Consider the following 71,107-nt stretch of genomic DNA (forward strand, 5'->3'; position numbering starts at 1 on the left):
TTCGATGGTCTAGACTATGAACAGAGCTAGTAGCCACTTGAACAAGTGACTAACTGAGTAACCGGGGGTGTATCACCCATGTACACAATCGCGTAAAAAGGTTAGTGACTTTTTCAGGCAAGGATAAGAATAAGTGCTGCTGAAAATAAAAATATAAATTAAATAAAAAGGAGAAAGAGAGAAGGTGGCAAGTCACTCCTAGGGGTTACATTAAACCTAACATAAAAGAATAAGCATGATTGAATCAAAAACCTTTCCCTTGACCATGGTAGGTGAAAGGAAACAAGGAAAGGAGAGGATGACCTTAGTGCATGTACTCTATACTGTGATAGTTCAGATTAGGAGTCTAGGGGGGCTGATTAAGTGGTACTTAGGCTCAAAAGAAAAAGGGGCTTGATTGGCTAAGTTATTTGTTGCTTGAGGACAAGCAAAAAGCTAGGTGTGGTGGTATTTGATCAAGCATAAATTAGCCACATTTTTATTATCTTTTTTATTACTTATTTACACATTTTTTGGTTTAATTTATGGTTTTTATCTTGTTTTTACAGAAAAGGAAGAAATTGGAAAATTGGAGAAAAAGTGCAGAAAATTGACAAAAAAGTGATTGGGTCAGTGATTTGCCCAGTGATCCGCCCAGATCAAGCTGAAGCAGAAACCTGGAGGCAACAGGCAGAAGTGATAAGGTCAGTGATTTGCCCAGGACACTCGAAGACACTGGCCAAATCACTCGCAGAAGACAGAGAGAACTGACTCACAGAAACGTGATCGGGTCTGTGATTTGCCCAATCACTTGAAGAAACTGGTCAAATCACCGGGCAAATCACTTTCACAACAAAAACTGACAGCAGAGCGGGAATTTGGGCAGAAAACAGAAATCCGAATTTTCAGAAGTCCAAATCCAACCCAATCACTACCAACATAAAACCAAGAGCCACGAAAGAGCTTCTCATCCAAGGAATTCCAATTGCAATTAAATTCAACATCAAAAGAGGAGTCAAACACCAAATCAAAAAGGGATTTCAAAACCCTAGATAGATAGAATTCTTCAGCTATAAAAGGAGAGCCTCGAAACCAGCAAAGCACCTTCTGATCAGGAACTCAGCACCCTCTCCCTCGCCAGAAACTCTGCAACTGCTCTTCTTTTCTTTCTTTTCATCTTTTTGTGTATTTAGTCCACCATGAGTGGCTAAATCCATTCTTTTCTAGTTGAAGTTGGTGAATTTCAGATTTGTGTGATGAATTGGGAGATTTAAATCTCCATTGTTAAACTTCTATTTCTTTTCAATATTTATGCAATTTGAGCTTTCCATAATTATTACTTTGCTTTTAGAATCAATAAGGGCCCATTGTTTTTAAATTGCTTAAGTAATATTATTTGAATAATTTAGGTCCGTAATTGCTTAGGTTGTTCAAATACACATTTAATCAAATTGCATGATCTAGACTTGACCACGCGGTTGGCAAGGTTAGAATTAGGTTTCTCTAAGTCTTAATGCAGTTAACAGTTGTTTGATACTATAATGCCCCAAGGACGTTCCTTGGCAACTTGTTAACTAGTGTTTGATTAGCGAACGTTTCCTAATCAAACTAGAACTAAGGAGGAATTTGGATTGTGAGAAGCGTCTTCCACATCCAAAACTAATTTATTGAGATAAATAGGAGTATTAAAGAATCAATGATCAATTCTAAACAATCTGAAATAGAACCATACTTCAACTAGAAGCTTTTCTCTTATTGATTTACTCATCTTTAAATTATTGCTTTCTTTTGTTATTTAATGTTAATCCATCAACTCAAAACCCCCCTCTTTTAATTACTTATTATTCACTTAACCTAGTCATTATTAGGAAAATCATTGATGTCAATTCCCTGTGGTTCGACCCTATTGCCACTATCTACAAGTTTATTGTTGATTGTTTAATAGGTTTATTTTTGACGGTTTCGACAACCGCCTATCAGCAGCCGAAAGGCCTGCCTCCCAAGCCATGTTCGGCGGCCGAAAGTCCTTCGGCTGCCGAACCTGGTTTCTGCCAAAGGGCAGAAACTTGGTTCTCTTTGCACAACAACCTCTCCTTCTCATTCCAACATGCATATAACTCATCCGAATCATGCAAATATACATACATTGGCTCCTAGGGGCTTCAAACTAACTTAAACCCCAACTACAACACACAACAACAACACATTGCTCAAAAACACATCATAAACTCAAAAACCTAACTATGAGCTAAACATGCATTCTACCCCATAGATCTTGCATAAAACTTACTTTAAACATGAAATGAGCTTAAGATCGGCTCTTACCTCTTGAAGATCGAGAGAGAGACGTCCTAAACTCGGAGGTGGGAGATTTTTGAGTTCTTGAACCTCAAAGCCCCAAAACTTGCTTTAAACTCGAAAATCTTCAAAACAAAGTAAAAACTTGTGAAAATCTTGAAAGATTTGAAGGAAAGAACTCAAGGATGGTGAGGAACGGCGGAGAGCTCACCTTGGCCGACAATGGGGAGAAAAACTCGCCCGTTTTCGGCTAAGGGACCCTTTTATAGTGGCTGGTCAGGCCACGTTCGGGGGCCGAACGTGCCTCCGCATACATGCCATGTTCGGCGGTCGAACTTGAGGTTCGGCGGCCGAACCTGGACTTTCCTCAACCTATGCCTTCGGGGGCCTAAGGCACACCCGAAATGCCTGCATGTTCGGCGGCCGAACTTGAGTTTCGGCGGCCGAACCTGAGTTTCCTCCAAGGGTGTTTTTATTCAAAAACTCATTTCCTCTTTACTTAATATCATCAAAAACATTAAAACATTTTAAGAAAGCATGGTTTTTACCCTTCTAGAGGTCTCCGACATCCGAGATTCTACCGGATGGTAGGAATTCTGATACCGGAGTCTAGCCGGGTATTACAGAAATCCTCCAAGACCAGGTGGAATTTGCTTACAACAGTATTGTAGCAAGCAACTTGGCAAAGCAGCATGTGGATGTTTTCAAACAGGTACAACAATGCCTTACAGAAGCTACAACTGATAAACATAGGCGTTTCAAGTCCTTCAATGTCGGTGATCAAGTTATGGTGTATTTACGCAAGGAGCGTGGTGGAGGACAGAAAAAGCTTGACGCCAAGAAGATTGGTCCATTCCGGATCATTCAGAAGATCAATAACAATGCCTATGTTCTTAACCTTCCACATGAAATGAAAATTTTCAAAACGTTTAATGTGGCAGATCTATTTCAGTACTACCCTACTGATGACAACTCGAGGACGAGTTCTTTACAAGTGGAAGGGAATGACACAGAACAACTAGCCTTGGATTTTACGACAGACTTGGACCGGGGCTAACTTTTGTATTTTAATTATTATTTTTGGATATTTTGGGTATTTTCATAATTTTGCATATTAGGATTTTATTTCTATTATAAATAGCCTCCCTTGGCTATTATGATTTTAGACTCCTATTAGGATTAGGATTATTTTTGCATATTAGGATTTTATTTCTATTGTAAATAGCCTCCCTTGGCTATTAGGATTTTAGACTCCTATTAGGATTAGGATTATTTTTGCATATTAGGATTTTATTTCTATTGTAAATAGCCTCCCTTGGCTATTAGGAACTCACTTTCCAATTTTTAAGAAATTTCAATAAGACTTTTCGTCTTTTAGCCTATCTTTTCTCTTATTTCGTCTTAACCAAACGATATTGGTTACAACTCCTGACGGAGTCTAAATAGTCCTGTATCAATATATTTACAAATACTGATAATGATATCATTAAAAATATATTTACCTTTGCGGTTTTTTTAATGACTTCTTCTATGGGCAAGTTGAATATTCATTAGAAAATAACTCCAAAGTGGAGGTGAAGAGTTTAAGTACCTACAAGCTTACTATATGTAGTAGGTGGACCCTGCTTCTAAATAATATCCAATTTGTTTTATAAATTCATTGGAATTAAGTTTCTGTGTTGATTATATTTTTCATAAAAAATGTATAAACTTATTTTAAGTACAAGTCCTAGTGGTTTTAGATTTTTTTTTTGAATGGTTGTATAGGTTTAGATGTTATAAGTTGTAATACCTGGTTAAACTCCAGTCTCGAAATTTCAACTTTCTGATGGAATATCCGTCGGAATCCGGAATTTCAAAACTGGAATCTTTAGAAGGGTAAAATAGGGTTTTTCATAAAATAAATTTGAAGTTTTTGAAATCGTGTTAAAAAAAAGATTTTAGAGGAGTCTTAAGGTTCGGGCGCCGAACCTTCAAGTTCAACTACCGAATGTGGTTTCTCTAGCCACCTATAAAAGGCCTTCAGCCCGAAAACGTGAGAGCTCTTTCTCCATTTTCGGGTAGAGGTAAGTCCATGCTCTTTCTAGACATTTTTGCTGAAATTACTTCAATATCTTGGAGAATTCATGAGTTTTTACTTCGTTTTTGAAGATTTGAGTTTGGATTTCAAGCTTTAACCTTTGGAGACCTCCGAAAATCGATTTTCCTTTTCTACAAGTTTTGGTTGCTGTGTTTTCCGTGTTCTTCAAGAGATAAGTTCAATCCTTGCCTTTTCTTATGTTTTCTGAAGGTTTTAAATCAGTATTATAAGTCGTTAGGGCATGCATGATTGATTATTCTAAAGTTTTAAAGTTTTAGTTAGTCTTGATGATGGATGATTTTCTCTTGGGATTTTGTTGATGCATGTTGAGTTTAGAACAAGTTTTGAGCTCCCTTATGAGTGTTAAATGTGTATGGTAGTCTTTAAGTCGTTGCATGTAAGTTTGGGTTTGTTTCTTGGCTGTGAGCATAGGGTAGAATCGGGTTTTGCCTTACTAGAGAATCCAGGTTCAATCGCCAAACCTGCCTGTGGAGGCAGCTTTTAGGCCGCCGAACCTGCCGCCGAAAGTCTCCTATTTAGCCTTTTTCTACTTGTTTTCTACGAGTGTTCTTGTGTGTTCTTAGGGGTTTCTTAGGGGGTTGTTTTAAGCGTTGTAAAGGTTATGTTTGGTCCTTCGTTTAAGTCCATCTGCGTAGGATCGGACTTGGGAGACCGTAGAGACTTGCAGTGAGATAACTGCTTCAATACTAGGCGAGCGTCAGCCAGAGGTGAGTAGAACTGAATTTATATATTATTTTAAAGAAATCAAACTTTTTAAGCATGCTCATGCATCACGAATGCCATGTATATATGATTATATTATTTTGCACTAGAGTTCACTATGATGCATTGCATAAATTATTGTTGTTATGGATGGACGTTGGATGACCTACTAGCCCTCGAGTATATTATGATATGTTATGACGGATATGAAAATACCAGAGCTGCCCATTCTACGCCCCTGACACTATGGACATATTATGTTATGATTAAAAAGAAGTCTTGAGGAACACCCGCTGTGGGCCGAAAACTATTGGAATCTGTAGATGGTTACTGGTGACAAGTCTATCTTGATGTGAATTGTTTGTGTTGTGACGCATTCATACGATCATATATTTTATTGAACTATTTTTTTATGTTATGCTCACTAAGCTCTTGTAGCTTATCCCTTTCCCTTAGCCCCAGGTTTACAGGATTAGAGTTAGCTTGGAAAGTCGGCTGAGTTGCTGGTATAGCCTGTTGTAATAGTATAGCTATGGATATGCATTAATTTATTGATTAGAATTGTGCTTTGCCCGTGTTCTTCCTTATAATCCCTATTTCATGATCCTTTTATGTAAAAAATTTTAAGTATAAGTTATATTTGAACCGAGCTTGAGGAATGTTATGTTGACCATACTAGGGCATTTGATTAGAGTTCTAGTATGGGTTTTATGTTTTCAATTATGATGCATGCACAGGTTGAGTCTTGGTTCATGTAATAGTTATATTTTTTTATTGTTCGTCTGATCATGTATGGGATTATATCAGGTGTAACTGAATGTATAGTAGACTTGTTATGGGCTCCGGCGACCTTAAGTCGATCTCAACCCTAGCGCCGGTAGCGGTCCGGTTGCCGGATCATTACATAAGTAACTCTCAGAGTATAGGTTTTCCTATTCTATATTGTCTAATATGTCTATGAATGATGTAAATACATGACATGCTATGTTTTACCACATTGGTTAATAGATATATAGTGATTAGCCAAAGAGGGCCTATTAGGTAGTACTAACAAAGTAGATATGCCTACTTGTAAATATTGCCTAATTTGAAAATATCTAAGTTTTTTTTTCAATATAACAAGGGCTGAATTTTTATTATGTTTAATCTTTTCTAATGAGTGTGATTCTATATATATAGGGCTAGGCATAAGGGGCGTTTAGTTCAAATTAATGATTACTCTCTTTAAGGTTATGTCAATTTGATATCTCATTAAATTGAGATTTTAAGTTGCTTTATTAAATTTTAGGATTTAGTTGAGAATCAATTAGGCAGAAAAGTAAAGACTTTAAGAACCAATAGAGGTAGAATATTTATGTTAGAGTAATTTAGGAATTGTGTAACAGAAAGAGAAATAGAACTCTATTAGGTTAGGTAAAAAATGAGATGAATTAATTTTGCCAATCATCTATTGGAGTGATACATTATTAGTAAATAGTAATGACTATTGAGCTTAACCTAATACTCATATAATCAGTAACTTCCACTCCACATGAATTATGGACTAAACACAAACTTGTTTGTGGATCTTAAAATCAAAGGGTTATAAAATTGCTTATGAACCTTCGTATAATATTGAAGGACCAAGAGAAAAAATATATTCTTTCTAAGATACCTTAAACAGTCAAAAGAATATGTTTTCCTTAGTAAGCGAGAGCGAGTGAATGAAAGTATAAATGAGTTTGAATAATAGGATATCATATTTTTTTAAGAAATTTTTTTAAAGCATATGGAGATGGGACAAGTCTTACCTCTAAATAAAACTCACGATCAGGTTGCTTCTACAATAGAAATTTTGACGGACACACTTCTGAGTGGGAGCAATTTGGATATAGATGAATATGGTCATTAGTTTCATAATTACCTGATGAAGTTAGTCTAGTAATATAATCTGGTTCGAGTAGGAGTAACACGCCTATTGATAAGTCAATAGATCAATCTTATTTACGATAAATGAATCATTCAAGGATTTTTAGTTGTCATTTTGAGATTGAAGGGGAAGTATTTATTATTACTCCTGATGAAGATGAGCTGAGAAATGTGTTTCTTAAACTCTTAGATCTTTAGTTAAGAAAAAATGGATTAAAATAATAGAATGGAAAATAGAGTCAATGAAGGGATAGTAATGTAGGGTTACTATTAGGACATAAAACGATTAAGAATTAGTGGATTTTCAAAGTGAAGTATTAAACTGACGACAGTATCAAAAGATATAAAACTTGTTTGATAGCTAAGAGGTACACACAATAGGAAGGAAAAAATTATAAGAATTTTTTAAACTTGTTGTGAGGTTTACTTGATAAGTACGTTATTTTTTTTATTTCATTACATTAGTTACTAACTTAGATCTTAAATTATATCAAATGGATGTGAAGATTTTTTTTTTTTTTTTGCTCAAATGGAGAATTAAAATTTATATGAAATAACCCATAGGTTTTAGTGTAAATGGCCAAGAACTTAAAGTGTGTAGGTTCTTGAAATCATTCTAGAGCCTTAAATAGTCTTGAGACTATAGTATATTAAATTTTATAATATACTTGGGTCTTATGATTTCACATCGATCATAGTAAATATACCAAAAAAAGATTCAAGAATAAATTAGTAATTTTATTATTGTATCTAGACGATATACTAATAGATAAAAATGATAGTGAGTATATCAGCAATCATTAAGGATTGGTTATCATTTTTTAAGATGAAAGAGATGCAGAAGTTGCATATGATTTTAGAATCAAAATTCTAAGAGATCAATAAGAAGATTATTCTCTTTTCTAAGAGCAAAATATCATATAAGTCTTAGAATGATTTAATATGCAAGACTTCAAACTCAGAAATACTCTTATTTTTTAAAGTGAAAACTTTAAGCCGTAGATTATATCCTAAAACTCTAAAAGAGAGAACTCAAATAAAAAAATATTCTATAGAAGAGTGAAATCAGGAGCCTAATATATGCTATGAAATGTACAAGACTATTTTCTATACTATGAAATGTATAAGACTTGATATTTTCTATACTATGAGTATAGTTAGTCGATATCAATCTAACCCATGGCGAGTATACTGGATATAGTGAAATGGATTTTGAGATATCTTAGACACATATTAGATTATTCATAATATTATCAAGGAAATAGCCTGTAAGTAAGAGGTTATAAGGATGCAGATTGGAGGGTAGATTTAGATGAGTCTAAATCTACCTCAAAATATATCTTCTTAAGGAGTAAGAAGTTATAATCAATAGCACTATTTACTATATTAGGGATATAAATGCACATAACATGAAAGCCTTTTCTATGCATCAAATGATTTTGGATCCTCTAATAAAGGTAAGTACGGAAACTATCTTATACAAGCGTGTAAAGTCATTGACTTAGCATAAAAGTTAAGCTATTGAGTTAATGTATTTAAAATATTATTATAATAGTACAATTCATACATACTATTTTATATTAAGGGATATAATTATGAGAAATATATTAGATAGATAACAAAACTTTCTCACACGATATTGGTTTTATTATCTAGTAAGATAATAAAACACAAGACAATTATAAGTTTTTTCTACATGTGAATAAAATTGAGAGCTCAAAAACTTATAATACTAATTTTCATCTCAAAGGAATTGAGAATAATAATGAGAAATTATTGTATTAAATATATTGATATTATGCAAATAAATCATATTATTTGTCTTAATAACTAGATAGAGTTTTGATAAGAAACAAGTAACTTAAAGAATTTAAATTTGAATATTAGGTACGAAATTATCATCTCTATGATATTTTAAAAGGAGATATATGCTCCATTACGAATAGAAAGGATATCATAACATGTGATTCATACCATATCTACTCATAATCAATTATGGAAGTACAAGTGATAAGCTCTACTTGTTAATGTATGAATCCCTAAAAATTATAAGTAATATTATTAATACCCTTAGGACTTTAATCTGTTGCTTAAGACTTAATTTAAAATTTGTTATCTTAGGATATTATCAGATGATTATGAATAGTTCGATCTGATGAGATATTTCTAGAAAATCAAATTAAATTAAGATTGAAAGTATCAAAATATAAGAAAGATCATAAGAAAGTATGATATTAATTGTGTTCATTAACTTGTCAATTATATTTATCTAAGGATAGAACATAATTCTAAATACAAAAGGAATTAATTGAGATCATGTGAATAATTCAATGTACCTATAGATAGAACATAATTAATGAATACATAAGGAATTAATTGAAATCATATGAATAATTTAATGTGACAAATGATTTCAGGTATTGCATATTATAACTATAATGAATTTTATCATTCTAACAGTTATATTGCCCTAACGAATATATAATATTTGAACTTTCAAAATATATACAGATCACACAATCTACTTATTAAATATAAAATTATAGTGTATATGATAATGTGCCTATTATGTGCGATGGAAATAAAAGAAAAAATCCACTCATAATTAAATTTGAAAATAAAAATATAATAAACTAAAGTTATATACTTTATTTAAATAAAAGTCTATTTATTTTTCGTTAAAATTTAATTTTTTTTAAAAAGTAATTGACTTGGCAGTTACATGGCAATTAAGTGCAACTGCCAAGGATAATTAACTGCCCACCAACACAAAAACTAAAAACCCATAATTTTTTTTTCTCACTCTCTCACGCTCTCTCTGCTCTCTATCCGTCTCTCTCTTTTTTCTTTGAATTTTTTTTTATCAGAATCAAAAGTGATTCTAATCAATTCAGGGATTAAAAAATATTGATTGTTTAAATAAATTGAAATTCTTTTTTTGTGTGTGAGAAAACGAATTTCTCTTGGACTTTTAAAATATGTTCCTGAAACACACTACGATCACGTGAAAAAGGTAATTTTTTATATATTATTTATTTTTTTAATATTTAATAAAATTTAAAATATTTAAAATGAAAATAATAAAAAATTATATTTTTTTAATATATATAAAAAGGTTAAGTGCAACGGATAGAATATTCAGCCGAAGGGCTTACCATGCAATGGCAACATTCTAATTTTTGGTCCTTGTCGTGTGGTGTGGTGTGTGATTTTAATATGTAAGAGAGCACGCAGCCCAAAAATGTCGGTTAGTTTTAAGCGGGAACTATATAACCCCAGCGAAACTGCACGGAAAGGAGAAAGAGCAGAAAATAGGTGCGACTTTGCTTGCTTTTTCTCTTTTTTTTTTTTTTAAATATTATTTCACAATTGATTTTAATCTTTAACTCTCAGTTCAATGCTTCGCAACAGACTTTCATCCCCAAGCTTTCTTCTCCACTTTTCTCATTCTCGAGAAACTGCCGGTATCTTGCTTTAGATATCTGTGAGGTTGATAAAAGGATTTTCTTTTTTAATCATGGATTTGGGGAAAGGAAAGGAGGTACCCTTTTTTGATCTCAATTTACCCGTCCAGGAGTCTTTAACTGGATTAGGGTTTCAGGATTCCATTTCTTTTGGTTTCCCTCAGAAAGTAACGGAATTCAACCGATTATTTGGTGATAATGGTAGTGGTAGCAGTTTTGGGGGTGATTTGAGTAGAGTGGAGACAGACCCAGATGTTCAAATGACTAGTTATCCGAGTGTGAGGAGGAGATACTCTATTGAAGAAAAGGCAAAGGCTAAAATGGATGATGGTAAAGGGAATTTTGATTTTGATTTTGATATTGATATTGATCTTGATCTTAATCTGTCTTTTGGGGCTTTTGGGACATGCCCAATTGAAACACAAATTGAAAATATAGATGTAATCGACGTATCGTCATGCAGTAGTGATGAGCCTGTAATGTTAAATACCGAACCTGTAGAACAAAACCCTCTGATGGAGGAGCGTTTATTGCCTGCAGAAGCAATGGAGTTAGAACAGGAATCACGTCATGCCTTTGTAAGTGTCATCGAAGAAGAAACAAGAATAAATGAAGAGGCAGAAAGACAGCGTTCTATTGCCAGAATTGTTGCTAAAAGATTTGCACATCCTAAACAGCAGCAGCAGCAGCAGCAAGGAACGAGTGACCCAGAAATGACTAGTCAATTGAGTGAAGTTGATTCTCAAAGTCCATTTTCACTGGCAATGGAAGCAATCAAGAAGAGAAATTCAAGACATAATGTCCATAAGAAGTCTTTATACGGTATATTTGAGCCTCCGTTCAAATGGGTTCCGGCAAATAACAGAGATCATAATGTTTTTAAACGCTATGTTCCTAAACTGCTTGATATTTGTCTCGATTTTATTGCCAAGAATGCTGATAAAATTGTGTCACTTGAAAATATTCCGGATAACTTGAAGCATAAACTTAGTCAGATGGTTAGCTGTTCTAGAAAAGTGGATGCACGCTTTGTCGAACTTCTTGCAGAGAATTCACCAACTGAGATTCGGGTGTGGGATACCTCACGGTTGACGGAAGAGGAGTTTAGCAAAATTTTTAGTGCTTGTGATACCAAGAACTTGACTGTGAGTAACTATAGATGATTATATCGATTTATGCATTTACAGCCCAAGCTAGCGATCATGGCTTAACTTATCCTGATTGAAGTACTGCTTGTCCAAGCTCAATCATAGCTGTCATTGAATTTTTCACTTGAAAAAAAAATATATATGTTATCATTAGAATTTTGGACAAAATTTCACTTATTTAATTAAGTTCTCTGATAATCTAGTATACTTAAATATAACCTTGGTCAGCATTTGAAATTGCAATTCACCATATATCTAATGAAGTTTACGATTCATAGAAATTATCCTAGTGTTCAACTTTTGGAGGTAACCCTTGGCTATAAAGTTGAAGGTTACCTCCAAAAGTTGAAGAGAAGATTCAAGAATTCAAATTATTAACCATTAAGGGTTGTTAATTAATTATGATGTTGTTTGGGATCTGGCTGCAGGTGTTACAACTTGATCTTTGTGGACTCTGCATGCCTGATTATGTATTGTACACCACTCTAGCCAGGCAATCATACACTCTTTCTAAATTAGCCACCTTATCTCTGAGAGGTGCACATCGTTTATCGGATAGCGGGCTAAGTGCACTGGCTGCATCTGCACCTGTACTGCAGTCTATAAATCTGAGCCAGTGCTCTCTTCTCACATCTAGTAGCATCAATGACCTAGCTAGTCATTTTGAATCTACTTTAAGGGAGCTATATTTAGATGATTGTCAGAACATAGATGCCATGCTTATTCTTCCAGCACTGAAGAAATTCAAGCATTTAGAAGTGTTGTCAGTGGCAGGCATTCGGACTGTTAGGGATGGTTTTGTCATTGCAATGGCTGAAACATGTGGAATGAATATGAAGGAGCTTGTATTTGCTAATTGTGTGTGAGTTCTCCCAACTTGTTATGATATTTACTTAGAAGATTGGAAATGTTCTGGACAAAAATCTTTTGGCATTTATATCTTAATAAGGGTGCTTTTGACTGGATGCAGGGAACTGAGTGACATATCTCTTAAATCTGTGGGCAAACGCTGCCCCAATTTATGTGCCCTTGACCTTTCACATTTGCATAACTTGACAGATAAAGCATTACAATGTCTAGCCAATGGTTGCCAATCAATTCGTAAATTGAAACTTTGCCGCAATGATTTCAGGTTTTACATATGCGCTACTGTATCATATCCATTTTAATTTGTGATTTATTAGATGGATTTCATTATTCATTTTCACATTCTTCACTAGTGTTTTTTTCTACTAGAGCAAGTTCCAACATTCTGCAGTGCCCCTACCATGTAGTTTACAAATAATAAATTAACCACAGTTTTTGCAATGTGGTTCAGATTACTCCTACTGCTTGATGTACCCTCCTTATAACTCAGTTGACCTGGGAATTAGCAGTTGAGGATCTGAGTTACTGCTGGCCAGTCACTTATTATGAGGGGAGGACTGAGGTTACATTGCCCATAGAAATAGACTGGGAGGCCAAAATGGAATTGTGTTTCTTGAGAGTTTGTCATGACTTCAGCATCCATAACTAAAAATAGGAGCAGTAGTATTGTCTATGCATTGAGGTTTATGTATCTAGGCATTCAGCTCTTTTGGATATGAGGTAACCTTGACCTAGATGAGGATTTTATAATGGATGGTTGGCAAGGTCTTTGTCTAGAGCTGAGTATGCCTGGGAAGTGTGAACCCAGTTCCAGATCTGAGATTGGATAATTTACAATGTGTTACTCTTAGTGGAAGATCCAAAATACAGTAAAGGAAAGCAGAAGAATTCTAAGCCAATGTTTTTGAGGTTCAATAAAGCGTCATGACTTTTGATAAGTTGAATAGGGCCCTGTAGCTGTTATCAAATTGTTGTTGTTAACATAGGTGTTTCTACTGCCTATGTCCTAAATTATTTAAATTCCAGTCTCTTATATATTAAATTTTGAAATCAATTGGACTCAGGAATCACTGACTTCATTCATTCAACTTTTGTTGGTTACTCCAATATTTACACTTATTGTTACTTTATGTCAAGAGATGTAACCATATGGTTTTCTAAACATTGCAGTGATGAAGCTATTGCTGCGTTCTTGGAAGCCTGTGGGGAGTCTATTAATGTGCTTTCACTGAATAACATCAGTAGGGTGAGTTATCATCAGTCTCACCTAACTTTTCTTCTGGCATTTCTGCCTTCTGCTTCCTTTCCCCTCTCAGAACCAGAGAGTTGTCTTGGAGTAGTAAATGATGTGATAATGCTTATCAATATTCACATGTTGTGATGCTTCCTGATCTTTTGCTTGATGCACAATATTCATGTATTTGTACTGATGTAAATGGTGACAACAATTAACAATAACAATGATGAGTTACTAATATAATGATAATATTCCAACTTCTAATATAACATTCAATCTTCACTTCTTGAGATAGGACCTTAAATTAACAAGTTATACTGTTATGGTCTTGACTGGAATTTCAGGAATGTGTTAAGAGAAATCACGGTCTTGACTGGAGGTCAAATTAGAGTCAGAAGAGGTTGATTTGGCTAGAGATAGTCTGTACAGGGCTAAGAATAATAAATATGATTAGTAGTTGTGGTGATCTTCTATTTGCAACTTTATTAGTAATAAACTTTTACAGGTTGAAAACCAAACAGCCTTATCAATCGCAAAATGTTCAAGAAACTTGTTGAGTTTAGACTTATCATGGTGTCGAAAATTAACAAATGAGGCATTGGGATTGATCGTTGACAGCTGCTCTTCACTGAAGGTGCTCAAACTCTTTGGTTGCTCCCAGGTACACATGCAAAATGCTGATCCAGTAATATTTTACCTTTGGGCCATGAAAACTGTTCACCAGTTTCCTGTAGATTGTAGCAAATAGTATACTTCCTTTCCTGAAGAAGTATTTTTGTCAGAATAACCATTTTTTTAAAGAAACGCAAGCATATGATTCAAAATACATTTGATTTTTTTTTTTAACGTTTCTTCTCATGTTTATTTTTCTTTTTCTGGTGCCCCAGAACAGGTAGGACCATAGGAAGTAGTTTTAGCTTTTTTATGTTTTTTTGGCGTGTGGAATAAGGGAACCAATATGAACCTGTGATTCGTATGCTTATTTTCATCAAGTGACAGATTTTGAAGTAGTTTTAGCTTTTTTATGTTTTTTTGGCGTGTGGAATAAGGGAACCAATATGAACCTGTGATTCGTATGCTTATTTTCATCAAGTGACAGATTTTTCTCATTATTTTATCTGCACAAATATTTCTTTTTTTCATAACGTCTATTTGTGAGAAAAAAGGATATGCATTCATCTATGATTTTGCGGAGAGTGGATTATATAACTGTTCCAAACTCGGGGCAAGTTGCCTTCTTGGTAATTATTTTACTAAATCGTTACTGGGTCTCTGGGTGATATTGTGGTGCAATACCAACATGGCACTGTGTTAATTAATTGCATCTGCAAATAAACAGAGTTACTGCCCAGTTGCCTACTTGATAATGATTTATGGGGTGGGGAATTGGGGGTTGCAGTACTATATTGTCAGTTGGATGCCAAAGTACAAGGTGTCGGAGAGTTGAATAATCTTTAAGCTACCTCATATTCCAAATTTCAGTTTCATATTTTAGTTTGTCAAGACTATTTTATGATTTTTCTTGGAAAATTTACTATTTAGTCTCTATGTTATAGAAACTCATTAGTTGATTCTTCGGTTTGAAAAATACGTTAAAACGTCCTTGAGGTTTTAAAATATCTACTAATTAATCCTTCTGGTAGTTTTAACCGTTAACTGTTTTACTATTTAGTTCTTATAGCTTGGGCATTAGTTGATCCTTCAGTTTTATAAAAAGTCTACTGATCAGTTCCTTCGCATTAAAATCATTTTAAATTAGTTAAAATTAACAAAGAAACTAATTAATAGACTTTTTAAATTTCAGAGACGTTTTAATATATTTTTCAAAATTGAGAGACTAACTAATGAGTTTTCCTATAACATAAAGATCAAATAGTAATTTTTTCATTTTTTCTTCAGACGTATATCAAGGTATCATTCAGGTGTTTGCATTTCTTTTTTATTAGGGAGCATTTATCTCAGTGCATAGCCTTATGCTCCAACATTGTTTGTCCATTATATTTCACTGGCCCTTAGATAGATATGATTACGTCATTGGCAACAGAAATTGGAAGGCAATGTATCATACTGTTTGAATCTATTCTGCATTTTGTGCAGGTTACGGACGTCTTTTTGAATGGCCACTCAAACTCTCTGGTGCATATCATTGGATGCAAGATGACACCTGTTCTGGAACATCTCGATTCGTTTGGTCCTCAAGAAACTCCATTAAGGTACTCTCCATTGATGGGTGTTGCCGATCAGCAGAGTGTTTGATTCCCAAATATTTGATTTTGCTAATGTACCGGAAATGCCCCTGTAGCCCTTTTCCTCCTTTTAGGTCAATGCGACACAGAAGCCAAATCACTCATTAACCTCGACTTTTACTAGAAAAATCCCCAAGTCCATTGATAACAAACCAAGCCTGAGTTTCCCTTTTCATATCTTCATCTTTTGCTAATGTAAGATGCATGATGCATCTGCATTTGTATAGGCAGGAGGAATTTTTGAATGCTAAATGATCAAATCAAAGAGAATAGCAAACAGTGTTACATGGTTCAAATATTTTGGTTTTTTTTTATCTCTCTCTTCCCATTTGGTGATGAAGCATACTGCAAACTGTCACAAGTCTCGATCACAAATATGTAAATATCTAATCCTCTGATTGTTAGTCCTTTGAACTGATCTCTCTCTCTCTCTCTCTAAATATACGTCTAACTCTCTGTTATCGGCGTATGGAAGTAGCCATTCAGTTTACCAGGTTGTTCAAGTATTTCAAGCTGACTGGAAATTTTCTCATATTGGGATTTAGGAGAGGTTTTGCATGTTCTTGGAATTAAAAGAACTTCATATTGCTAGCCTAAAGATCAATTAGCTGTTTAGGACATGCACAGAGACAAACTGGACGCAATAAGAGATCCTGTTTGATTTTTATGAACGGGAATTCTTTCCTGAAACCTATGAATCAGTGAAAATTTTCGTCATCTGGTACAGCTGAAAAGAGGTGCTTGAGGACGTCAAGTTATGACAGGAAGCTGCTTTGTTCTCCATTCTTTCATCAGCAAAAGGATAAAAGAGTTCTTTCTAAGTATCTATTCCTGTTAAAAAATACTGGGACCACGCTAGTCCATGAAGTTAGAGTGGAAGGATGTATAGAAGAAAATTGAAAGCCAAATTTAGAGAACTCAAATGTTTACAATCTTTTAATTCTTGTAAATTCGTGCAAAATGAAAAGTTTCATAGAACCTTTATCCAAAATTTGAATCAGAATTGGGAAAACGTATCAAACTCCAATTGAATATTCACGTGGCATTTTTTATCGAGCTAAAAGATTAATTTGGCACTTTAACTATACTAGAGTGACTAAAAATACCACTGTAATTGAAATAGATATTTATAATTTAGTCTCTAAATATTACTATTATTAACAAGATAATTTCTATATTTTTTAAAAACTTATTAAAACGTTTTTATCTTTTCTCTTCGTCAATGAAATAATCACCAAATTACTCTCCATCCTCTCCTCATTCTTCTTCGATTTTTCCTCTTTTTCTTCGGTTTTTCTTCTTCTTGTTCTTCTTTAAGGAGGAGGAGAAGAAAACGATTCTTCGTTAACAAAGAGAAACGATAAAAACATTTTAATATATTTGAGAAAATATAAGGACGCTTTAATAGATTTTAAAAAAATAAAGACATTTTAATAAATTTCTGAAAATATAGGGACTGACTTGTTAATAATGATAATATCCAGAAACCAAATAAGAGATTTTATTTGAGAGCAAAATTGAGTTTTAAAATTTTTCTCTTTCATAGAAAAGATGACGAAAGGATTATTTCATTGACGGGGAGAAAATATAAAAACGAATAATATCTAAAGAATAAATAATAAATATCCAATATTAAATAAGGCTCGTTAGATTTACCAAATTTCTATGAGCTGCACTTTCATTAGTTTATGTAGTCTTATTTATATTTATTTTGTTTTTTTTATAAATTTAAATTAAAAAATAAATTTAATTTGTTTAGTTTCATTATATGGTTTAAAAGTAAATTTGATATTTTATCTTTTTTATTCTAAAAAAATGGAATCATTAAACCAAATTAAGGGATAATTACAATATTTTTAAATCCGGTCCAGTCTATAAAGAGGTAAACAGAAAATTAAAAGTTTAAGGCTTAACCGGAATTTAATCAATATTAGATAAATACTATAACATTAATAATAAATATTTTACTATAATTTGCTTTACATATCTTAGAAATAACTATTTAAATAAGTTTATTTAAATTTTGAAGTTCAAAATATTAAAAAAATAAATTCAAATAACAATATTCAATTTTATATAATAGAAAAAACTTAAAATTTTATAATATATAATAAAATAAATATTAACATATTGAAATTATATAATAAAATAAATATAAAAACTGATGAACAAAATAAATGCAAAAATGTATGTATTTTTCACTTTAAAAAAATAATAAAATAAAAATCATAATAATTTAATTAATAAAATAAATTATTTAATAATTTAATACTATTAATTTTTTAAAAAGTTTTATATAAATAATTAGTCACATGTTAATAATTATTATATTTACATTAATATATTATATTGTGAAAAATATAGCAGTAAACATAGTAGTTAGGTAGGTGATAGAGAGTCGCCCTATATGGTTAAGAGGTTCTCGATTCATGCAACCAACAATGGCAAAAATTTTTGTTAAAAGGATCGGTTCAATTTGAAAAATCTAATTCAAACCGTATAGATTTACGATTTTGATTTTTAAATTTCAATATATTTTCGGTTAAATTAATTTAACTGAATAATCTAATTCGATTTTAAATTATCATAATTCATTAATCGAATCAATTTAATTAGATTTTTTAATTTTGTTCAAATCACCGTTTATAAATATTTTTATTCTGCTCTTAGGTTACTGAACTTAAATCATTGTTTTATTATGAACATTAAAATTTAATTTATTTTAAAAAATTATCGGAGTGAATTTTTAATAAATTTTTTGTTAAAACATTTATGTAGTAATTTTTTGCGGTTTAATTTAGAAAAAAAAAAAAATTCTTTCCCACATCCTGAAAGTAAAAGAGTGACTAAAGTTAGTGACTGTGAATGAACTTTAGATCTTCAGCTTTTTCCCTGTCACCCACCATTTTTCTTTTTAGATCTTCTACTTCTCCTCTTTCAATTTCAATCACCATCCCAATTTTTCTATCAATCATGAAATTCCCATTTCTTCACTAAACCTTTCATCCAAACTTCATTTACGTATGCAATTCTTATTCACTTTCTTGTAGCACCTTCTACTTCTCCATTTTCTTCTAGTTTTTTCTATTGCAAGAATTTTTAGATACCACCATTTCTCTTTTTAGATCTTCAGCTTCTCCCCTCTCAATCTCAATCACCATCCCAAATAAAATTCTCATTTCTTCATCAAACATTTCATCCAAACTTTATTCCCATCTGCAATTCCTATTTCACTTTCTTATAGCACCTCCTACTTTTCCATTTTCTTCTAGCTTTTTCCGGTGCAAGATTTTATCTAGAAGCACATGGGGATAGTGATGAATGAAAATGTGCTTGTTGCCTTGGAAATGTCTTCTCATTTCTTTTCTGTGGTTCTCTCTCTTTCTCGATTTCATTTTCATGTCTTCTCACTCTTCTCTCCCTTTTTTCTAATTGTCTTTTTGTTTTCCATCGTGACTCTCTCGGTGCTTTATATTTTACAACCAAGACTCCTTCGTTTCTCTCTCTTTCTCCCTTCCTTGCTGCCTTGGAAATGTCTTCATCTGTCATCTCCGACACCGCCAGGTCAGGTTCGGACCTGTTTTATCTACAGCTTAACTTCGTTTCTTATAATAGGTCTAATCTTCCTCCGTCAACAAAGAATTCATCAGTAGATAGTAGATCGGGTTTCGGAAAGGATGGATTATGGACCATTCAGAACTCGAATTCGGGGGAGGTTAAAGTACTACTTTTTATTCCACTGCTATATGAAGAGAGTGGTGCTTGGCTGAGTACACTTCTGGGGCTGTCCATGGTTGGTGTAGAGAGAGAGAGAGGAGGTAAGGTGGGGAAGTTTCTTAGTTAAAGAAGATGTGAGAGCTTTCGTGCAGGTGACCTTAGAGCTACATGTAGTAAAGGAACTATATTATTTGATGTGACAAAAGAACTCTTTTATAAAATTTTTTAAGTCATATAGAATATGTCGCAATTGCCTTTAGTTAGAAAATCCATCGAAAATTCACCCGATTATTTCCAGTAAAATTTTAAATATTAATAATTTTTTAAAAATAAATTTTAATGACTATAATGAAATATAATTTAAGTTTAGTGACCATAAGTGAAAATTATCATTTACTCGAATTTTGTCAAAATTGCCTAATATCCTAGCGTCCAATAAATTTAATATTTTTTTCAGTTTATAGAATGACTGATAAATTAACTTACAAATTTATAATAAAATAATTCACAACTTTATAAAATCTTCTAGAAAAATCCATTCTCACAACTTTAACACAATGAAATCATCACAGCCTATTTACCTAGCTACTGTTGGATTCCAAAAAAAAATTATAATTTTTCTTTGAGTAATTTTGAGAGTTCTTTCAATCTACTATCTTGGTTCTTTTTTTTGTTTTCCTTTGAATTAGTTATTTGTATACAGGTGGTGGGATTTCAATTTCTAGTTTTATTTGTTAGGAGCTACTGATGCATGCTATGATAGTTTTTTTGCAGTTTGGAGTCTTGGTACGTAACCGTGGGCAACCATGAATTAGAGGATCGGACGTTATCCATGGACTTATCGACCATCCAATCTCTAAAAACCAAAAGATGCCAAAGAGTCATCCATGATTCCACCTTAGCTTAGATCTACCTGCCTGGTCATCTGCATTGTGTTCCTTACTTCTTCTTAGTGGTCTTGGTTTTTTATGGCACTTCTTCTTGCTTTTTTCATCTTTGCTTCTTGGAATTGTTTCCATGGGAGAACAATTCCAAATGTATTGTTGTTTCCCTCTCTAGGCTTATTTGCCCGTGACGTCTCCATGCCAATGGGAAGCAGCAGTATGAATGTTTTGAGATGTCAGATTTTCAATTTTAGTGGTCGGATCATCTTTCGGATCCCTACCCTATTTTCTTGGGTTGCTGGACAAAGACTTTCTTCTAGTGGAATGGGCTGCTAGTTTGAGTTTGTATAAGTTTTTCTTTTTTTTAGCTAATTGGGCTAGATCAGCCTTTTGTAAGTTTGGGCTATTTTATATTAGGGAAAATTACTTTTTAATCCCTGAAGTTTTATATTAGGGAAAATTACTTCTTAGTTCCTGAGATTTAACGTAATTAACACTTCTGTCCCTCTATTTTGGCGATCCAACACTTAAGTCCCTCACTTTCTCTTCCGTCCAAATTTATAGTCCTTTCGTCCATTTAAACCGTTTGATCAAAGAGACAAAAGTGAGAGGTGATAATTTTTCCAAAAATACCATTCTCTTAATGTGAAATTCCTTTTTTTTTTTCTCTTTCATGTTTTCTCTAGTTGCAAGAAAATGGTAGGAAAAAGAAAAAGAAACTGCAGAAAAGGATAGAAAGAAGAAGAAGAAGTTGCAGAAAAGGGTAGGAAGAAGAAGGAGGAGAAGAAGAGACATTTGGGTTTGGATTTAGTGAGGGTTAATTTTATCAATTCACGTGTTCCAAATGGCTATTTTGGATGGAAGGACTACGAATTTGAACAGAAAATAAAGTGAGGGACTTAAGTGTTGGGTCGCCAAAATAAAGAGACAGAAATGTTAATTATGTTAAACTTCATGGACTAAAAAATAATTTTCCCTTTATATTATCTTAACTCTGAAAGATATTTTTATTTCTCATAAAAATAAAATTAATAAAATTTTTTAATATTATATATATATATATATATATATATATATATATATATATATATATATATATATTAATATTATATTAATATCAGAGCCCCGCCAGCGTTAAAACACTCTTATGTATAGTACGATCAGTGGATGGTGGGGAAAATTTGCCCCGTTGACAAGATTCACCTTTCTTTAACAAATTCTATTTTCTCTCATCCCTGATTGACAAAATTCTTTTTTAGTCCTCCCATTTTTATGAAAAGCCCAGTTTATAAACTATGTATGAATATCTATAGTTAGTCTATATCTCTAGTGGGTCCCTTTTTTTGAATAAAAATTGCTCCTTGTTTGTCCAATTAGGTTCGGACATAATTCCCCCAAATTTGAATATAATTTTTAATAAAACTTTTGTTAAAACTTTCAATTTTAAACGAATTTGTAAAATGTTTTTGCTTTTTTAGCTCAACCGGCCAAAGCTAAAAGGGTTAAACTGTTCCTATTATTAAAATTGAAGTTAGATGCCAACCGCACAATTGGCTGGAATCAGATGTTTTTACCTCTTTGTCATCATATATCCATTCCAGAAAATTCTGATTAATTACTGCAAGACCTGAGAAAATGGGCAATTACACTGATGTAGACCAGAGGAACAGCGGGATGTTGAACGTTTGTGAGTCTTCATGTAGTTCGGGTGCTGTTCGTCCTGATTAGCTATCAAGTGGCGAACCTCTTCAGTGAGCATAAATGGCTACTTCAGTTTATGCCAGTTCCATGCAGAGGAGAGAGGTGGAAGCCTTTCTTTTCTTTTAATAGAAAAAAAAAAAAGTCCCTGTGAGGGGACTGTGGTCAAATTTTATCATACAATAACTCACTGCTCCCTTATCCATGGAAAGAATAACCGATGTTAACAATAGCAAGATAAAAGAATTCCTATAATTCAGCATGCTGAAGTCGATTATTAATCGGAAAAAGAGTACCCATTATTCAAATAACCAAAAAAAAACTGTAAGGTGTATACCTAGAAGACTATCATGATAATGGCCTAATTGGCACCATTCGAGCTCTGTGTCTTGTTTCCATAACACCTTCTCAACCATTTCTTCTGTGATGTAGTGAGATTAGTGAATGTTCTATGTGGAGGACACCTTCCTTGAGAAGCTTCTGCTCCTGGAAGTTCAGCAGGAAGTGCAGCAGCAGTACTAGTAAAGGCATTTAGAACCAGGAATGCTAGAATTGGAGAAAGATCCAATGTCCCTCCCAGTGGTGGAATGATTCCGCGGAATATGTTCAAGTACGGATCACACAAAGTGCTGGAATTCAAAACATGAACCCATCAGAGATGCATAAAGATTTACTATTTTTTAGAAAAAGGTACTTGATAAGCAATTATTAGTCTTTGCAATTGCATGACCGCTATGGAAACAAAGGTTTAAGGGCATAGCAATTAAGCTGACAGCCAAGTGCATGCATCCTTGAATGTCCCATCGGCCTAACATGAAACCTTATCAAGCTTCGCATTTTGCATTGTTGGAACAACAGATGTGTCCTATGCATCCACGGAAGTCATCCCTTGGTACTTATTTTACAATAATTTTAAATCACTATAAATATAATATCTTGGATATTAAAATTTAGAATTATTAAGAAAAAAAAAAAGAGAAAAGAACAAGCCAAGGGTTTATGTAGATCAGCTATAGAGAGGAATAGCCTATATCTACGAATCCAAAGCCTTAAAAGACTGTTTTATTCACTTGTGTATCTTCCATAGTTCATTGAACTCCATATTTGCAATGGAAATTACATAACATATATTTCTTTTTTTTTTATAAGGATTACATAACATATATGGAATGTTATCAATTATAACTCACCAAGACTTCCATAATTAATCTTATGATTTTCTCTTAATCATCATAAAATTCTCATAAAACACTCCTGAGATTCTTCAGCAAGGAAAAATCTTATCAATTTTAACATTGGGCAAAGTTCTAGAAGTTAGGATGTGCACCTGAGGGGACTGACAATGGCAGGAGGAGAGTTGGGAAACCAGGTCAAAACCAGCCTTACAATCAACAGCGTGTTGTATATATTCAGAAAATTGAGAATGCCATTAGCTACCACAATCCCTGCCACTGAATCGCCCGGTAATACTGCAGCAAATTTGTGATTGGAAAGAGAGTTTCGACTCCTACTGTCCCTGCATTGAATCTGAAGTATCCACTTCCATCAATACGTCCCCAACATTAAACTATCCAAAACGAAAAGGAAAAAATGTTGTGAAACCAGATCAAAGCTCAATTTAGGAAGCATTTAACAAGATGCATGAACATTGGAAATTAGATAACGCAGGGAGACAGAGAGTTACCTGGGTAAGATGGTGGCTATAATCGGAAGAGAAAGATAATATTCTTCTGAGAATGGGATTTTCAGAGGCAAACAAGTGAAGAAATCTCGAGCATTTTTCAGCCGTCGAAGTGAAGGACAAGTGGAGCTCACGTATCATACGATTTGGAGATGCGAGATTCGGCTTTAAAGGTCTCAGAAACGGATTCTGAGCAATCCACGATGAGAGCAAGACGAAGCTAGGCACAACACTCGGAACCGTGCCCGTCGAGTTCTCTCTCGATGCCATTCCTGTTCAGCGAAGCAAAGAGAGTTCGAGAGAAGCACCCTCCGCAATGTCCTCCAGAGCTCAGCGACAGAAGATAACGATAACGAACCGGAAGCGAATTTATACTGTATCTCCTACGTGGTGCGCTCTCATTTGCCCCTCTATGCTACAGCTAAACGCACCGTTTAGTATTTACAGACTACTGGTATCTCTATTGCAATTATGGGCCGAAAGAAGCCCAGATTCAACTGAGGCCCGGATATCTTATGGATCGGACCGAATATAGCCGTAGAATTACGTGGCACTCTTAGGCCACAAAATAAAGCACAAGTGGTTGCTAGCTACTGGCTAGCAGAAGGAAAAGTTGAAGAGGATTTTATAATCTGACGTGTCACATTGTAGTTCCACGAGTTATTCAATATCCATTCACCACCTCTGCTTCGTCTCCTATCGTCTCAATCCCCTTCTTTATTTTCTCTCAAATGTCTCTTTACAGTGTTTCTGTGTAAAACCACCACAATGGCCACTGATTTATTGAGGCTTTCGGTATTCCCTCGCCAGAAATTTAGCTTCGCCTATACCACAAGGCACCGTTTAGACGACGCCTTTGACTACAATGCTGCTCACCTTCGGAAGCGTCGCCGTTTCATCCGCCGGCCACGAGCCATTCCTTACCTCACTCTTTCCAGCAGCAAACCTCAACTGCAAGACTCGCCGTTGAAAGTCCATGAACGGCCTAAAGACTCGCCGGTTCTCCTTGACGTCTCTGGAATGATGTGCGGTGGATGTGTGTCTCGTGTCAAGTCCTTGCTCGCCGCTGATGATCGAATTGAATCTGTCGTGGTCAACATGTTGACTGAGACAGCTGCGTTGAGGTTGAAAACGGAGGCTGTAGAGAGTGAAACCTCCGAGGATATCGCGGACAGTCTTGCTCGGAGATTGACTGATTGCGGATTCGAGGCCAAAAGGAGGGTTTCGGGGCCGGGAGTGAAGGAGAATGTGAATAAGTGGAGGGAGATGGTTCAGAAGAAACAAGAGTTGCTTGTCAAGAGCAGGAATCGAGTGGCGTTTGCGTGGACTTTGGTGGCTTTGTGTTGTGGATCTCACGCTTCACATATTTTGCATTCTCTTGGCATCCATGTTGCCCATGGTACCAGCAGAAGAGAAAAGCCATTTTAGCCTCACATTTTGTCATTTCTAATGGGATATTTTCCACTGAACCAGCATGATATATTTTTTTCTTTTGATTATTTATAACTTGGTTGTTTGTGGTTTCCTTGTAGGTTTATTTTGGGAGGTACTGCACAATTCTTATGTCAAGGGTGGTTTGGCCTTGTCTGCCCTGATTGGACCTGGAAGAGGTCTGTTGATAGCATTGCCTTTCCTAGTCAGTTCAATACGTCTTTAATTACCAAAAAGTTTATTTTACCTTATGTCAGTAGTCATTTAAAACCCTTAAACTTTTTTTAAGTCTAAATAAGCCCTTCAACTATTAAAATAAATGAAATAAAACTTTTGAATTTGAAATTTTAATGATAGATCAAATATGTTCAAATTCTAAAAAATAACCTTAAATAAAGCCTTCAATTTCTTAAAATATATTAAAGAAGCCCTTACTTCTAGTTCAGATTTTTTTTCAAATTTTAACTCATTACGCTGTGACTAACATTCTTTAGTGATGTCAGTCAGTTCATATTATCTACTCACCACTCGATAGAATAAATGATGCCATGTTTCATTAGATCATATTAAATTAACGATGGTGACCATGAAGAAGACAATAAATCCATAGAGAAGTTTTTTGAACCTTTCAGTTTACTCTATAATATACTAATTCTTATCATGATGTTACATACTACGTACATAAAATAACAATAGCAGATGAGAACCTAATGCACTAGCAAAATTTTCGTGCATAGCTTTTCCTGAATTTGAATTGAAGCAAGTTATAGTCTATCTCTCTTTTTAGCTATCTCAAAAAGTCGATGGATTTATTTATCCTATTTTAAAATTTGAATGGCATATATGCACCCTTAAGACATATTTGATCTATTCTAAAAAATTTAAAGGACTTAATTGGCTTATTTTAATAGCAGAAGAGCCTATTTGGACCCAAAAAAATTTAAGTGCATATTTAACTATTAGCTAATACCTTAAGGGACAAAATAGGCCTTTTGCCTCTTTACTGAATATATATTTTCAAGGATATTTGGCATACTAACGCATTGTAAACTTGTAATTGTAAAAGTACTCTTCTGAATTATGAACTTTTAATTTCATGGTTATCAAAATGTGGTAAGGCTAGGATAAGTGAATTTGAAATAATGAATTTATTTGTTTTTTTAATTGAAATTGTTCTTTTTATGATTTATACTTCTAGAAAGAGAAGGAAAAAAGAATGATGCTTAAACCATATTTGAATTTTATCTTTATTGTAGGTATTCTTCACACTAAAACTAAAAAATCTATATTTATGAATTTGGTTCACATTCAATGAATTTTATACGCTATGAATTTTTAAGACTTATGTGTCAAATTTAAATCCTTCAGTTTATATGACTCTCTAGTCTCTCCCAAATTGTAACCTAAAAGTATTTTTCCTTACGAGGATAGTTTATATTATCATTAATAGGTCTTAATAATTGCTTTTTCAACTTTCTGGCGGGATGGTTTAGTCATATGTTACATAGGTTAGTTGGCCTTTGTATTTAACATCAAATCCCAGAACATATATTCTTTGATTTAAGATCAAATCCCAAACCTCTTTTGCAGACTTACTTTTTGATGGTATAAGAGCCTTCAAGAAGGGATCGCCAAACATGAATTCTCTTGTGGGATTTGGATCAGCTGCTGCATTTATCATCAGTGCGGTGAGATGCTCACCTATCCAGCGATATCAGTTTTGCTCACTCTCAAGTGTAATATCATTTTTGCTCCATTCTTATTATCTTGAGTTCTTCTCTTTGGCAGATATCTCTTCTTAATCCTGAGCTCAAATGGGGTGCATCTTTCTTTGATGAACCGGTGAATTTCTTACTTTCAGTGTTCACACCTTGTATTGTTAACAAATTTCTATTGTGCTCTATGAATGCTAGTATGAGAAGTTTGTTCATCTTGTAAATGAGCTCTAGTGGTGTGCTTCTAATCATGGCTGAAGCTATTTCTGTCATTAGACTCTTTCCATGGATTTAACTTTTCTTACCATGACAACTGACAAGACCTCTTTGTTACTTGCATCAACTACTTTTTTTGTGCAGCAGTGTAGCTTTATTTATTGATTTTGGTTAACATAGTTCTCATGTATGGTTCTTTTTTTAGGTGTGCAGGTGATGCTTCTTGGTTTTGTGTTGCTAGGACGTTCACTTGAAGAAAAGGCAAGGATTAAGGCATCTAGCGATATGAATGAACTTCTGGTAACTAGAATCAATTTCACATCATTTATGGGATGCTTGCGTGATTCCATTTAATTTGATTTCTAGCCCAGTGGATTGTGGACAAAAATAATACAGCTCCTGAATGCTAAGAAAAATGGCCATTTTTTTTATTGTGTTGCATCAGCATGCTCACTGTCCTGAAGATTCTTGTGTGGTCCTAGTGACTCATATACCTATGAAAATACAGAATGATTTACTTCAATTACACTACGCATTATTCATTTGTTTTTGTTTTTGGGGGGTGGGGGGGTGGGGGGGAGGGATAAATAAATACCAACTATTTGATTTCACTGACTTAGGTGTTTTTGCAGTCACTGATGTCCACTCAATCCCGTCTTGTCATAACTTCATCAGATAGCAACTCCCCCGCTGATTCTGTTCTTTGCTCTGATGCAATTTGTGTTGAAGTCCCCACTGATGATGTTCGAGTTGGAGACACACTGTTGGTTCTGCCTGGAGAAACCATTCCAGTAGATGTAAATCTTCCAAATTGTTTGTCGGGTTCTTTATGATCTGAAATGAGATGATGAATTTTTTTTATTATATTTCAGCCCTAGATTTATTTGTGATAACACTTTTGTCATCAGGCTACGCCTCTAAATCTACGTGCAGTTTGTGAGCTCAAGATTCTTTAACAGAACTGATAGCTATATAAGTTTGGAATAGATGTGTATGACATAAGCAGGCATCTAGTACCAGCCATAATGGAGTGTCACAAAAGTTGCACCAATGCCATGCATATCTTTTTTACTATGTATATCAATTTGTATCTAGTGTTTACTGTGTGCCTCTGTTCTTCAAACATTACCAATGAAAACTTCTTTACTCTCATGTATATATTTTATTGGGACCTAATATTCAACTAACCTCCTTAATCTGTTACAAATTTTAACCAATATATTGAGGGAAATCATATTACAATTCACAAATGCTGATGTAAATGCTTACTTATAAGTATGTAGTTTTTGTTTAGAAACCATTATACCCTTCAGATGATTTTGTTTCTAACATTTCAAACCTGCTCATCAAAAGAGGGAGAAAAGGTGCAAACATACCTTTGACCCTGTTGTGAGCATCAATAACATGCAGTGCATACTGGATGTAGCTGAATTATAATTTTCCTGGACAGGGTAGAGTTCTTGCTGGAAGAAGTGTTGTGGATGAATCCATGCTCACAGGGGAATCACTACCAGTATTTAAGGAAGAAGGCCTTGAAGTCTCAGCTGGAACTATAAACTGGGTATAACTGTATTTTGAATTGCAAGAAGAAATTTTCAATTACAATATATATTTGTCTTTATTTCTTATCTCTGAGAAGTAGTAGCTCGGTTTTTGTTCTGGGACGCTTATTAGCTAGAGATTGTGAGAATTGCTAAGGTGGAAAACGAAACCAGAGCTTTTGGGTGGCATTCTTTCCATTTATGTTAAAACTTTTAGGCTAAATTCAAGCTATCAGCAACAGATAGATGTTTGAAATGTTTTGCACATTTCTCGTTTCTTGTGTTGGTTATTGCTTTTCTTTGACAGCAGAAAATTGTGAAAACTATTCCAGGACGGTCCTTTAAGGATTGAGGCCTCCTCTATTGGTTCCAACTCCACAATATCTAGGATTTTCCGCATGGTCGAGGAAGCTCAAGGTCATGAAGCTCCCATACAAAGACTTGCAGATTCAATAGCTGGGCCATTTGTATACAGTGTAATGACCATTTCAGCAGTGACTTTTGCTTTTTGGTAGGATTTGTTTCTTTTCTTGTATCATCATTTGATTGAATCTTATACAAAAGGTGCTTAAAATGGCATAAAAAGGAAATTGATCTCTTTTTGATGCTTTAAAGTACCAATGAACATAAAGTACATCAGAGGTATGAAGTGGGAACTGTTAATTGTGTTGTATCTGCAAGTTGTTTTGTTCTTGGGATCATATAACATGGTTTCATAACATCTAATGAACTGTAAAGGAGGCACTTCATTTTGATGGGTGTTTTTTTCACCTTGCGGTGCCATGTTCTCTTCTGATGGGGCTAGACTGCAATATAACTCTTTAGCTGTCAGCATTTGTTGGAGCATAGCTTGTCTCATAATTTTTGTCCATCAAGTTTTTCTTATAAATTTAAACTACTTTCTGTATTAGTTTCCAGTTCTTACCTCTAGCTCTCAACTTGTAAATAATTCATATTTAATTCTTCGTAGAGGTAGTTAAAGTAATTCCCATTGTACTTTCTAGCATTTAAATTTTCACTTTTTTTAGCATATTCGTGGTTAAATGCTATGTTTGCTTCCTCTTAAATTATTGGTTTTCAGTTATCATCTTATTACTTCTCATGTTTTGTTTGTTCATTCCCATACAGGTACTACATTGGGTCACATGTTTTTCCAGATGTGTTGCTCAATGATATTGCTGGACCAGATGGAGACGCTTTGCTTTTGAGCTTGAAACTTGCCATTGATGTCTTGGTGAGTGATAGCCAATTTACGTGCTTGTGTTGCATTCTTCACTTTATCATGATGAACAACGTAACAGATTTTTGTACTTTGTTTTCCTTGTTGGCATCCACTAATAAAAGAAAGGCTTAGACAAATTATTTGGTGGATAACTTCTCATTGAAATTAATGCTTAAAGGGTATCTTCTCAGCATTAATATATGCACATGTAAAGAGACGGTTGGTTCTGAGAATTTTTTGCAATTTATGATCCATTTCTAGTTCATTGATTCATTATCAATGTGTAAAGAACTCCATTCTCAATCTCTGGTGCAATATCTCACAAAAGCAATATAGTAGATGAAGAATTGTATACTTTGCATTTCTTGCCTCAAGAAAAAACTTATAGGGCCAGATTAAGAGCTTTAAATGTATTTGTCAACTGGAAAGTGCCATCAAAGTGCCAGAGATGGCAATAGGACTTGCTATTTGTCAACAATGGTAGGAAAACACCAAAGAATGGAAGCTGTCTCAAGGGTTACACAAGTTATTTTCTAGCAAGAATGGCTTATTCTGTAATTATTTTCCTAAATGATGTCATAATTGAGAAACAATATTCAATGGCTTTATCTTTCTCTTTAAGTCAGTATTCACAGCATGATTCATCCACAACTGGCAATTTTTTCTTTTTTTCTCTTTAATAGATTACACTGACCCTCATAAAGAGGGAGCCTTATTTACTACAGGCTGCAGAATAAACAAATAGAAGGCATATTCTTTTTGTGGATGAACCTGTATCTAATTTATGCCTCTAGCTTGTAACATAATTATTTTTTTAATCCAGGTTGTTTCCTGCCCCTGTGCATTGGGCCTTGCCACACCCACTGCAATTCTAGTTGGAACTTCACTTGGTATAGTTTCTTTGTTAATTGTTATTTCACTTATCTATGCACAAATATAACCTTAAGCTATACTATAATTAACTGCCAGGCATCTCCTTGAGTATCCAAGGAAGAATTGTCTTTGGCAGAGTGATTTATGACAATTCTTGCATATTTGGAAATAGTAATTTCTGTGTTCTTTAATGTATTCCTTACTTGACCTGAAGACTGTTTTTCCCCCTTTCTCTCTCTGATTAATCATTCTTTATGAGTAATTAACATCATGACTATTATGATATTTATCTTGCAAAAGTGTTGCAGCTGCAATTGAGGGCAATTGAAAATTGATTGTAATTTGCAATTTGGATGTTTTGGGTAAAAATCTTAAAGCACATCCAAAACTTTTTCTACCTGCTTTTCTCTAAGGTATTTAGAGTGTGTTTCCTGGAAAACAATTTAAAACACAACGCCAAACAAGTATATATAGCAAGTGCCCCAAATTAAGGCACAAGGCTTGCAGCCATCCACATGCATATCTATTTTGAATTTGAGTTTACAAACATGAAAATTCGTTTTGGACTTTCCATGACACAATGAGGCCTCAGATCATTATCTTGTATTTAGTGGTTACTGTTCTTGTTAGGAGTCCTAAATCTCCTTATATTTCATCTTTTCAGGAGCTAAACAAGGACTGCTTATAAGAGGAGGAGACATACTGGAACGCTTTTCAACCATTGATTACATTGCTTTAGACAAGGTATTGACATATTTATTCTCTTGCACTCTCTCAGACAGAACACACGCATATGTGCTCTCTCTTGGGGCTGAGACTGAAATTTATAACAACTACTAAGTTGCTTTATGCATTTATTCTTGACCATTGAAACTAAATGTCCCTTCCCATCCACCTCCAGACTGGTACCCTCACTGAAGGAAAACCTGCTGTTTCTGCAGTGGCTTCAATTGCTTACAAGGAATCAGAAATTCTTCAAATTGCTGCTGCAGTGGAGAAAACAGCATTGCATCCAATTGCAAAAGCTATTGTGAATGAAGCAGAATCATTGAAATTGACTATCCCAGAAACAAGAGGGCAATTGACAGAACCAGGTTTTGGAACCTTAGCAGAGATAGATGGATCTTTGGTTGCAGTTGGTAGTTTAGATTGGGTTCATGAACGATTTCAGACAAGGACAAACCTGTCAGATCTGAGGAATCTTGAAAATGCGGTAACCTGTGAGTCATCAAAAGGGATTCTATCATCAAATTATTCCAGAACGATTGTCTACGTTGGACGTGAAGGGGAAGGCATCATTGGTGCCATTGCAATATCTGATAGTTTGCGCCGTGACGCTGAATCTACTGTGCATAGGTAATCTTCTCATCTGTTCATGATGATATAGGATTCTGAGGAATTTTCAGTGCCAGTACCTATGACTAAATTGGCACTTTTGTTGGTTCTGTTATATTTAATGTTTCTTCTGGGTTTCAGGCTTTTAGTTGTTACTGATCATGGTTTTAAATAAGGTAGCGTTAATGGCTGTTATTTAAAGGATTTTAGCCTACTGTATCGCTGCCAACCTTATTTAAGGATTTCTAAAATTGCATCTTTTAAGGCCATTATGGCTGTTATATAACGTAACGGCTGTTACCCACTGTTATTTAAATGAGTAAAGGCCATTACTTTTACTGCTGAAAATCTTTAGCTTTTTTAATTTTTATTTTTTTACATTTTTCACATGAAAGGAAGTAGAGGGATCTTGTTTGAGAAGAAAACTATCTTGGCCTATCTATTTTAGCTCCTCTTCATTTTCTCTAAGTAACTCAACATTTTCTTCCAACTTCCTCAATTTTCTCCACAATCAATTCAAGTGAAATACTCATTTCTCTGCAATTTTCAAGCTAAGGAGTGTAAATCATCAAATAAACAAGGTGATTTTAGTGTGAAGGAGAGCAAATACATCAATGAATAGAAAATAATATCAGAGAAAGCTTTAAGCTTAAATAATATTTGCTAAGTGTAAATTTAAGCTTTGGCAAGATAAAATCTAAGAAAAATTTATTTTTTCATAAATTAAATATTAATTAGTTCATAATCTGATCTTTTAAATCAATTCCTAGTTTCTATTTATATAATTTTGATAAATTAAAAAAAATAGTTTTTTAATATTCACATGATTATTTTGGATTTAAATTGATAATTACTAATGATATATAAGAAAGACGAATTTTTAATGTTTTTGTTTGCTATGTTTATGTTTATTACTTTGTTGTATTTGTTGATTCTAATTATATCTTTGAATATTTATTCATTTCATGTAGTTTGCAAATTTTTTTAGAAAATTTGCATAGTGACAAATCGTTAACATCATGTTATAGCTGTTACAAGTCTTTCCGTTTTCCATGACCGATACCGCTAACGCGGCTGCGACTGCGATTTAAAACTATGTTACTAATTGAATGCTACCTGCCCAGCCCCATATTTGCACTTCTGACCATAAGGACATCTGTAACTTTGCTAATGGAACCACCTTCCCTACACTGGATTAAACACGCATGAGAGAGGGGAACTTACAACATGTCTTATATGCTCAATCACTATTCCCAAAACTACTGGTGCCTAAAGAACATGTCTTTTATTTTGTAGGCTGAAGTTATCTTCTCATTGGAAGTCCTACTATTTTTCTTAAAACCGTCCAAAATGCCAAACAAGGTGGAACTAAAGAACAATAAATGATAAGAACATGATGAATGGATTTTTTAAATTGGGGCTTATTGGCAGACTTTCTACTTTTTCTGTGAATTTATTCGACCCTACTACTGTCCTGCTTGCTGTGTCTCCCCCCCCCCCCCCCCCCCCCCGACTCAAAATCTCTTGCATCTTAAATGTTGTCTACGCAAATGATTTCTTGCTTCATATGTGCCTCATTTCTCTTGGACTGGTAGGCTCCAGCTTAAGGGTATCAATACCCTCATCATATCAGGAGACAGGGAAGAGGCAGTTGCAAACATTGGAAAGAGAGTTGGAATAGGAACTGAATTTATCAATGCATCTTTGACTCCACGGCAGAAATCTGGTGTTATATCAAGCCTTCAAGCCGCAGGACATCGCGTTGCAATGGTATCTGTTTTTTATTAGATCTCTATTTCCTTTTAAACTCTACGATAACTTAAGCAAAGTTGTGCGAGTACATACAACTCAACATGGTTAAAAATCATATTTATAATGGGGGAGTTACGTTGGTGGAAATTTCGGATCCTAAGCTCTTTATTTGCAAGTGCAATTATTTGGTTTCTTGTTTTCTACGTGATACTAGGGTGAACGTGTTAATTTTTGGTGGAAATGATATTGAGCTGACATGTTAATTTTCTGAAGGTAGGTGATGGGATAAATGATGCACCTTCTTTGGCGCTTGCCGATGTTGGGATTGCCCTGCAGAATGAAGCTCAAGAAAATGCCGCATCAAATGTAGCATCAATTATACTCCTTGGCAATAGACTTTCACAAGTATGGTCTTTTTTATTTCTTATAGTCCCCTCACTCTTTTCTTCTTTTCGTGGAATGAATCTTAAAGCTCTATTTACCTGTTTGGTGCAACTTGTGTTAATGGGTATAATTTGTAGCAATAGGGAGTGCAATGAGATTGTGATGCCCCTGAAATTGTGTTTATTATTTTCTGAACCCAGCCATTTTGGAGCTAGAAAATGAGCTTAAATCTCACCAATAAAGGCATACTCTTAGGCCAAGAAATGCCCACCAAGTACCAACTCTTGTCTCAAAATAGCCTAATACCTTTTTTTTTGGTTTACTTCTAATATTTCTAATTCATTTTGGTAAATCTTTTTTTTCCCCTCAACCACGGGGTAGGATTGAAATTTTTCTGCCTAATCCTCCACTCCTTAATGATAAGGAGAAACCACTTAGCCATAGTGTGATCTTATCAAAATTATGCAGTTGACTTCGTAATAAGCATTATGAGTGAGTCATTGATAAAATCAAAATGCCTTGAGGATGTAGCAGGTCACTTTATGTTTCTGTGATGTTCCAACTGATGCTTAGGATTGTTTAACCATGTCTAAGTAATAAAATTGAAGTAGAATCTCTACTGATGAGTGAATGATGATATTCCTAACTCTTGAGATTCATTCATGACAGGCTGTAGATGCCTTGGATCTCGCTCGGGCAACAATGGCCAAAGTATACCAAAATTTATCATGGGCTATTGCTTACAATATTGTTGCCATTCCCATTGCCGCTGGAGCATTGCTTCCCCAATATGATTTTGCCATGACTCCCTCACTTTCAGGTGAGTAAATTTAACAATCATTGAAAAGTTGCGGTCTTAACTTCATCATCACATGGGACAACTAGCTACAAGATATGGTTTGGGTTTTACAGGTGGGCTGATGGCTTTGAGCTCAATATTTGTTGTGACCAACTCATTGCTTCTACAGCTCCATCAACCTGAGAGAAGCAGCAGATAGAGCTACTACGTGCGTGTATATATATATATATATGTTCATTCAAGTTTAAACTTCTGGAGTGTGCTTGTATAATAGAGGGTTCGTTTGAACCACCAGGAAATGAACAAAATTAAAGAAGACAATTTCAGTTACGTGCATAGATCCACGTTTTCAACGCAAATGATGAATAAATTTTTAACAATAACTTTTATCACTTCGACTGAAGCTGTTGTTGCAATGTTTGTCCAGTGTATTATCTAGTCCTGTTAAACCAGAAGAGAATAATACTACAATATTGTGGCCAAGAGTAGACAACTGAGCAAGTTTCCCTTCCTCTTTTTGCATTGTCATCTAACATTCAGTTTTAGTTTTAGCAATTCACCATTGGAAATTCACTGTCTTCTTCATCACTTTAAATTATATTTTAGCTTGGAATATTGACCTTAGATACAGAAATTTAAATGGGCACGTGATTTGGAACCATTGTTGATGAGCAGCGTACCTCTCTCTGTCAACCCTGCTCTACCCAAAAACACTTAACATGTGAATAGTGGGCCTTGCTTTACCTCCATATTTACTCTCTGACCATCGTAAAAACATAAAAAGGCTTCTTACATCACATGACACATGGTGGGCCTCACTCATCATTACCCTGCATGGCAATTAACAAATATTCCTGTAACAAAAAAGTCTAATGATGATTTTTATTTATTTATTTATTGTCAAAGTTGTTGAGTGTAATTTATTAATATCCCAGGTGATATGATTGTTGATTGATATTGTTCATGAGAAGCTTACCTTCTATGCCAAATCAATCTTCATCATTCTTTAGATTTCTCCTATTTATGTGTCAATTGGTCTCCTATTTCATTTAATACTAATTTCTCAGCATTTTATATAGCGATCTTAATTTACTAGTAATTATTCTCAACAATTCAACTAAAACTTCCTTTATCTCATAATTTTTATCTTACTTTCTCTTTTTAATTATTTTAAAATTATTATTTATTTTTGAAAAGTATAATAATATATAAATAGACCACTCTAATTTTATTTTATTTTTAGATTTTTTTTAAATATCTCTTAATATTTAATAAAATTTTAATATATTTAAAATAAAAATAATTAACAAAATTATCTTTTTTAACACATACGGAAAATTATGGATGGAGAAGAGAGAATTATTTAATATTTATAAAAAATATAATTAATATGGTTAAACTAATAAAATTTTATTTATTATATTTCTATCATACTTTTCACTCATATGGCTCTTTAAAATCAAATAATTTATATTTATTAAATTATTTTTAAATTAAATAGAACTTATTTTTCAATGCATATTAAATAAAGGTATATTGGTTAACTTAGTTAATATTCATTGGATCCTATAAAGATTTATTTATTTATTTTAATATATTTTAGAAAATGAATAAACAAATAAACTAAAGCAATGAATTTTTCATTTTACTCTTTTTCTAATATATCATTCACTTAAAATCAAATAATTAGTATTACTAAATCATTTTTAAAATTATTAAATTTATTTTTTTCAATATATATTAAATATAAGCCTATCAATAAATTAATAATGAACTATCATCTATAAAATGATAACCTATAATTTAAAATAAATAAATATTAAAGTAAGTTGCTTATATTTAATATAAACATACTTTCAATTATTCTTTTAAATAGAAAAAATTGACTCAATCAAATTAATTTAAAATTTTAATTTAATTTTTTATTTATTTGAATTCGATTTGATTTTTTATTTTAAAAATTTTAGTTATTTCAATTCAATTCGATTTTAATCAGAAAAAAATCAAAAAAATCAAAACAAACCAATTAACGATAATAGTATATTATTTTCAATAATACAAAAAGATTAAATCAAGTTAAAATATTTCAATTAAATTTTAAAATATTTTATAAAAATAAAAAATTTATTAAAAATTTAAAAGAATCAAACTGAGTTAGACTAGTTCAGTTTGATTCAATTTCTAATAAAAATAAATTCGGTTTGATTTTTATAAATACCAAAATTTTAACTTTTAATTTATTGGATTCGCTTTAATTTTGAATCGAACCAATCAGTGCTCCCTAATTTCATATATAAAAAATAGATTAATAATTATTAAAACTAAACGCTTATATCTTAATTTATGTAAAATTAGTTAAATTGTATGCAATAAATACATGAATTTAAATGATATTAAACTTATTTTTCTATAAACTTATGTTTTAGTCTATTTAAATAAGTGTGGTTTATGAGAATAATAGAATAAATTATTATTTTAAACTCAATAATTTAAGATAAATTTTAAAAAAACTCTATTTTATGGAGAATCTTTCGGTTTTTATATTTTATAAAAATAATAAATAAAGTACTAAATTTTAAAATTTTACTCTATTTTTTTTAATGCAAATTCAGAGAATAATATGCAGTTCCACCACTGTTAAATAAGGCATCCAATCACTCAGATTATAAAAAAAAAAAAATCCAAAACCCACATCGTGACAAAATAAATAATTAAATTAATATTTATATATAAAGAAAGAGGAGAATTGCATATCGTCTGCGGTGTCGTTTCAGTGGGCCCAGTAACGAGACGAAGAATAGAGAGTGTTTCACTGGGAGGGGCAAGCCTGGTGAACAGGTTTAAATTAAAAAAATTAATTGAATTAAATTAATTTAAAATTTTAATTTAATTTTTAATTTTAAAAATTCTAATTATTTTTATTTAATTTAATTTCAATAAAAAATTTTTTAAAATTAAATTAAATTAATTAATAATAATATATTATTTTTAATAATATAAAAAATTAAATTATAATTAAAAATAAAATATTTTAATTAAATTTTAAAAATAAACGCAGAGGATGCGGATTTTTCTGTGGGAAGTTGCCCATGAAAAAATTATGGTCAATGTTCAGCGGTTTCGGAGAGAATGGATTAATTCAGACTTGTGTATGAGCTGTGGTACTCAGTCTGAATCGGTGCTATATGTTTTAAAAGATTGCAATTTTATTAAGAGTTGTTGGCTTAATTTATTACCTGCCAGTGAAGTCCAAACCTTTTTTGGCTTCGTTGATATCTGGAAATGGTTGTCTTGGTGTCTTAAAAGCTCTTTTTGTATTGGTGAGCTTCCCTGACCTGTAGTTTTTATGGTTACAGTTTGGTGGGCATGAAAATTTCACAATGAACGGTCCTTCAATCTTGGAGTCCAAAGATCAGTTCCTCGCCCCCTAATCTTGGGCAAGGCTAAGGAAATATATCAAACATGGAATGACTATTTTCCTTCTTCTATTCAACGTCAATGTCGAGTGATTAGAGTGGTCTGGACACCAGTAGCTATGGGGTGGATTACAATCAACACATATGGTAGTATGCGTCAAAATTCAGGAGCTGCAACCTGTGCGGGTTCTTTTCGAGACAGTTTTGGTAAATGGTGGTTTTCGTTGTGTGTTGGGAGTTTGTGGTGTGGTTGAGGCAGAATTATGAGTTATATATCATGCTTTGAATGTGGCTTGGAGTAGGGGATGACGGAAAATTGTTATTCAAACTGATTCTCAAGTTGTTGTTCAGCTTCTTCAAGGTCAAGACAGTGGTGTTTATAGACTGCAGTCTTTAGTTATTAATTGCAGAGCTCTTATCCGACGAGAATGAGAGGTTAAGGTCGTGTAAATATATAGGGAAGCTAATATGGTAGCGGATTATCTTGCGAATAGTGCGCATGGTGGAGTTTTTGGTATGAGTCTTATTGATTTGCTTTCATCTAGTATTAACCTCCTCTTGGATGCTGACTGCATGAATATTTTTCATGATCGTATAATAAATTAAAGGGTTTTATTTCTCCTTTTCAAAAAAAAAATATATATATATATATATATAAATAAAAATTTTATTGAAAATTTTGATTAATTAAATAAAATAAAATAAAATAAAATTGATTTGATTCGATTTATTTTTTATTTAAAATTAATTTTATTATTTTTAAAATATTAAATTTTTAATTTTTAATTTATTTAATTTAATTTTAACACAACCTACAAATTAATTTACTAATATATAGTAGGATAAAGACGCAGTGGATACGAGAAGTGAATGGGACCCGCCTGAATGGACAGAGACAAATGACATTTCCTTCCCGAGGTCCAAATATTCGAAGGTTGATTTGCTTAATACAATTTCTTTCTGTTTTGTGTGTCCCTTCAACTTTTCTATTTATGGACAGAATTAAAGAAATAAAAAAAAATTTAATAACAAATTTGAAATTGAATAATGGTTTTATTTATTTAAATAATTTAAAACTAAAGAAATCAAATTTTGAAATATATATAAATAATAAAAAAATTAACTTTTAATATAAAATTATTAAAATAATGCATTTAAATAATAATATTAAAAAATATAAAACAACAATTTTAATAATATAGTGATTTTTTAATTATTAAATAATTATAAATAATACCATTAATCGAGTTAAATTAATTAAATTTAAATCGATTCAATTTAAATTTTATAAAATTATTAAAATTTTAATTTTTTATTTTTTATTAATTTAATTTTTAATAGAATCAAATACTCACCGCTTTGAAAACTTTTTTTTTCGTCCTATCAAAGTTTGGACTCTTATTTATTATTAATATTTTTTCCGAATTATTAATTACAGATCAAACTGAGATTTTTTACAAATAAATATTAATTACTTTCTTTCGTCTTATAATTATTATTTACTTTATTTTTTGATAATTCTTTTATTAATTTTTTATTTATAATTTATATTAAAAACATTAAATTCTAGAGTATTAACTAAAAAATCTAAATATTTACGATAATACACATTTATATTTAATATTTAAAATTTTAAATAATAAATATAAAATTAAATATTTTTAATATATTACAATTGTAATAAAAGGACTAAATTAAATTTATATAAATTAATGATAAATTATAATATAATTTTTAAAATTTTATATTAGTAATAAAATATATAATTTTTTAATTTAAAATTTATATTGAAATTAAATATATTTTATATTTATTTTATACAATATTAAATATATTATATTAAATAAATTTTTATTATAAATAAATTTTTATTACATAAAACATTCCATATTAATAATATATATATTAAAATATTTCACTAATATTTATACTCAATATTATAAATTATTTATATATTTTTTATATTTAAAAAATTTTATTTTTCATTAATAATATTCTAAATAAAATAAAATATTATATATTTTAAATTATAAAGTTTTATTTTTTTTCATATTTAAAGTTTTTATTATAAAATTTTATTTTTTTCATATGTAAAGTTTTTATTAATATTTTTGATAATATTATAAAAGTGGGAATAAGGAGTATATAATTAGATTAATAAAAATAACATTAGTTGTAATAAAAATATATATTTAAATATTATTTTATATTAAAATAAAATTTTATAAATTATATTATAATTTCTCATTAATTTATAGGAATTCAATTTATTTTTTAAGTATAATCAATAGAAGTAATTTGAAAAAGTTTGATTTTACTTTAAATGGGATATAAATATGAATTATCGTAAATATTTAAATTTTTTTTCAAATTACCTAAAATACTATGAGATATTTTAATACTAAAAAACAATAATCTTATTATAGATTTATGGCTAATTTGTGCCTAAATGATAGACGCTTTGTATTGCGCTTTGTATTTTAATATTCAGTAATTTTTTCAACTAATAATTTATTTTCTATTATTTAATTTTAATTTAAAAAAATTATTAATAAATTTATATATATATAAAATATTAATAAAAATTTAAAATTGTGAAAAATGATTTTTTTAAAAGATAAAATTATTTTTTAAAATAATTTTTTTATTAATAAAATATTTTTCGTTAATTAAATTTTCAAATACTTTTAACAAATACTTTTAACGCAGAAAAATATAAAAAAATATTTTCTGTAAAATAAATAAAATTTAAATAATTTAATTTTTAAAATATAAAAATAAAATATTAATTATATTAAAATTTAAGAGTGAATACTTAATTGAGAAATGATTTATAAAATTAAATTAAATCTTATTTAATTAGAATAATTTAATTAAAAATTTAAGTTTGAGTGTTAAAGCTGTACTTATTTAATTGATATTTTTATTTAATTTTTTAAAAAGTAAAAAAAAAAGAAATTATTTTCCTTTATTGAATTAAGTTATTTTATAAAAAAAAATAAACTTCTCAAATAATAATTAATTTGACCAAACAAGGCTTTATTACGCTATAAGTTGGGATTCTATTGAGAATGAGTTGCGTTAATGATGATGTATGGTAGTTTGTTTGAGGATAAAAAATGCAGTTTACAAAAGTCAACGGTTCATCATTTTCTCTGTTAAATTTGAATTTGGTAAAGTTTCAAATTATTTCTAATTATTATTTGGAACCTAACACAAAACTTTTTCCTTTTCTCATACTTTTAAATTCTCCTCCAGCTTTTACACTATTAAGTTTTAAATATTTATTTTTAAAATTTTTAAAAAATTCATTAATTTATTTATATTTTAAAATCACTGATTTTTTATAAAATTAAATTTTTTATAACTTTAATCAAATAAATTAAATAATATATATAATTAAAATTATAAAAATTAAAAATTATTTAAATTATTTAATTATTTTTTAACAAAGTTAAATTTTATAAAATATTGAAATTTTTTAATCTAGTGATTTTGAAATATGAATAAACTATTTAATTTTTTAAAAAGTTAAGGACTTAATAATAATTTACCAAAAAAACTTATTTTAACTCATTAAATTAGTAAATTTTGATATTTTACCTTACTTTATTTTATAAATTTTTAATTTACTCTATTTAAACAGAGTGTCAAAGATAATGTTGTTTTATTTTCATCTATTTTAAATTATAAATTACTTTAAAAAAAATAGTAGCCATTTATTTTTTTTTAAGACAAAACTACTAATATAAGTAGTAAAATTTTATCAAATAAATAATGATATTATTTGAAACAGAGAGTCGATTATACCTAATAAATTTAATATACAAAATATGAGGAGTTAGAGTAGTGATTTATTAACTTGCACATATTTTCTATTTAATATTTATTAAAAATAAATTTAATTTAAAAAATAATTTAATAAATATTATTTAATTTTTAATGAAATAATAAGAGTGGATGACATATAAAAAAATTATTATTTTAATTATATTAATTGCATTTTCTAGATTAGGTTGGATATTAAGTTAAGTTTTTTTAGTTCTATTAATACGGTTAATCAATTTTGTAGTATTAATCCCATAGTAGTATACTTCGGTTTAAAATTAAATTGAATAGAATAAATTGAAATTTTATTATTAATAAAAATTAAATTGATTTTGATTAGAAACTGAATCAAATTGATCTGATTCAATTTGATTCAATTCAATTTGATCGGTTTAATTTTTTAATAAATTTTTTATTTTTTACCCTTTATTTTTAGTATTTTAAAATTTAATTAGAATATTTAAACTTTAATATATTCTACTCTCTATATTATTAAAAAAATATATTATTATTACTTATTAGTTCGATTTGATTTTTTAAATTTTTTTTAATTAAAATCAAATCAAATTAAAATAATTAAAATTTTTAAAATTAAAATTCGAACTGAAATAAATAAAAATCGAACTAAAATTTTAAATTAATTTAATTTAATTAAATTTTTTAATTTAGATCAATTACTGCGTACCCACGGCAGTATGCTTACTCAAGGAAGAAAAAAAGATGAAAATTGATTGCAAACTATGGCTATCTGAGTTCAACATTTCCAAGACCTGCTATTTGACTCTCATCATCATTGACTCTCATATCTAATTCAAATATGAGCTTTAAGCAGTAGATTATAAATATAGAATAATTGATATATTAATTATATTAAAATTTAAAAATTTTAATCTCATCATAATTGATTCCCATGTTTTTAATTTAAATATGAGCTTTTAAGTGATGAATTATAAATATAAAAAATTAATATAATTTATTCAAAATATGTAAAAATCATGTTTAGCTATATCAATATTTTTTACACATTAGAATGTTAAGAAGCCTAAACTAATTTTTTAAAAATATTTATTTTTATGTTATAAAAATAATAATGTTTATTTAAAACATAATTTTTTTGAGGGAATTTAAAAAAGAAAATATTAATATTTTTATAAAGAAAAATTTCCAAAACACGATATATTTTTTATCATATAATTAGTAAAAGAAAAAACGATATTGATGTCGGAAAATTTCTTCAATGAATAAAATATTTTTAATTTAAATTTAAAAAATTATTATAATTTTAATTAATATGTCATTTATTTATTAAATAAATCAATTTCCCTTGGAGATCATGTGGGTCAATTTTGACATCGAGGATACAGCTCAAGTTATAACCACCTGAAATCATTGTCAATGGAACTCTTGTCTGTGTGTGCGAGAGAGTCAAATTCGTAAAAAGGCAAATTATGAGATGCCAATATGCAACATATGAAAAATTAGCCAAAGAAAATTAATTAAATTATTACAAAATGACCCCTGTTAAGCAATTACCTTCCCACTTTCACCCCGCAAATGTCATGTCACGTCAATAGAATAAACTGTAGAATTACGTTACCTTGCCCATTTGAGCAGAAGCTCCCTGAAAAAGAAACAACCACCAAAAGAGAAAGCAGCCTCTTCTGTGTTAAAAGAGAGATGAAAACCAAACCAACCCCACTAAAATTTAGAGAGAGAAACTTATCAGCAGGAGATTGAGATTGATAGAGAAAGAGAGAAAGTTGCAGCTTTTATAGCAGAGCCATGGCAGAGAGAGTATTTTAACTTTATCTGTGAAATAATCCTCTCTCTCTCTCTCTCTTCTTCTCTTGCAGTTTTAGCTGGGCCATGGTACTGAACACTCAATGAGAGCACTGTAACTTACATGTCTATATCTCCTGAGCGATTTGATTGAAGTTTGAACAAAACCAACCAATAAGCTAGTCTTCTTATTCTTCTTCTCTGTTACAGATACCAAGATTTTATTAAAGAAGGAACCATACTCTCAGTTCATAACTTCACTGCAATAGCTACATTCAATGCCGGCGACTAGAACTTCAACTGTTTCTTCTCCTTCCTTCTCTTCTTCCGAGTTCTAACTGAGCGAAAAAGCCTTGAGCTTTTGGGTCAAATTAAGGTGCGTAGACGGTGTCGTGTAAGAGTTTGAAGGGATGGACAGTGTGCTTTGAAGAAAGACTTATTTTTTTGAGGGTAGTATGGCGTTTCACATAGAATTTGCCCTCTTGGCTCTGCTCCTCTGGCTGGGTTTTGGTTCTGCGGATTCCGACGACGGTGAGTGCTTTATTTTCTGTTTGGCTTAAGTCAGCCGATGCAGGAGAGTACAAAGCTGGCCGACATTTTTATTTTATTCTGTTTTGAAAATAGCAACTTTACATAAGCTATTTTTTTAAGGATCAAGTCGTCAACGTGGGTGAGGTTGACACCGGTCCAAGCTTATAATACTCTCTTTTTCTTTAAACATCTGTGAGATTTTAAATAAACCCTTTATTTTCTATTGTGAGTTTCATGATAAAAAGTTCAGGGCTTTATCATTTCAGAGCTTTATCATTGGTTGTGCAGCCTACAATATTGCTTTCTATGTGCCACTTTTATTGATTTTGATACTGTCTCGAAGGAGAAACGCTATTGGAGATAAAGAAGTCTTTTGGAGATGTAGACAGTGTTCTGTATGACTGGAAAGAATCCCCATCTTCATCTTCAGATTACTGCGTTTGGAGAGGAGTTGCTTGTGATAATGTCACTTTCAATGTCATTGCTCTGTGAGTCTGTTTTATTTTTCATGTTCTGGCTATGAAAGTTCATCGTAGATCATTGTCTTTTGTTGTCAGAAGTGGATCCCTTATTTCTTTTTCTGATTGGTGCTTTTTGTTGTAGTAATCTGTCAGGTTTAAATCTTGATGGGGAGATTTCGCCAGCAATAGGAAATCTCAAAGACCTGGTTTCAATGTAATATTTCCGACTTCAAATCCTTCATCTTGTGTTCATTTCACCCGCACTCTCTTTTACATTTTCTTAGCAGTTTCCTTTCAAAGACATCGAGCATATGGTTTTTATTTTTTGCTTGCAAGCATGGATCTTATTTTGTTGAAGTCAAAATTATTTGTTATTTTGCATTCTTCAACCAGTGATCTCAGGGGAAATCGTCTCTCTGGGCAGATACCTGATGAGATAGGTGACTGTTTTTCTTTGAAAAGCCTGTGAGTTCTGCATCTGATAGAGACTAAATTTCATTTTTCACTCTTGTGTTTAGCTGGTTTACTTGTCTTTGTTAGTTAAATCAATAGCTTATTGGGTATTATTAGGGACCTGTCTTTTAATGAGATACATGGAGATATGCCATTTTCAATTTCAAGGTTAAAGCACCTAGAATTTCTGTAAGTATCTTTTCCAGTGTTTTTGTGTTTGAAAGCTGTGAGCGTTTTTTCTTCTTCATGTTAATCTGAACTTTAATTTGCCACTGCATTTTTCTCAGGATTTTGAAAAACAATCAATTGACTGGGCCAATTCCATCCACTCTGTCTCAGATTCCTAACTTGAAAGTTTTGTAAGATTTTAACCTCAATTTTACTTTTCCAATCAAATTCACATCTCCAATTCTTATATTCTACACATTTGCCCAGAGATCTAGCACAGAATAAACTCAGTGGTGAGATACCTCAGCTAATTTACTGGAATGAAGTTCTGCAGTATCTGTAAGTATATGTTTATGAAAATTTGATTTGATACAATATGAAATGTAGCTTTTGTTTTAATTTCATATTCTCTGATGTATATCTCTATTGCATGGTTGCTTTCTCTTTCGAATTTGATCTAGTGGTTTGCGAGGAAACAATTTGGTGGGTACACTCTCTCCGGAAATGTGCCAGCTGACTGGGCTGTGGTACTTGTAAGTTTTCATTTTCAAATGTTTTCAGTCTAAGAACTCAAGACTCTTTACCTTCTGGTTTGTTTTGTTCTCTGCCTATATAACCTAGTTTCTGATATCCATTGTAGTGATGTAAGAAACAACAGTTTAACTGGGTATATTCCTCAAAATATAGGCAACTGCACTTCCCTCCAGGTCTTGTACGTACTTCAAACAACTTAACTAAGTGTAATTCTTCGATTAGATGCCTATTAATTAACTGAAATATGTATTCTTTACTTCCATTGGTAGGGACTTATCCTACAACCAGCTGACAGGAGAGATTCCATTCAACATTGGATTCTTACAAGTGGCAACATTGTATGTTCTTGCGATTCTCTTTGTCCTTTTGTGACTACTACTTATTTATGAAGGTTTCTTACAACTCATTTTATTGGTTAGATCCTTGCAAGGAAATCAGCTGGAGGGTCAGATTCCATCAGTAATTGGTTTAATGCAGGCGCTTGCTGTATTGTAAGTGCTGCTAATAACTTTTATCTGTAATTTGGAAGCTTTCTGAGTTTGTCCTTGCCAAAAAACAAGCTTTATGGATTTATTTGAATATTAGTCTTCATCCTTTCTTTCCATTTGGGAAGAGTTTGCTCCTCTCATGCTATTTTGATTCCTTGTCTCAAAAGCAGAGATCTAAGCTGCAACAAGTTGACTGGACCCATCCCTTCTATTTTAGGAAATTTGACATACACAGAGAAACTGTAAGTACACGGTTGCTACTCTTACACTTTATGATTCCTGGCTATAAATTCTCAAACTTCAAAGACAATTTGAATGATCATTGGGGCTAAAATTGCTATGCTACATAATTATTATCACCTTTTCTTGATTTGTAATTGTTCTAGCCTTGTATTAATATGTAGTATTTGATACTCTGTAGTTGCCAAATTAAATATTGATTGGAATGATCATATTTTGTAGGTATTTGCATGTTAATAAGCTGACTGGATCCATTCCCCCAGAGCTTGGGAATATGGCAAGGCTTCACTACTTGTATGAACATTTTGCTATTACTCTTTGTGGCCTTCATTGGTTAATGGACTTTCTTTTTGAGTTGCATACGGGTAGAGTGAATGCAGTTTTCACTTTCGTGGTCCGAGTCATTGTGAAAATGGTTCTAATGCTTCTTACCTTTCATTATAAGTACTTTTGTAGTAATTTTTTCATCAATTTATAGATTATTTAGGATCCCGTCCCTAATATTTTGTTAAATGATTTTCTCTGTTCCTGTATATTTCAATATACTAGCATGAAGCTTTTATCAGCATTTTGTGTTTTCGATTGAATTTATTTACTGTGGATCTGTAAACTTAGAGGTCTAAGTCATTATGGCATATAAAATGTCGGCTGCGATGCGGTTTTTTGATAATTTCATGTTTTCTTCATGATGGAAATGAAGTACTACTGTCTTTTTCAGGGAATTAAATGACAATCAACTCACTGGGCTCATCCCACCAGAGCTTGGAAAACTCACCGACTTGTTTGATCTGTATGTTCTGCTATTCTGAAGGTTTAATTTTACTTCTTGCTCCAAAGTATGATTATTAATGAAATTTTCTTGCAGAAATGTTGCCAACAACCACCTTGAAGGGCCCATACCTGATAATCTCAGCTCTTGCAAAAATCTCAACAGCCTGTAAGCATTTAACCTTCTTCCTATGACTTTATTCAAGTGTGTAACCACTTTTAAATGGTTTTTAATAACATTTCCATTTGATGATAGCAATGTACATGGCAACAAATTGAATGGAAGTATCCCACATGCTTTTCAAAGGCTTGAGAGTATGACTTATTTGTAAGTCTGGTCATATGGTGTACTGAAACTATGGCATAAACATTAAATTCTTAAACATTTTAGTTTTATTTTTGCACACAAGCAAATAGATGCACATCAATGTTGTCTTAAGTTCACATAATTTCACGTAGATTCTTTGTTTTTTGGCCTCTCAGGAATCTCTCCTCTAATAACATTACGGGTACTGTTCCTGTTGAGCTATCTCGGATTGGTAATTTGGATACTTTGTAAGTATTGACTACTTTTCTCCTTTTCGTCATTTTGCTATTACTTGCTCCTCCCTTACCTGGCCTACTTCCTCAGGGATATTTCTAATAATAGAATTAGTGGGTCCATTCCTTCTTCACTTGGTGACTTGGAGCATCTCCTCAAGTTGTGAGTTCATATGCCAAGTAATTCTAGCATCTTAAACAGCTTTCTTCTTGCTGACGCTTACTGTTTTTGTGATAGGAATTTAAGCAGAAACCAATTATCAGGAGTTATTCCAGCAGAGTTTGGTAACCTGAGAAGTGTTATGGAGATGTGAGAAATTATTTATTGTTTTGACTAATACAATTGGAGCATACTTTGGCGCTCTCTAACTTGGTTGTCATGTGGCATTGTAGGGATATTTCAAATAATCATCTCTCAGGAGTGATTCCTAAGGAACTTAGTCAACTTCAATACATATTCTCATTGTAAGTTAGAATTTTGACCTCCTTAAGCTGTAAGTGTTATAATATACAGAAGGGACATGCAACTGGATTTGATTTGAGCTCCTTAAGCTTCCTGACAATAGTGCTTGTATTGATGAAATGTTGAATTGTTTCCAAAGCTATAGCAAAAGATCACTTATCTGCAACTAAATAGAGTTGTTACTGCCTCTGATGAGTGTTCGTTTCATTATTTTCTGATAGCTTCTGTTATTGAAAATGCAAAATATTGCAGGAGACTGGAAAATAACAATCTTTCAGGAGACATGATGTCTCTGATCAACTGCTTCAGTCTCACTATTCTGTAAGTTTACATATTGGAATTTATCCTTTTTTCCTGAACGACACTTGAATGTTAATTTAAGGTGCTATGATTACAATGTCTGGCATTAATCGAACTAATCTATTTGCATACATGCAGAAATGTGTCTTACAACAACCTAGCTGGTGTAATTCCTACAAGCAACAACTTCTCAAGGTTTTCACCTAGCAGGTTAGAATGTTTGCTGTATCCTTTGCATTATTCTTAACTGAGAATTGTCTGAATTCGCAGCTCAATATTATATAATTTCACTGTTATCATGCTTCTCCCAATTAGCCTTTCAAGACTTCCATTAAACTCATGGAACCTTTTGTGCAGTTTTATTGGGAATCCTGGTCTTTGTAGCTACTGGCTCAGTTCTCCATGCAGTATTTCTCATCCAGCAGAGCAAGGTATCATGACCTGCAATGTTATTTTTGTCAATGCTAGGAGAGTAGCCCACAGCTCGTAAGATAATGTTTCTGTCTATGCAGTTACCATTTCTAAAGCAGCAATCCTTGGGATCTCTCTTGGAGCCCTTGTAATTCTTCTCATGATCTTAGTGGCAGCATGTCGACCACATAAACCAATGCTGTTTCCAGATGGCTCACTTCACAAACCAGGTAGTTTCTAAAATTTATACAATATTGTGCTGATCACAATGAATAACTTTGGATGAGGTTTTGTTATTCAATGGATTGAGATGTGCTCCTACTCCCAGTATAATAGATTTAATATCACTGGTTCAATTATCTTAATGATCTGACTCTTGGAAGTAATTTATCAAAAGTAAAGATCATCATGAAAAGTAGAAGAAATGGTCGTCATGTGGCCTTTTTAAGCGTCACCATCAAATAGCCATATTAATTTATTTGTGCCTGTTGAACAAACAGTTACATACTCAACACCGAAGTTGGTGATCCTTCATATGAACATGACACTCCACATGTACGAGGATATCATGAGGATTACTGAGAATTTGAGTGAGAAGTATATAATTGGTTATGGTGCATCCAGCACTGTGTACAAATGTGTCCTTAAAAATTGCAAGCCTGTGGCTATCAAGAGGCTCCACTCTCACTATCCTCACTGCTTAAAAGAGTTCGAGACAGAGCTGGAAACAGTTGGAAGCATTAAGCATCGGAATCTGGTTAGCCTCCAAGCATATTCCCTGTCGTCTTCTGGGAACCTCCTGTTTTATGATTATATGGAGAATGGCAGCCTCTGGGATCTCCTGCATGGTGAGTTTTAGTGTCTCTACCCTGGTATGCAAAACTTTTGAAAATCTCAATTTTTAGTTAAATTCTTGCTCTTCATGTAGCTTTGAATTTTGGGTATATTTTCTCATAGGCCAAATTGTGACCCGATCAGAAAAGATCCGCACTACAATTCGAATTAGATACAAAATGAGAATCAGTGTTGGGGCAAAGCCTCTGTGTTATAGGGGCTGTAAATATGTGAGATTTTGGGATTTTAAGAACTCCGAGAGATTGTGTCACTCTTTTTCACTCATAGTAGAACTTGTATCTTTGCCTTAGGGATGTAGACCTTATGGTCTACCACGTTAAATTTCTTCTCTTTCTCTATTATTACGAAGTTGAGTGTATGTGTTTCTAGAATTGTGCTCTTGTCTTAACAATTCTTTATGCTATCTATATACTGGATGCCAAATCCTTGTAATGATATGTAGGTGCAGGAGTCTCCTTGCGAATATCTGAAGCTTCTTCCATTCTGTCTTTCAGGCTCTACAAAGAAGAAGCTTGACTGGGATACTCGTCTTCGGATAGCTCTTGGAGCAGCTCAAGGGCTAGCATATCTACATCATGATTGCAGTCCCCGAATTATTCACAGGGATGTAAAGTCATCAAACATTCTATTGGACAAGGATTTTGAGGCTCATCTCACTGATTTTGGTATTGCAAAGAGCTTATGCGTGTCAAAATCCCACACTTCAACCTACGTAATGGGTACTATTGGTTATATAGACCCTGAGTATGCTCGGACTTCCCGGCTTACAGAAAAGTCTGATGTGTACAGTTATGGGATTGTTCTGCTTGAGTTGCTGACCGGAAAGAAAGCAGTCGACGACGAATGCAATCTTCATCATCTGGTTTGTCTTCCTCTCATCCTTTGTTTCTTTTTCTTGGAACTCTGTATATTTTCATGGAAAATGTTAAAAGCAGACAATGTAACTTAAGCAATCATATTGATATCTCCATCATCTGGCCTGTTGTCTATATTAGATCTTATCCAAGACAGCGAACAATGCAGTTATGGAAACTGTGGATCCTGAGATCACCTCTACTTGTAAAGATCTAGGAGCTGTAAAGAAAGTTTTTCAGCTTGCTCTCCTATGCACCAAGAGACAGCCATCAGACCGGCCGACCATGCAAGAAGTGACACAGGTCATAAGGAGCCTTGTGCCACCCTCTTTGCCACCAAAACAATGTAGCTCAGCCCCACCTGCCAAAGTTTCTTCCTACGTGGATGAGTATGCAAATCTCAAGACTCCACACATGGTGAATTGTCCCTCGATGAGCACTTCAGATGGCCAACTCTTTGTGAAATTTGACGAGGTAATATCCCAGAACAGCGAAAGGAATATTCAAGCAGCAACATAGTAGGATAATGCATATTCCAACATGGTTGATCTGTGAGTTGAAATTGTATAAATATTTTCGGTTATCGGTAATTGTAGCTACTAGGGAAAAGAAGAAAAAGAAAAGATGGGACTACTTAGTACAAGGAACTCTGTGCATGTATGCTTGTAACGTATAAAATCATTGCTGCAATTTTGTCACCGTCCAGAGTGGAACAACCGGTGGCCTGGTGGCTTCACGGGGTTTGGCAGTAGAAGGCCAGTTGGGTATAGCAGTGGGTTATATGCTTGAGCAGAAACGATTCAATGGTGGCTGGGGAGCCTTAACTGGCTGCCTGAGATCAGATGCTCTGATGAGTTTTTAGGTAAAACAAGTTGCCTAAAGCAATGTGGCAATGGGAGTAGAAAATTAATTACTAAATTGCAAATGGTGCTGAGATTAATTTAACTCTATTCAAACTGTTCCTTCGTGTGTGGGAATTCTGGATTTGTTTACGTCTTTATCCTCCGAGTAAAACTTACCAATCCTGCAGTATATTATCAAGCTGGAAATCAGGGTCGTCAGACAGCCGTCCCGGGAAGCAATTACATAGCTGCACATGTAGGGATTTCAGTTTTCCAAAAATGCTTTAGCATAGCAGAAATTATTCTAGGACCACCATTGATACTATCAAACTTAAGTTTCCTTACGTTACCTTCTGAATTGGTACAGATACTTCCAAACAAACTCAAGTATCAAACGACGGTTACACTAGCTAATCACGTAGCAGTCTGTTCTTGGCTCGTTTTGTTTCATTGACGTTAAACTCAAACCTCCAGCTTTTGATGGAACCAAAGTGAAACTGTATTCCTCTAGTGACCTTTCATTATAGTTAAAAACAAGTAGCATACAAGATGTAACATGAATTCAAACTCCATTGAAAACGTTAAATAAAGGGTGGGTGAGAAAGACACAAAAAATCCCAACCCTGTGACCACAAGCCAATGAAGGCTACATAGGGTTGGTGACAAGTACATGAAAAACAAGTTAGTGATCGGTTTTGTCAAAGGTTGTAGTGGAATTACTGGCACAATGCTCTAAATCAGCAACCGAGAATGACCGCCAGGGAGGACATTTCCGCTGCAGAGATGTCAATGAAGCTAGATTATTGTGAGAAGTCCTGGGTCGCGGATGGAGAGGAGGAAGATGTGGAGACTTGGAATTTGAGCTAGACGTGGAATCCTCACTATTGCTACTTGTACTCTCAGAGCTGCTCATAGCAACAGCTAGAGCCAATGTGCTTCGGCTTGAGCTAATTGGTCTCTTAGATATTCCACCCCCATTACTTCGGTGAGGCAAAGATCTATTCTTGTCCAACACATGACTGAGGGCAAGTAAATTTCTGCGTCTCCTCGAGTATGCATTATCTGGTTTTGCTATATCTTTAATACAGGAAGAATATGATGCATCAGCAAGACTTGTGAAGGACTTTGATTTGCCATTGTAAAACACTGATATGCCTCTCCTGCAATCAATTCAGTTTTTCAGTGATCAATTTATTGTCCATCTAAAACAAAAGACAAAACTTTTGGCAAACTCAATCTCATGAAATACATTATCTAATTTTTAAGACTTTATCTCTAGAAAACAAGCTGGGAAACCCCATCTAATAACTTGCAAGTAATTAACACTATGATCACAAGTAATTAGCACTATGCATGGGAAAAGGCTTTTGGAGGTAAGGTATAGTTTCAAAATAGTGAGTTTGTTCGGGAGGGAGGAAAGGGGTAAGATTTTTGGAGGTTCAAAAATACAAAATTCTCACTTTTCATCAATCTATCAAATTGATGATTTTGAGAGGTTTTGAACTTAAAACTTCCATTATTTAACTTTCATTGCTTTAATGCTTTGTTTGGATTGAGGGAAATGGTGAGAGGAAAAGAGAAAAGAAATTTAATCTCAAAAATTCTCTTGTTTGGACATTATCTTCTTTTTTAGGATCATTAATTGTATAGGGGAAATGAGGAGAAATGAAAAAAAAAATAAAAATAAAGGAATAAAAATTTGATTTCCTTCTCATTAAAAATATAGTTTCTCTCTTCAAAAAGATGTGAAATGACTTGTATATCCTTACAACCGAAAAAAGAGAGCCTTTAAACTAAAGAGCATTAAAGAATTTTCACACAAATAATCTTAACTTCTCTACATTTCTCTCTAATTTAAAGAGAAATGTTTTAGGTTCACTAAGAGAGTGTGAAGTTATTGTCCAAACAAGAGAATTTAGAGAAATTAGATTTCTTTTCTTTTCTTTCCTTTTCTCTCCAATTCTCCCCATCCAAACAAAGCATAAATAGAGGAGAGAAAAGAAGAGAAACAGAGTGAAAACTTCTCATATTTAACCCAAAACATTTCCCTTGAGAATTGGAGAAAAATAAAGATAAATAAATATTAATTGATTTAAAATACCTAAAGCTTTTCTTCTTTAACTTATAAGAATATAATAGACATTTAACATACTTTATTTTATTTGGATAGTCCCTCAAAATAGGGAAGAAAAGAAATAGAGGATAGACTAATAGGGAAGAAAAGCAATTTCTCTTAAATTAAAGTAAGTTAAATTTCTATTTTATTCTTTTTTCTTCATTTCTCTTGATTTCCCCTTCACAACTAAGTATTCAAACTGAGGGTAAAAGAAAACCTGCTTCCATCTAAACACAAGGATCTCACATGAATAACAGGAAACACAGAACTTCTATGATCATCTCTATAATAAAATTAATGGGTTTATCAATATCAAATTAGGAGAAGCAACAGCATCCAGCCTTTCAAAACAAGTGACCCAATTCAGAAATGGCACTGCAATCCTACTATCAAGAGGTTCCTTGATCTGCAAGGACCTCATAAAAATGAACCATCTTTCCCTATGTCCCAATTTAATCTTTTATTCTCCAAAAAAATAAAGAAAAAGAGAGAGAGAGAGAGAGAGAGAGAGAGAGAGAGTTGCCAAATCATGTATTTCATGTCGAGAATTGAAAAATACTAGAAACATAAGGAAGAAATTAATTTTACCTCATGGGCAAAGCCTCCTCCAAGGCATCCATGGAATCAAGCGTTCCCTTATACGCGCTTTGAACCTCATTTTCCTCAGAATTTTCTCCATCCGATGAATCTCTCCCCGATAGATCGCTATTCTTTCCGATGGACGATGTAGTCGAGGAAGCCGATGAACTACATTGATTAATCTCCGGCCTCCCCTTGTCCTCTTCCTCCTTATCTACCATTCTCCTCACCGCCGGCGACCCAAAGATCGCGGGAGTGGGGACGCACGCTATCCCTCCGCGGACATATCCAGAAGGTTGGATCTCACTCACCCCTCTACTACTTTCTAGAGCTATAGACATGATGGCGAACAGAGTCTCTTCCTCTAGTTGTGAGATTTGAAATTGGAAACTGTGAAAAGCAAATATTGGAATTTGGAAGATGGGTTCTCCGATGATTGGTTTACAGAGCACAAGGAAACATTAATGCGGCGACGATTTGTTGATTTCTGATAGATAAATATGCATTTGCTTACAGAGAGGAAATAATTTTTTATTTATTTAAAAAATTGATGATTAATAAATAAAGAGATAGAGAGGATAGAGAAATAGAGCTTATCCTCATCCGCGTATGTTAGAATATTCGATAATTTTGTTTCTGGTGGATTTTAATGCACTTGAGTAAATATTCTGTGTTTCCAGTCTCATAGTAGTTGCACAACTAATATTCTTTAATAAAATAAATGAAAATTTATAATTTCCTGTCTGAGTTTTGATAATATGAATTAAATTTTATAATTTATAAAATTTAATTATTTAGTCCATCAATTATATTTTTCTTAAAATTAAACATTTTTTAATCTAATTTTTCTATCGGTTTTTATTATTTCAATAATGAAAATAGAGGTAAATATTCCATCGATTTAAATTAAAATATTTTTAATATTTTAAAAAATTTATTAATTAATTTATTAAATTTTAAAAAATTTATTAATTAATTTTTTATTAATTTTTAATGTTACGTGATTTAGAAAATAGAATTTTTTTATAGTTGTCTAAATTTATTTGAGGTAAAGGTGTTCTTATCTTTTATTTTTTTCCTTTTATTTGTTTAAACTTGTTTAGGGCGAATGTGTTTTTCTCATTTATTCCTTTTTTTTTATTTGTTAGCGACGCTTAATAATTTCTGTCTTTATAATATAAGTTCGTACGTATAAAAATATTAGAAATCTTCTCAATGCCAAGCGACTATTTAATTTCTTTTGGCGCGCGTGTAGACATAACTACGAGATAACTGAGTCTGCTGTCCTTTTCTCATGTCACGTTTTAGGGCTGAACTCATGGCGGATAAGTTGGGCGTGCGAGTGACTCAACTCACTTGGCAAGATTGAGTTAGAGCCAAAAAATCTAGATCGGCCTATTAGAGAGGATTCATGAGTATCGAAATAATACTGCCTTCGCGGGTTTGATTCCATAATGAAATCGTCATCAATTTTAATAGTTAAATATTATAAAAAAATTAAATATATTTTTAAATAATTAATAAATTTTTTAATTGTAATTTAAAATTTCTTAAATTTATTTAGATAAATTTATTATCAGACTAAATATATGAATGTTATATAATAAAATATTTAATGATTAAAATTAATAAATTTACTAATTAATAATTTTTTTTAAAATGTTAACGTTTTAATGATTTTTTACGGTTAATAAATCAACTAATTAATTTTTTTTACTATAAAATAGTAATTTTTTCAAATTAAAACATGTCCCTGCATTTTTTTTCTTATTATTTATAATTATAAATTAAATAAGTTAACAAAAAAATACTGGGTACACTTTTTAATTAATGTATTATTTTTCTAAAATTAAGTATTCTCATTCCACTATATTAAAATTAAATATCCAGTGAAATATTTTCTCAACAATGACTTCTAAAATTATACAAGATTTTATTTTTAAATAAATAAAAAAATTTAAATTAAAAAAAATTGAGTTCTTATATTTCAAACATCAAAATTGTTAAAAAAAATAAAATAAAATAATTTTTTTAAAATTCGTAATTCCAATCCGAGGCTAATAAATACATCCAACAATCCAAGTGACTTATAAAGACTTTCAAATTATATATATTTTAAATATTAAATTTTATTAAATACTAAAGATGTTTGAAAGATTTTTTAAAAATAAAATAAAATAAAGTTATAATAGTTATTTTATATATTACTATAAATTAAAAGAAAAAATAAATAATTATTTTAAAATAATTAAATAAATAAATAAAAATTATGAAATAGAATGAATATATTATAATTTTAATAAATTTTATTATATTTGTGAATTATACACAACACAATTTAGATAACATATTGAATATAAATTCAAGTATAAATAAGACTTGCATAATTGATGGCTGATTAATTAATAGAACACAAATTTATTTTTTTTTTCAATTAAAGATTTCACAAAAATTTAATTTATTTTAATTAATTTTCATATTTTGAATAAAATAATTATTTTTTAATTTATAAAAAATTATACATAATTTTATAAAAATGATGATAAATCTCTTAAAAATAAAATAAAATAAAATAAAATAAGAATATAATAGTTATTTTATATATTATTATAATATAAAAAATGTTTGAATAATAATTTTAAAATAATAATAAAAAATAGATAAAAATTATAAAATAAAAGAATAGCTAATAAAATCTAACTCATTAATACTGAGATTTTTTTAAAAAAATATTACACCTTTTATTCCATAATTTTTATTTATTTTATTTTTTAATTATTTTAAAATTATTATTGATTTTTTAATTATAATAGTACATAAATTAACTATTATAATTTATTTTATTTTATTTTATTTTAAAAAATCTTTTAAAATATTTCTTAATATTTAATAAATTTTAATATATTTAAAATAATATAATTAAAAAATTAATAAAAAATTATATTTTTTAATATATGTGAAAAAATAAAATACAGAAAAATTATAGAATGAAAAGAATAAAATCTTAAATTTGAATGTAAGCTAAAATTAATTATTTTTTCTATTCTATAATTTTTTTCTACTTTGTTTGTTTATTCATATTAAAAAAAATTATTAATTTTAATTATATTTATTTTAAAAATATTAAATTTTATTAAATAATAAAAAATATTTAAAAAATTTCTTAAAAATAAAATAAAATATAATAATAATAATTAATTTATATATTATTATAATATTAAAAAAATAAATAATAATTTTGAGATCTTTAAAAATAAAGTGAATAGATACATGAGACAGTGATTAGAAAAAAAGCGGAGTCCGAATGTAGAGAAATTTTCCACAACAAAATGTATTACAGTGTTGTCGTGGGACGGTGAGACAGCGCGGCGTACGGAGGAGAAATGATTTAATCTATGCCGTGTGTCGCGGGTCTTATGACCTTTATCCTTATCCATACCTTCTTTTTTTTTTTCAACATCCTTATCCATGTCTGATGGCCCAGACGTGTTCAAGCCATATAGAGAAATATTTAGATAGAGATAAAAGAAATAATAATAATAAATTATATAGAAATAAGGCCAATTGCTAAAAAAATTCAACATTCGCATAATTTTATTTAATTCAAAATAGTAATATATATAAAATAATTAAAAATAAAAAATTACTTTTTATTTCTGAACACATAACATAATTAACGGATATATTTTAAATAGAAATTCAAATTCATATTAAAATTTAAAGAAGAATATAAAAAAATATATAGAGTTTGTAGTAATTATTCGTGATTGTTTAATATTTTTAAATAAAATATAATAAAAATAATATTTATTAGAGCATAATTTATGTTTCAATTAACCACAAATCACGTTTAAAGTTTCTCACAATATAAACATTTGAAAAATCTTATAATATTTTTCTGTGGGATTCTTTACTTTCCATTCTCACAGCTTATTTAAACAAGTTATCAAGCTATTTTTATAATGATCCCCACTTGTTTAAATAAGTTTATTTAATATTTCTACTCATATAAAAGGTATTTTTCGACTTAAACCTTTTATTAATATAAGTATTTCAATATTCTAAGAATCACATGTAATTTATAAATTTAAACCTAAATTCATATTTTAGAATCGAAAATACTGTACAAGTGAAAATCATTTTCTCCGATTTAGAATTTCAGTAAATAAACTAGCACTAATTGGCCTTGTGCTACCTCCTGGATTCATGAACATTTATAATTAAAACTATTGAAGCGGCATCACTTCTCATGTTCATATGGGTGAAGCTCTTATTTAAATAAGATATTGCTTTATTAAGAGTGTCATTACTCATCCTCCTTTATAAGCTAGTATTTAAATTCATGTATTATTTAATGATCACAAATTTAACATATAGCTCTCTTACTAATGATTTATTATTACCCTTTAAACTTTATTTCAGTGATTTGCTAAAGAAAATTGGATTTCCATTATTAGTAAGTCTAACTAATAAGTTTTAATCTTAAACCTATAGATGTGCTTTTTATTAAATCTCTCGAGAGTCCTTTGATAAATGGATCTGCCAGGTTATTATAAGACTTAACATAAACAATTGTTATTATTCAATCGACAATTAATTGCCTTATATATTCATGTCTCAAGTTTATATATCTAGATTTACTATTATATACTTTACTATACGCTCTAGACATAGTTGCTTAACTATCACAATGTAAGGAAATAACTAGCATCAGTTGTGGCCACAACTTTATATACAATAATAAATTTTTCAGCCATTCTGCTTCCTTACCTGTTGCATCAAGAGCTATGAACTCAGATTCTATAGTAGAATGTGTTATACATGTCTGTTTCTTTGATATCCAATAAACAACACCATCTCCTAGAGTAAAAACCCATCCCGAGATAGATTTATTCTCATCAACACTAGTCATCCAACTAGCATCAGTATTACTTTCTAAAACAATAGAAAACTTATTATAAAACAATCTGTAGTTCATAGTTTTTTTTCAAGTAACCAAGTACTCTTGCAATTGTTTTCCAATGTTCTATACTATGATTACTAGTATATCTTGATAATTTACACACTGCAAAAGCAATATCAGGTCTAGTATAATACATAGCATACATTAAACTGCCTATAGCACTTGCATATTCAAGTTGAGCTATTATCCTGCTAATATTTGTAGTTACTTTGCACGATACATCATATAGAGTATTTGCATCTTTTATATTCAAGTGTTTGAATTTATTTAATACTTTCTCAATATAATGAGACGGACAAATAGCAAAATCCCCACTGTATTTTTCCACTTTGATACCTAAGATTGTATCTACTTCATATAGATCTTTCATCTTGAATTGAGGCAAGATACTTCTTTGTATCAATCACACCTAACATGTTAGTTCCAATAATTAACATATCATTTACATAAAAATATATAATAACTCCAGAATTATCTATAAATTTAGAATAAATACATTTATTTACACTATTATGCTGAAAATCATATTTTAAAATTATAGAATCAAATTTTTTATGCCATTATTTAGGTGCTTGTTTCTATACATATAAAGATTTAACTAATTTGCAAACTTTATTTTCATTTCCTGGTAGAACAAAACTTTCAGGTTGTTCCATATAGACTTTCTCATCCAAGTTGCCATTTAAGAATATAGTTTTAACATTCATTTTATGAACATATAAGTTATATATCAATGGTAAAGCCAAAAAAATTCTAATGGATGTGATTCTAGCTACTGGTGCATACGTATCAAAATAATCTATTCCTTCCTTTTGTTTGAAACATTTAACTATCGGTCTTGCTTTGAAAGTTTGGATTGAACCATCCGTATTATATTTTTTTCTGAAAACTTATTTACAGCCAATTGATTTGGAATCATGTGATAAATCTGCTAAAAGCCAAGTATTATTATACATTAATGAATTTATTTCATCATTAATAGCCTCCTTCCAAAAAGAAGCATCCCTTGACTGTATTGCTTCTTGAAACATTTTAGAATCATCTTTTACATTTAATAAAATAAAAATTTTATTAAGTAGATCAGTTCTATTGCCTTCAACTAGAAAAATAATAGACTGAGGATATAAAATCCGAACGTTCTTTAAAAATTCTAGCACGTTGACTTCTTCTAACTTCACTAAAAGAATTATTATTATTATTTTGAGTGGTACTTGAATTTGGTTCCAAAACAATTCTTGGTTTATGTAATACCCGGCTTGAGTCCGGCGTCGGCATTCCTGTTTACCGGTGGAATCCAGGATGTCGAAGTGTGTTAGATGTTCTTACGTGCTATTATGTGTTTTATGAGATGTTTTAAGGTTAAGGAAAATGAGTATTAAGTTGAAATGACCTAAGGCAGTGGAGCCAAGTTCGGCCGCCAAAAGTAAGTTCGGCCGCCGAAAGTGTTTGGCTTCCGAAGGGAAGTTCGGCCTCCGAAGGTTCCATGGTCTTGCCTGTCTTTGGGCAGCCGACGATGAGTTGGCCAGCCAAGCTGAGTCATGGCTTTTGACAGATGTTGGCCTCAGATTCTTGCCATGAATTAGCCACGTCTTCTATGACTCATCTGCAAGTGTTTTGAGCAACTCATGCAGGAGTTTGCTCATTCACCAAGTTTTGAAAGGGTTTGAAGCAAAAAGTGAGTTTGAGGGAGTTTGAGAGTGTGAGAAGAGGTGATCCGTTTTCCCTTGTTCAGAGTGTTTAGCTTCTTGCTACAGGAGGTAAGTGATGTTCTTGAATATGTTTTTTTGAAGGTTTTAGGGGGATTTGTGGAAGGAGATGCATGTTAAGGTTCTTAATGATAGTTTTGATGAGTTATGCATGTATACATGTGTATGTGTTATGTTTGATTTGTTGTTTGGGGTTATTAGATAATTTTGGACCCCTGTGATCATATACTTATGTATATGTGTGTTGAGGAGTTGGTATATGCATGTATGGAGAGCTTGAAGAGAAGGAGGAGCTTGGTTTGCCGTCGGGCTGAGTTCTGGATGAACTCAGGTTCGGCAGCCGAAGGTTCATTCGGCCGCCGAACCTCTTGCATGGTGGCTTAGGCTGCCATAGCTTGCCCCCGCGAGTTTTGCATGTTCGGCTCTGTTTGAGGACTTCGGCCGCCGAAGGTGCCGCCGAAGGTTAGAGACTTTCGTCTCTGGAGTGCCTTGTGGCCTCCGAAACTTGCCCCCGAAAGGGTTCGGCCGCCGAAGCTTGAGATTCGGCCGCCGAAGGTGCTTGAGTTTCGTCTCTGGAGAGGACATTCGGCCGCCGAACCTGCCGCCGAAAGTGTTCTGTCCAGCTTTCCTTTGCTTGCTTTGCATGACTGTTAGAGTGAGTGTAAGGGGATTCTTGGGGAGTTTATTAGAGTTGGTCATAAGCTTGTTTGGTCCCTCATTTGAGCCTTTATGTGCTTATACAGACCAGAGGAACCAGAGAGAGCAGCAGTGAGTACTGCTCCAGAGGTTCAGAACCTGCAGAGTCAGTCAGTCCAGATAGCCAGAGGTGAGTGGAACTAAACTTATGATTTTTAATTGAACCACAACCTGTTTTTAGCATATCTCATGCATCATGTTTATGCCATAGGTTGATTGCATTAGTATTCACGAATATGTTGCATTGCATTGATATTTGGTAATGTGAGTGAATGCTGAATGATCCAATAGTCTCAGACAGGAAGTCCAGGAGCCTTTGACTACGCCCTGGCACGTATAGCAAAGACCAGGAGCCTTTGACTACGCCCTGGCAGGTATATAGCAAAGTCCAGGAGCCTTTGACTACGCCCTGGCAATGGTAAGTTCACAGGTGTTATATACACATATACATATATGACAGGAAGACCAGGTGCTCGATTCTACGCCCTGGCACAGAGTTACTGGGACTATGTGGTGACAGGTTTACTCTTGATGTGGCTTGTCTGTGTTATGGCGCATTCCATGAGATCATATTTTACTAAGATGTTTTACTGTTCTACTCACTGGGCTATAGAGCTTATCCCACTCCCTTAACCCCAGTTTTGCAGGTTCAGTGTACAGTGTACAGGGACAGTCCAGCAGAGTACAGGAAAGGGAAGAGATCTGTAATAGCTTAGAGTGGACATGTAATATTAAAGAGATGTAATAGTTGTTGCTTGACCTAGACCTAGTGATGTATGTGTTGTACATGATCTGTATATGTATGTATGTTTTCCTGTATGTGATAACCAGGCTTAACAGGTATGAATGACCCATCTAGAGCAAGCTCTAGTCAGGGATACAGAGTACAGAGTACATGAGTACAGAGTACAGAGATAGTGCATGCACAGGTTAAGCCTTGGTTCAGAAAAGAGTTTTATTTTCACTGAAAATGTATGATCATGTATGAGGTTTACAGGTTAACAGAGAGTATAGCAGGCTTGCTACGGGTTCTGGCGGCCTTAAGCCGACCTGAATCCTAGCGCCGGTGACGGTCCTTTTTGGGGTCGTTACAGATTTGGTATCAGAGCCCTAGGTTCACATGATCGGACCTACAGAGACAGTGTTGGGCTCAGACAGGTTAGCAGTGGTCAAGCACAATAGGAAATCATGTCCACTAGGATAGGGTCTTGAGTCCTATCTGTTATGCTATGCCATGAGTATTGTTTGTGTATGATTGATATGTGATGTTTATGTGCTTAAGTGGTATGTTATATGTTGTGTTTCCAGAGTAAAGATGCGAGGAACTCGTCGATCAGCTCGATTGACTGGAGTCCCACCAGAGAATGAGAGACCAGCTGCTCGTCCTCCTGCATTGCCAAGGGCAAGGTCTCAGAGATCTAGCAGGGAAGGTACGTCAATAGACCCTAGAAGGTCTGTAGACGAGAGCAGAAGAGGAACAGTTAGGGGAGGAAGATCAGAGGAAAGGAGGGAAGCTATGGGGATTGATCCGTCTAGAGATGACAGTATGGGTATAGGCAGTTTTGAGGAAGGTATGGGAGAATCACAGGGTGGTGCTCAGGCCTCAGGTTTTGGTTATCCATCCTTGTTTCAGGAGCCAGAGTATCCGATGGAGGGGATGTCGCAGTACTCTCGATTTGACCCATATCCTACATACATGCCATATATGCCATATCCTCACTATTACCCATCATATCCACCATATCCTATGTATCCATCTTCCCCTACTCATTCAAGTGCAGTACACCTAGAGCCAAATGACCCAGTACTACCACCAGAACCAGTAGCCCCTGTTGTTGACAGACATGAACCTAGCTCATCTGGAGGTAAAGTCCAAATGACGGAATACTTGAAATTGGATGCTCCGAAATATAACACAGGAGATGATCCATTTGATTACCTCAGAGCAGTTAGGATGATCACTAGCGAATTGGGAGCAGATGATAGGAGAGCCATTGAGATGGCAGGTTTCACATTAAAATGCAGGAAGGCCAGAGAATGGTTTAAGAATTATGTGGAGCCGAGAATGGACAGCATGTCATGGGGAGAGTTCGCTAATGAGTTTGCAGGGTGGGCTTTTCCTGACAGTTCCAGAGAGATGAAGATAATTGAGTTTGAACAGTTGAGACAAACAGATGAGATGACTGTTGATGAGTTTACAGATAAGTTTTTAGATCTGCTTCAGTACGTGGGTCAGGCCTATGATACTGATCAGAAGAAGGCGAGGAGATATACCATGAGACTTCATCCCAGGTATTCTTCTTTGATCCTTCCAGCAGAAAAGGAGAGTTTTCACTCTATTATAGATGCAGCTAGGAAGATGGAAGCTAGTGCTAATATTCAGAAACAGTCAAAGACACAGGCTTCGGGTTCTAAAGCCCCCACACCAAGCGGTAAAAGATGGGATAGAGCAAAAGGAACAAAGAGTAAGTTCTGGAGTAAAGTCAAGTCAGGTCTGGGAATAGGTAGTGGCTCAAGCTCTGGCACAGCTCCAGTCTGCAGACGATGCGGAAAACCACATGGAGGAGTTTGTCGGTTGGGATCTTCAGCTTGTTTTCGCTGTGGACAGGAAGGGCATATTGCTCGGGATTGTCCGCAGATGACTTTTGCACCATCCCAGCAGATGAGTTCTGGCAGTGTGGTACAGCCAGTTGTACGGCCAGCAGCTCCAGTCATGCCTCAGACTAGTGGCAGAGGTAGAGGGAGAGGGGTAGCCTCTACTTCAGCAGCAGGTTCCCGAGGTGGAAATCCGATAGCCCCAGCACGGATTTTCACAGTGACACAGGAGGAGGCTAACACGTCGAACACAGTGGTGTCAGGTAATCTCATCATTGGGTGTTCAGATGTGTATGCTTTGATGGACCCCGGTGCTTCTCATTCCTTTATTGCTTCGAGAGCCATAGAGCGATTGGGTTTGATCAGTTCTGAGTTAGAGTATCCTCTCTGGGTCAGTGGACCTAGATGTGACCCATCAGTGGCAGTGTCAGTCTGTCGTTTCAGTCCAGTATTCATAGAGGGTAGATGCCTTCCAGCTGACCTTGTGGTTCTAGACTTGACAGATTTTGATGTCATTCTAGGGATGGATTGGCTATCTGCATATGGTGCTACGTTGGACTGTCGAGAGAAGTTAGTGAGTCTCAGAGACCAGGATGGGTCAGAGTGTGTCTTCAGAGGAGACAGGAGAGGTACACCCAGAGGTATGATTTCAGCCCTTCAGGCTCGTCGTTTGCTTAGGAGGGGTTGTCAGGGGTTTCTAGCTCATGTGAGAGAGCTAGACAGTCAGGTGAGGGAACCAGCCACAGTACCAGTAGTCCGCGAGTTTCTCGATGTGTTCCCAGACGATTTGCCAGGACTACCACCTGATAGGGAGATAGGGTTTGAAATTGAATTATTGCCAGGTACCAGACCTATCTCTATTCCTCCCTACAGGATGGCGCCAGCTGAGTTAACAGAGTTGAAAGACCAGTTGCAGGACTTGGTAGATAAGGGTTTCATCCGCCCTAGTACCTCACCTTGGGGTGCTCCAGTGCTTTTTGTCAGAAAGAAGGATGGATCCCTTAGACTTTGTATCGACTACAGACAGTTGAACAAGGTCACTATCAAGAATAGGTATCCTCTACCTAGGATTGATGATCTATTTGACCAGCTAGCTGGAGCAGGTTGTTTCTCGAAAATAGATCTGAGATCTGGGTATCATCAGTTGAGAGTCAGAGAGGCAGATGTGCCTAAGACAGCTTTTCGGACCAGATATGGGCATTATGAGTTCTTAGTGATGCCGTTCGGGTTGACTAACGCCCCTGCAGCATTTATGGATCTCATGAACAGGGTATTCAGTGAGTTTCTGGATCACTTTGTCATTGTGTTTATCGATGATATCTTAGTGTATTCCAGAGATGCAGAGGAGCATGCCCAGCATCTGAGGATAGTTTTGCAGACACTGAGAGAGCATGGTTTATATGCCAAGTTCTCAAAGTGTGAGTTTTGGTTACGGAGCATTGCCTTCTTGGGACATGTAGTATCAGCAGAGGGTATTGAGGTAGACCCCAAGAAGATAGAGGCTGTAGCTAACTGGCCCAGACCCACGACAGTGACTGAGATTAAAAGCTTTCTGGGACTGGCAGGTTACTACAGGAGGTTCGTTCAGAACTTCTCAAAGATAGCAGCTCCTATGACCAAATTGACTCAGAAGAACCAGAAGTTTATCTGGTCAGACCAGTGTGAAGAGAGCTTTGAGGAGCTCAAAAGGAGATTGACAACAGCACCAGTATTAGCTCTGCCTGTCAGTAATGACGAGTTCACAGTGTTCTGTGATGCATCTCGAGTGGGATTGGGTTGTGTATTGATGCAGAGTGATAGAGTAATAGCTTATGCTTCTAGACAGTTGAAGAAGCACGAGTTAAATTACCCTACCCATGACCTAGAGATGGCAGCAGTTATCTTTGCACTTAAGATGTGGCGGCATTACCTCTACAGGGTTAAATGCGAGATCTTCACTGATCACAAGAGTTTACAGTACATCTTAAGTCAGAGAGAGCTGAATTTGCGGCAGAGAAGGTGGGTCGAATTGCTCAGTGATTATGATTGTAAGATCCAGTATCATCCGGGTAAGGCGAATGTTGTCGCAGACGCCCTAAGCCGGAAATCACTAGGCAGTTTATCCCATATAGCAGCAGAGCGGAGACCAGTTGTGATGGAGCTTTATAAGCTCTTTGACGAGGGATTACAGCTAGAGTTGTCTGGTACAAGTGCGTTGATAGCACAGATGAGGGTGACACCTGTGTTTCTGGAGCAGATAGCGCAGAGACAGCATGAAGACCCTGAGTTGATGAAAATTGCCAGGACTGTTCAGTCAGGTAATAGGGTAGAGTTCAGATTTGACAGCAAAGGGATCCTTCGCTATGGGAGTCGACTTTGTGTACCAGATAGGGGCAGTGTGAAGGAAGACATTATGAGGGAAGCTCATAATGCGAGGTATAGTGTTCACCCAGGAGCTACCAAGATGTATCAGGATCTGAAAAGGGTTTATTGGTGGCCAGCCATGAAGAAGGAAGTGGCGCAGTTCGTAACAGCCTGTGAGGTTTGTCAGCGGGTGAAATTAGAGCATCAGAAACCAGCCGGAATGCTTAACCCATTACCGATTCCAGAGTGGAAATGGGAGAACATAGCCATGGATTTTGTAGTGGGTTTACCAGTAGCGTCCAACAGAATAGACTCTATATGGGTGATTGTGGACAGACTCACGAAATCTGCTCATTTTCTTCCAGTACGGAGTAACTATTCTGTGGATAGGTTGGCACAGGTCTATCTGGATGAGATAGTGAGATTACATGGAGTTCCAGTATCTATAGTTTCAGACAGAGGACCTCAGTTTACCTCTCGCTTTTGGCGGAGTCTGCAAAGTGCAATGGGCACGAGATTGGATTTTAGTACTGCTTTCCACCCACAGACTGATGGACAGTCAGAAAGGACCATCCAGACCATAGAGGATATGCTTCGCCTTTGTGTGTTAGACTTTGGCGGTTCTTGGAGGCAGCATCTACCTTTGGTGGAGTTTGCCTACAATAACAGTCATCATGCTAGCATTGGGATGGCTCCTTATGAAGCTTTGTATGGGAGAAAGTGCAGATCCCCTGTTTGCTGGGAAGAGGTAGGAGAGAAGGCTCTTGCAGGGCCAGAGTTAGTAGACATTACCAGTAGAATGGTGCCCATAATCAGAGAGAGAATCAGAACAGCTCAGAGTAGACAGAAAAGTTATGCAGACGTTCGCAGAAAGCAGTTAGAATTTCAAGAGGGTAATTGGGTATTGCTGAAAGTGTCTCCAATGAAAGGAGTGGTTCGTTTTGGGAAGAAGGGTAAATTAGCTCCACGGTACATTGGACCCTTTGAGGTGTTGCAGAGGATCGGAAATGTGTCGTATAAGCTGGATTTACCTGCTTCTATGGAGAGGATTCACCCGGTATTTCATGTTTCTATGCTACGACAGTTTGTGTCAGATCCGAATCAGGTTCTAAATGAGCCTGCGGTGGAGATTCATACAGATCTCACCTATATAGAGCAACCAGTGCGGATTCTGGACACGCAGATCAGACAGCTAAGGAACAAGGAGATTCCGATGGTGAAAGTTTTATGGAACCACCATAACCTAGAAGAATGCACATGGGAGACGCGGGAGTCTATGCTCCAGCAGTATCCACATTTGTTTTGAGGTGAGTTTTCTCTGTTTCGTGTGTTAATTGTGTGTTTTAGGAACATCCGAGGACGAATGTTCTTAAGGAGGGGAGAATGTAATACCCGGCTTGAGTCCGGCGTCGGCATTCCTGTTTACCGGTGGAATCCAGGATGTCGAAGTGTGTTAGATGTTCTTACGTGCTATTATGTGTTTTATGAGATGTTTTAAGGTTAAGGGAAATGAGTATTAAGTTGAAATGACCTAAGGCAGTGGAGCCAAGTTCGGCCGCCGAAAGTAAGTTCGGCCGCCGAAAGTGTTTGGCTTCCGAAGGGAAGTTCGGCCTCCGAAGGTTCCATGGTCTTGCCTGTCTTTGGGCAGCCGACGATGAGTTGGCCAGCCAAGCTGAGTCATGGCTTTTGACAGATGTTGGCCTCAGATTCTTGCCATGAATTAGCCACGTCTTCTATGACTCATCTGCAAGTGTTTTGAGCAACTCATGCAGGAGTTTGCTCATTCACCAAGTTTTGAAAGGGTTTGAAGCAAAAAGTGAGTTTGAGGGAGTTTGAGAGTGTGAGAAGAGGTGATCCGTTTTCCCTTGTTCAGAGTGTTTAGCTTCTTGCTACAGGAGGTAAGTGATGTTCTTGAATATGTTTTTTTGAAGGTTTTAGGGGGATTTGTGGAAGGAGATGCATGTTAAGGTTCTTAATGATAGTTTTGATGAGTTATGCATGTATACATGTGTATGTGTTATGTTTGATTTGTTGTTTGGGGTTATTAGATAATTTTGGACCCCTGTGATCATATACTTATGTATATGTGTGTTGAGGAGTTGGTATATGCATGTATGGAGAGCTTGAAGAGAAGGAGGAGCTTGGTTTGCCGTCGGGCTGAGTTCTGGATGAACTCAGGTTCGGCAGCCGAAGGTTCATTCGGCCGCCGAACCTCTTGCATGGTGGCTTAGGCTGCCATAGCTTGCCCCCGCGAGTTTTGCATGTTCGGCTCTGTTTGAGGACTTCGGCCGCCGAAGGTGCCGCCGAAGGTTAGAGACTTTCGTCTCTGGAGTGCCTTGTGGCCTCCGAAACTTGCCCCCGAAAGGGTTCGGCCGCCGAAGCTTGAGATTCGGCCGCCGAAGGTGCTTGAGTTTCGTCTCTGGAGAGGACATTCGGCCGCCGAACCTGCCGCCGAAAGTGTTCTGTCCAGCTTTCCTTTGCTTGCTTTGCATGACTGTTAGAGTGAGTGTAAGGGGATTCTTGGGGAGTTTATTAGAGTTGGTCATAAGCTTGTTTGGTCCCTCATTTGAGCCTTTATGTGCTTATACAGACCAGAGGAACCAGAGAGAGCAGCAGTGAGTACTGCTCCAGAGGTTCAGAACCTGCAGAGTCAGTCAGTCCAGATAGCCAGAGGTGAGTGGGACTAAACTTATGATTTTTAATTGAACCACAACCTGTTTTTAGCATATCTCATGCATCATGTTTATGCCATAGGTTGATTGCATTAGTATTCACGAATATGTTGCATTGCATTGATATTTGGTAATGTGAGTGAATGCTGAATGATCCAATAGTCTCAGACAGGAAGTCCAGGAGCCTTTGACTACGCCCTGGCACGTATAGCAAAGACCAGGAGCCTTTGACTACGCCCTGGCAGGTATATAGCAAAGTCCAGGAGCCTTTGACTACGCCCTGGCAATGGTAAGTTCACAGGTGTTATATACACATATACATATATGACAGGAAGACCAGGTGCTCGATTCTACGCCCTGGCACAGAGTTACTGGGACTATGTGGTGACAGGTTTACTCTTGATGTGGCTTGTCTGTGTTATGGCGCATTCCATGAGATCATATTTTACTAAGATGTTTTACTGTTCTACTCACTGGGCTATAGAGCTTATCCCACTCCCTTAACCCCAGTTTTGCAGGTTCAGTGTACAGTGTACAGGGACAGTCCAGCAGAGTACAGGAAAGGGAAGAGATCTGTAATAGCTTAGAGTGGACATGTAATATTAAAGAGATGTAATAGTTATTGCTTGACCTAGACCTAGTGATGTATGTGTTGTACATGATCTGTATATGTATGTATGTTTTCCTGTATGTGATAACCAGGCTTAACAGGTATGAATGACCCATCTAGAGCAAGCTCTAGTCAGGGATACAGAGTACAGAGTACATGAGTACAGAGTACAGAGATAGTGCATGCACAGGTTAAGCCTTGGTTCAGAAAAGAGTTTTATTTTCACTGAAAATGTATGATCATGTATGAGGTTTACAGGTTAACAGAGAGTATAGCAGGCTTGCTACGGGTTCTGGCGGCCTTAAGCCGACCTGAATCCTAGCGCCGGTGACGGTCCTTTTTGGGGTCGTTACAGTTTAGTAACAGAATTATTGTTATTTATAGATTCTTGATTGAAGTCTGAATCATTGTGGAATTTATTTTCAATAAATTCTACATCTCTTGATTCTATAATCACATTAGAACCTAAATCCAATATTCTGTAAGTTTTAAAATTTTCTGCATATCCAACAAAAACTCATTTCAAGTTCTAGGATCTAATTTCATTTTCTCTGAATCATGAACTTTATAATATGCTAAGCAACTCCAAACTCTAAGATAATTTAAGTTTGATTTTCTACTCTTCCATTTCTCATATGGAGAAATTTTATATTTTCTTAAAGGAATTCTGCTGTGGATATGACAAGCTGTAAGCAAAG

General features: G+C 33.6%; 5 protein-coding genes across 13 annotated transcripts; 3 read left to right on the forward strand and 2 right to left on the reverse strand.

Moving 5' to 3' along the window:
- The first annotated feature begins 10,167 nt into the window (after positions 1–10,167).
- LOC110612108 (dynein regulatory complex subunit 6) lies at positions 10,168–16,248 on the forward strand. Of its 4 annotated transcripts, none has more exons than XM_021752780.2 (7): positions 10,168–10,303; positions 10,400–11,597; positions 12,029–12,462; positions 12,571–12,732; positions 13,638–13,713; positions 14,210–14,365; positions 15,802–16,248. In XM_021752780.2, the coding sequence occupies exons 2-7, from the start codon at positions 10,506–10,508 to the stop codon at positions 15,958–15,960; spliced, it is 2,079 nt and encodes a 692-aa protein (XP_021608472.2). In that variant the 5' UTR covers positions 10,168–10,303; positions 10,400–10,505; the 3' UTR covers positions 15,961–16,248. The 4 variants fall into 4 exon arrangements, with proteins under 4 accessions (XP_021608472.2, XP_021608471.2, XP_021608473.2 ...); XM_021752779.2 differs by having other exon boundaries at positions 10,175–10,303; positions 10,382–11,597; XM_021752781.2 differs by lacking the exon at positions 10,168–10,303 and having other exon boundaries at positions 10,310–10,782; positions 10,993–11,597.
- Positions 16,249–22,477: 6,229 nt separating this feature from the next.
- Positions 22,478–24,283, reverse strand: LOC110611188 (ylmG homolog protein 2, chloroplastic). Its single transcript, XM_021751352.2, has 3 exons — positions 23,934–24,283; positions 23,577–23,776; positions 22,478–22,878 (listed from the first exon to the last, which is right to left on the reverse strand). Exons 1-3 carry the CDS (start codon positions 24,198–24,200, stop codon positions 22,611–22,613), a joined length of 735 nt encoding a protein of 244 aa, XP_021607044.1. The 5' UTR covers positions 24,201–24,283; the 3' UTR covers positions 22,478–22,610.
- A 304-nt stretch (positions 24,284–24,587) lies between these two features.
- On the forward strand, positions 24,588–35,590 carry LOC110611152 (copper-transporting ATPase PAA2, chloroplastic). Of its 4 annotated transcripts, XM_043954768.1 has the most exons (16): positions 24,592–25,329; positions 25,463–25,540; positions 26,952–27,049; positions 27,150–27,203; positions 27,506–27,592; positions 27,925–28,089; positions 28,743–28,853; positions 29,166–29,344; positions 29,962–30,067; positions 30,879–30,945; positions 31,593–31,672; positions 31,830–32,284; positions 33,859–34,033; positions 34,289–34,420; positions 35,069–35,219; positions 35,312–35,590. In XM_043954768.1, the coding sequence occupies exons 1-16, from the start codon at positions 24,699–24,701 to the stop codon at positions 35,395–35,397; spliced, it is 2,655 nt and encodes an 884-aa protein (XP_043810703.1). In that variant the 5' UTR covers positions 24,592–24,698; the 3' UTR covers positions 35,398–35,590. The 4 variants fall into 4 exon arrangements, with proteins under 4 accessions (XP_043810706.1, XP_043810703.1, XP_043810704.1 ...); XM_043954769.1 differs by lacking the exon at positions 27,150–27,203 and having other exon boundaries at positions 26,952–27,097; XM_043954770.1 differs by lacking the exons at positions 26,952–27,049; positions 27,150–27,203 and having other exon boundaries at positions 27,498–27,592.
- Positions 35,591–44,034: 8,444 nt separating this feature from the next.
- LOC110611904 (LRR receptor-like serine/threonine-protein kinase ERECTA) lies at positions 44,035–52,737 on the forward strand. Of its 3 annotated transcripts, none has more exons than XM_021752464.2 (28): positions 44,035–44,336; positions 44,432–44,752; positions 45,096–45,240; positions 45,356–45,427; positions 45,607–45,678; positions 45,784–45,855; positions 45,954–46,025; positions 46,102–46,173; positions 46,296–46,367; positions 46,475–46,546; positions 46,638–46,706; positions 46,788–46,859; positions 47,027–47,098; positions 47,319–47,390; positions 47,815–47,886; positions 47,962–48,033; positions 48,121–48,192; positions 48,348–48,419; positions 48,496–48,567; positions 48,643–48,714; positions 48,798–48,869; positions 49,120–49,188; positions 49,306–49,377; positions 49,525–49,598; positions 49,680–49,808; positions 50,079–50,426; positions 50,928–51,295; positions 51,429–52,737. In XM_021752464.2, the coding sequence occupies exons 2-28, from the start codon at positions 44,677–44,679 to the stop codon at positions 51,804–51,806; spliced, it is 2,952 nt and encodes a 983-aa protein (XP_021608156.1). In that variant the 5' UTR covers positions 44,035–44,336; positions 44,432–44,676; the 3' UTR covers positions 51,807–52,737. The 3 variants fall into 3 exon arrangements, with proteins under 3 accessions (XP_021608156.1, XP_043811096.1, XP_021608155.1); XM_043955161.1 differs by having other exon boundaries at positions 44,035–44,311; XM_021752463.2 differs by having other exon boundaries at positions 44,035–44,752.
- Positions 52,622–55,361, reverse strand: LOC110611906. The gene is made up of 2 exons (XM_021752465.2): positions 54,834–55,361; positions 52,622–53,289 (listed from the first exon to the last, which is right to left on the reverse strand). Exons 1-2 carry the CDS (start codon positions 55,163–55,165, stop codon positions 52,812–52,814), a joined length of 810 nt encoding a protein of 269 aa, XP_021608157.1. The 5' UTR covers positions 55,166–55,361; the 3' UTR covers positions 52,622–52,811.
- Between the last annotated feature and the right edge of the window lie 15,746 nt (positions 55,362–71,107).

This window comes from Manihot esculenta, chromosome 3 (assembly GCF_001659605.2).
Source record: "Manihot esculenta cultivar AM560-2 chromosome 3, M.esculenta_v8, whole genome shotgun sequence".
NCBI lineage: Eukaryota > Viridiplantae > Streptophyta > Magnoliopsida > Malpighiales > Euphorbiaceae > Manihot > Manihot esculenta.

Coding starts and splice junctions, on each gene's coding strand:
- LOC110612108 (XM_021752780.2), top strand. CDS start 10,506: ATGGATTTGGGGAAAGGAAAGGAGGTACCCTTTTTTGATCTCAATTTA. Junction 12,733..13,637: donor CTTTGCCGCAATGATTTCAG/GTTTTACATATG, acceptor TAAACATTGCAG/TGATGAAGCTATTGCTGCGT. Junction 13,714..14,209: donor CACTGAATAACATCAGTAGG/GTGAGTTATCAT, acceptor AAACTTTTACAG/GTTGAAAACCAAACAGCCTT.
- LOC110611188 (XM_021751352.2), bottom strand. CDS start 24,200: ATGGCATCGAGAGAGAACTCGACGGGCACGGTTCCGAGTGTTGTGCCT. Junction 23,777..23,933: donor ATAGCCACCATCTTACCCAG/GTAACTCTCTGT, acceptor TGGATACTTCAG/ATTCAATGCAGGGACAGTAG. Junction 22,879..23,576: donor GCCATTGTCAGTCCCCTCAG/GTGCACATCCTA, acceptor TTTGAATTCCAG/CACTTTGTGTGATCCGTACT.
- LOC110611152 (XM_043954768.1), top strand. CDS start 24,699: ATGGCCACTGATTTATTGAGGCTTTCGGTATTCCCTCGCCAGAAATTT. Junction 27,050..27,149: donor CTGCATTTATCATCAGTGCG/GTGAGATGCTCA, acceptor TCTCTTTGGCAG/ATATCTCTTCTTAATCCTGA. Junction 28,090..28,742: donor GAGAAACCATTCCAGTAGAT/GTAAATCTTCCA, acceptor TTTCCTGGACAG/GGTAGAGTTCTTGCTGGAAG.
- LOC110611904 (XM_021752463.2), top strand. CDS start 44,677: ATGGCGTTTCACATAGAATTTGCCCTCTTGGCTCTGCTCCTCTGGCTG. Junction 46,547..46,637: donor TGCACTTCCCTCCAGGTCTT/GTACGTACTTCA, acceptor TTCCATTGGTAG/GGACTTATCCTACAACCAGC. Junction 49,809..50,078: donor TGGCTCACTTCACAAACCAG/GTAGTTTCTAAA, acceptor TTGAACAAACAG/TTACATACTCAACACCGAAG.
- LOC110611906 (XM_021752465.2), bottom strand. CDS start 55,165: ATGTCTATAGCTCTAGAAAGTAGTAGAGGGGTGAGTGAGATCCAACCT. Junction 53,290..54,833: donor GAGGAGGCTTTGCCCATGAG/GTAAAATTAATT, acceptor AATTGATTGCAG/GAGAGGCATATCAGTGTTTT.